General features: G+C 40.1%; 1 long non-coding RNA gene across 2 annotated transcripts; it reads left to right on the forward strand.

The window, feature by feature from the left end:
• Window positions 1-26,742: 26,742 nt before the first annotated feature.
• On the forward strand, window positions 26,743-60,375 carry LOC144369448 (uncharacterized). Of its 2 annotated transcripts, none has more exons than XR_013429225.1 (3): window positions 26,743-26,904; window positions 30,437-30,555; window positions 59,767-60,375. It is a non-coding gene; the product is annotated as an uncharacterized LOC144369448 (long non-coding RNA). The 2 variants fall into 2 exon arrangements; XR_013429226.1 differs by lacking the exon at window positions 59,767-60,375 and adding an exon at window positions 35,522-35,938.
• Window positions 60,376-60,948: the final 573 nt, after the last annotated feature.

Consider the following 60,948-nt stretch of genomic DNA (forward strand, 5'->3'; position numbering starts at 1 on the left):
GAAAAAAAATTCTTTTTGTTGTTGTGAACTTGAAAGTGGTTTTTTTTGAGCTACAAGTTCTGATTAAAAGTTACTCCAAGCTTGTGTTGGGTTGATACAGTGAACAAATGGGTTGGGGCTTTTGATTTGTGTTGTCTGTGCAAAGAGAAGTTGCTGCCTGGAATTTTCCTATTTCTTGTGCACAACATCATAAATAACACAAATGAAAACTTTGCCTTTCAAAGTCCTGTGGCATGGCCAGATTCTAATAAAACTCTGTTCTTCAAGCTAAGTTCTGTTGAAATGAGTATTATGACCTTTTTCTTCCTTCAATTTTTCTGAAAGAGTCAGGAAAAATGAGTTTCACTTTTGGCTCTTAAGAAATTGAGTTGTGGGCTGAGGATGTGGCTCAAGCGGTAGAGCGCTCCCCTGACATGCGTGCGGCCTGGGTTCGATCCTCAGCACCACATACAGACAAAGATGTTGTGTCTGCCGATAACTAAAAAATACATATTAAAATTCTCTCTCTCTCTCTCTCTCTTAAAAAAAATAAATAAAGATCATTTAAAAAAAAAAAAGAAATTGAGTTGCATTTTGAAATAGAACAAGGTATCTGTTATTGTGGAACCCCCTTTAACTGTGTCACCACTGGTACATGTAGAGCGGAGAATATTATTTATAAGATAATCGCACTTATGTCTTAACAAAGAGTATTTGTATGCAATGACTCAGAGAACAGGCTGGGTGCTTTTTGGTAGAGAGAGTAGGACAATCATGGAGAGAGGTGGATAAGACTTTTTTTTTTCATTCTAATTGACAAATGTTTTGTCACATCACGAGTTTAGTATCACTTTTGTGAAAAATAAAAGGAACATTAGATAGATAAACACACTCAAAGTCCAGCTGTGTGACATTCTTTATATGCACTTGATGGCTTGAACTTCAGTCTTCTTATCTGAAGCAATCAATGATAATTACTTCAGCAATTATTGCCTGGAATTGTCCTCCTTCTTGTGTTCTGAATCATAAACACGTGGATGAAAACCTTCCTTTGGAAAGGAAGGCCTGTAGCATGGCTGGGTGCTGATGGAATGTGGTTTGGCAAGCTAAGTCCTCTTGAAATTGATATTATCTCCTTTTCCTCACTTATGTTTAATGAGACTGCTAAGGTAAAGTTACCCCTTGCTCAGGAGGCTTTTGTGGAGAGCACGTGGAGAAATTATTTTAGTGAATATTTTTTGAAAAGATACTGTGCTACAATGTTATAAGAAGTCTGAAGAGACTTGCTCCTTTAAAGAACATAGTCTGGTTAAGGAAGCAAAGAAATTCAAACAAGTGAGTTTTAAAAGTAACTCTCCTTCATCTCTTCTCCTAATGTCAAGCCTTTCTGAATATTACTGCATGTGCTTAAATTGAGGCACCTATTTTCTTCAGGTATTCAGTGAGATAACAATGACTGCCTATTGAGCTGGGCTGTTTTTTTCCAAGACAGAAATGACTGAAGAAATAGTAAAGCTTTCAATATTAAGATTGCCCTTTAAGGGAGGGAAATAGTGTTTTTCGGTTTTAATGGTTATAGCAACTTTAGTCATAGTGATCTAAATCTAGAAACAGCACAAATGTACATCAACATAAGAATGGATTAAGCATGGTATATTTGTATAGTGGAATGCTACTTAACAATGAAAATAATTGACCTTTAAATCAGACTACATTATGGAAATAGTAGTTTTTAAGGAAGAAACAAAACATTATTTGAAGGTAGTTATGGACTGTGAATTCCTTGAGGTTTCCATGTATGAGCTAATTTATAAAACCCCAGCACCTAGCATATATCTGGATAATAGTAGGTGTTATTAAAATGTACGTTGAGGGGCTGGGGTTGTAGCTCAGTAGCAGACCTCTTGCCTCGCATGCATGAGGCACTGGGTTCGATCCTCAGCACCATATAAAAATAAATAAATAAAATAAAATGTATGTTGATGTAAGGACATATGAGCAAGAAGTACCATCCATGAACCTGGAGGCAGGCCGTCACCAGGCACAGCATCTATCTGTACTCTGATATTAAGCCTCTGGAGTGATGAGAAATTTCTGTTTCTACATGGAAAAAAAATATATGTAGAATACTTCAGTGACTGTTTTGATAAATGTTCTTACCTTTCTTAAGTTTTAAGGAAACACAGTGAAAATCATAGCTAAGCAGCATAGAAATTAGCAATTCTTATCCTATAAGTATTTGGAAAATAAAGGAGGTAAAATTGTGCTATGGGATGAATGGTTATGTCCCCCTAATACCCTAAAATTCATATGTGGAAGCCCTAATCTCCAATGTAGTGATATTTGGAAATGAAGCTTTTGAAAGTAATTAGAGTCAAATGAAGTCATGAGGATGGGGCCTTTAGGGTGGAATTAGTGCCTTTGTAAGAACTCTCCCCTTTCTTCCCACAATGTAAGGTCACAGAGAGGTCACAATGTAAGGTCATAGAGGCTGACTGTAAGCCAGGAGGACAGACCTCACCAGAAATGAATTAGCTGTGACTTTGATCTTGGCCTTCCCAGTCTACATAACCAAGAGAGAATAAATTTCTGTCGCCTGAGCCACTCATTGGTATTTTGTCATGACATCTTTAACAGACTGATATGGATGGGGAATATTAATTTAATATCAAAGTGCCAGCAAAGTGCTTTGCATAGATTATTTCATTTATATCTCATATCTAATGTGGTGTATGATTTATTTCATTTTACACAAAAGGAAACTGAAGCAAAGAAAGATTCTGAGAAATTGGTTGGGAAGTGGTAAGACCAGGATTTTAGTGGATATTTGCCTGATTTTAAAATTGAGTTCTTTATAGTACTCCAACTTTTGAAGGCAGTTTATTTTTTCCCTCTCTAAAATCTGGATACATTTTCTTTTATTGTGCTTTTGATCTTCATATTTAGGTCAGATGTCAGTGTCCACAGGACTATCATTAATGGATTCACATGGCTGTAACCAAGGTACATTGCCTTTGAAATCTTGGGCTACTGTATTATATCACATTTGTCATGGAGGTGGTAAGGTGAGAAGCAGGGATCTATTTTTGAACTGGTTAGTTGAGTCCCACAGCACTTATTGGATAATTTACCCTCTAACTTGAAACATTTTTTATCATGTGACTTATTCTTATCCATACTTGAGGTGTGATGTTTCTTCTGATCTATCACCTATTTGAATGCCATTGCTTTTTAAAAAATTATATGGACTATAATATGAATTATAATAAATATTATTACCTCCAATCATAGTAATGTTAGAAAGATCTTTTCTTTTTATGTGGTCACTTTTATTTTTTTATTTATGAAAGTGAACACACACATATCTATTGAAAGCACATCACATTTTATAAATTGGTTTGTATATAATTGATCTTTCAAAATGTTGTCACCTTATCTAGGAAAACAGTATAAAAGAAATACTTCTTTTATCATCCTTAGAGAATTCTGTGGCTTTCCTTTTATAGATAGATCCTATACATTTCTGACTGAGTTAGAGTGTTTTTGTCATATTTTCTCTTGGTTATTGGAACTATTTAGGGAAATATGGAATAGTGTATTGTGTAAGTGACCATATTATTAATGACATTCAAATTTTGTAGTATTTCAGATAGACAAATTGCCAATGTTAGTAATTATGGTGTTTTTAATATTTTTCTCATTAATTAAAAATGGTGGTATTGGTAATCATAGTTATAATTGTGAAAGTAGATTGTCATCATTATATATGATATTATCTATTGATTTAAGACTGATACTATTTAAGAAATTTTTCTGATTATAAAGTAATTTTTTAGAATTCAGTTATGGACATTTTCATTACCTACAGAACTTCCCTGAACCTTCTTATAGTCAATGCTCACCCTGATCCAAGCCCCAGGCCACTACGGATTCACTTTATGTTCCTGTTGTTTTGTATTCACTTGTCTTTTAAAATTATTGCATAGTGTTCCATTATGGGAGGTCACAAAATTTATTTAGTCAATCTTATATCATGAATAATGCTGCAAAGAACATCATGGCATGTGTACCTTTTGCATTTTAATAGATTATGGAAACACATTTTCTATTTTTATAGATATGGAGACTTGCCTTGCAAAAGTCATAAAATTTACATTCATACCATCAGTTCATGAGCATTTTCTCATATCCTCAATATTGCTGGGAATATTCATTTTGATGTTAGCCATTCTAGAAGGTGAAATATGATCAAGTCATGCTTCCATACCTAGTCTCAGGAAGAAGATGACCTTGGCATGAATCTGTCCTACTACTTAGTAGCAGTAAGACTTGGGTGATAAACTTCTTATAGTTTTATTGTTATTGTTCATTCAGATTTTGTACAATCTGTTGAAATTTTATATTACTGCTCTCAATCTTTTTCAGTATTTGTGTGGTATGTAAATGTAGATATGGATGTAGATTTAGATGTATTGATATAATTTTCCTGTGGATAACTGTATATTAATTCATGCTGCCTTATTCAACTATAAATAGATGTTAAAACTCTTTCTTTTATTTATTTGAGTTTCTGTTACTCTCTTTACATGATTCTGTTCCTAAGGGCAGGAAGATGCCTTCTTTATTTTTGAATGTCCAGAATCTAGTATATTTCCTGAAAATAATGAGAACTTAATATATTCATATGGATTTGTAGATTGAGTGAATGAGCACACAAGTAAAAATATTTGCAGATATAAAGGTCTATCGCTTCCTTTCAGATGTGACCATGGGGACAACTACAGATTCTGTTCAGCATTCACAGCAAAAAGTTGTGAGGATGCAAACGAGCAGTATCAAGCATCCTTTTGCTGTTCTATGATGGAAAGAAAAAAAATTTAATATCCCCAGCTTCATTTTGGGAGCTTTTGAAAGGCCGTTTCTATTTATTTTCAGGAAGAGTGCAATATTGGCAGTGAGGTTCAATTTCCTTTTTCCTTGTGTGTGATAAAAAGCACACTTCTCAGTACGATTAAGTTTGAAAGCTGAGCATGTGGTTGTTGCTCGAGAATTGACTTTGGTGATGAGCGTCTGGTCAACACTTTTAGTGAAGACTCAGACGAAGCTGCATGAGAAAGAGGGTCTTGTCAACTTTGCAGCCTTTCAAACTGAAATCAAAGAGGAACATGAGAGGCCAGAGCACTGAATTGAAACCAGCAAGTCTGATCCTTAAAAGGTATATGACTAATACTGCTTTTAAGTTTAAATAGTCACCTGAACAAGTTAGAGAAACTCAGCTTGGTAGCACTTCTAGTAAAAAAGACCTTGCTTTTATTTGACCACAAGATCAATTGAGCCCCATGTAGCCCCTGACTGCTAATACCTGAACGGAAACAGCTTACTAATTGGTACACAGTGTGGGTGTTACTTATTTCTCCTGGGTTGAGATCATACCTGGAATGTTGGGCTCAGTTCCTAATGAAAACATTAGGAACGACTTAATCAATTAGGATTTTGAATGAATTCAACTATGCTTCCTCATTTTACAAGCCATGGCTAAAGAACTGAATACATCTTGGAAAAGTGAATTTCAGAAGTTCAGTGGCACTGTGAACTGAGAGGATGCCATGTGTAAATGGGACAATTCTCACTTAATTCTCAGTCTGACTCCAGAAGACAAAATGAGAATGACGGAAATAAAGTTATAGGTGGCAACTTTGTGTTACAAGTGTAACTTCGGTAGAGATAAAGAACTATATAACTTTATGAGTTTGAAGTCATAAACCATTTTATGTAGGTGGACTCCACGTCTCAGCTAATGGCTAGAAGCTTTTTCTAACTGCGATTTCCACTCTCTTGTCACCAGATGCTCTCCAGACATGATATGGGCTGTCCCTTGAGGTAATGATTATCTTCTAGTAAGGGAACTGGTGGGCAGAGCTGTGGCTGAGTATCCTTTTGTCAGGGATGTTGTAGAAGCTGTTTTTGAATCGGGTGGGTTGTAGGGTCAGATTCTTTGATAAGAACACACTCCGAGATAGTGTTTCCTAAACCAATACTATGTTGATCCTGTTCTGCAGTACTTTAAGAGGTTCCCCATGAAAATGAAATGCGTTCATTGAATAAATTTGCACTTGGGGAATGTTGGGTTAAGCCAAGTTTCACAGGAGTCTTTACTATAGGGCATCTTAAGCCCTTAGTGTCTTTGTGTGTGTTGTGATTGTCTAAATGTATTTGACAAAGAAAATCCTGTTTTCTTGTAGTACTCACTTTTATTTCTTGAGTTTGTGAAACACTATGCTAATATCTCTTTCATTTGGAAGAGACCATGATAACTTTTAAAAAGTCCAGATTGATTCAACAATTTCTACTCTTCTTATACAACAGTGGTAAATGTATAATTCAAAACCATCTTTGAAAAAAAGGACTTTGGTATGTGGGTGATCTGCTATTTCCTTTTCCTTTCTCTAGAACATGAATCTGAATAACAACCTGAATTTTTACCCTAGAAGGTAATGATTAACATAAGCAGGGTATATTCTGCCTCTTTTTTCTCTTCTTTTTTGGGGATTTGTGAGAGGGATTGAGAAAGTCTCCATTTGGATGCACAAGAGAGGAGGGAAAACTGAGGTATAGAAGATACCAGAAGTTGAGACAGGAAGGGTGATTAACCCACATATCTCAACTGATTTAAGTATTTTCTACCTGGGCACCGCAGATCCCCTCAGCCAGACTGTTCCTGTGAATTTAATGGGACTCCAGGGAAAGTGAGTCATGATTCAGATGAATCACTTTCAAGTAGCAGAATTATTGTCAAGTGAAGTGATTCAGTTTGGCCCCATGATGGTTAATTTTACATGTCAACTTGACTAGGCCACTAGGTGCCCAGATATTTGGTCAAAGATTATTGTGGGTGTATCTGAGATGTTTTTGATGAGATTAGCATCCCAGTGGGTAAACCATAACTGTAATCACTTCCCAGTGGGTAAAACAAATTGTCCTCTATTAAGTGAATGGGCCTCATCCCATCAATTGAAGACCAGAAGAGGAAAAATAAAAAAGATGAATAAGAGTTTTAGTCAACTTTTCTTAACTGTGACCAAAGTACCTGACCAGAATGATTAAAGGAGGAAATTTTATTTGGAGTTTATGGTTTCGGAGGTCTTGTTTCACAGATAGCCAACTCCATTTTTCTGGGCCCAAGGTGAGGCAGAACACCATGGGTGTAGGACATGGCAGAAGGAAGTTGCTCCCCTCCTGGCAGTAAGGAAGGAGAGGGAGGGGAGGGGGAAGAAAAGAAGAGGAGGAAGAAGAGGAGGAGGAGGAGGAGGAGGAGGAGGAGGAGGAGATGGAAGAGGAGGAGGAGGAGGAGGAGGAGGAGATGGAAGAGGAGGAGGAGGAGGAGGAGGAGATGGAAGAGGAGGAGGAGAAGGAGGAGGAGATGGAAGAGGAGGAGGAGGAGGAGGAGGAGGAGATGGAAGAGGAGGAGGAGGAAGAGAAGGAGGAGGAGGAGGAGATGGAAGAGGAGGAGGAGGAGATGGAAGAGGAGGAGGAGGAGGAGGAGATGGAAGAGGAGGAGGAGGAGGAGATGGAAGAGGAGGAGGAGGAGGAGGAGATGGAAGAGGATGAGGAGATGGAAGAGGAGATGGAAGAGAAGGAGGAAGAGGAGGAGGAGATGGAAGAGGAGATGGAAGAGGAGGAGGAGGAAGAAGAGGAGGAGATGGAAGAGGAGATGGAAGAGGAGGAGGAGGAAGAGGAGGAGGAGGAGGAGGAGGAGGAGGAGGAGGAGGAAGAGGAGGAGGAGGAGAGGAGAGGGAAGGAGAGTCTGTAAGAAAGATATCAGGGCGTGCCCCCAGTGACCCAGCTCCTGCAGTTACTCCCCACCTGCCTACAGTTACCACCTAGTCAGTCCATTCAAACTAGCATATACTGATTAGTTACAGCTCTTACAATCCAATCACATTATTTCTGATTCTCTGTATCTATTGCATGAATACAGGGGCTTTTGAAGGACACCTCACATCCAAACCATAACCGTAATCACTTCCACAAGATTGCTTGGTCTTCTCTTGCCTTCAGATTGTAACTACGTCACCAACTTTTCTGGGTCTTCAGCTGGCTGGCTGTAGAATTTGAGTTTTCTCAGCTTTCATAATTGTATGAGGCAATTCCTTATAATCTCTCTCCCATCTGTTCTTTTATTTTTATTTATCTATCATCCATCATCTAGCTATCCTATTCTGTTCCTCTGAAGAACTCAAACTAGTACAGAAACTCAAGTTATCACATGTCAATAGATGATATCCGTATGAATATATGTGCACAGGAGGCTAGAAAAAGCTGAGCAATCTGGTATTGACAGAGCTGGGCTGCAGATGGGGTTTTAACATGTTCTTAATCTACTCAGCTACTTTCTGTATATTTGTTCAAATACCCACTTGTTAAAGATTTACTTATCTGTAGTCTTAATCCTATGTGTATTGCCATACTTTACAGACCTTGCTTATTCTTAGAATCTGCTTTCTTACACATTTTTCTTATATATGGTGAATCTGTATATCATTGGATCTCTTAAATTTAGTCTCCTCTTGTGTCTCATTTTCAAGATATATTAGTTCAGTTTTCAGAAGGAGAAACATAATGATCTCTGCTCCATCTTTGCATGCCAGGTCATATAAAACCACTCGTCTTCTAATGGATTGAGTTTCTGTGGTTAGATCTTGAAGTATTTCTTGGTCCAGTCAGCTAGGACTAGAAAATCGATGCTCATATTCCATAAGACATGACCATCTGGACTTTTTCATCAGCAGACTGCTGTCTTAGAAGACTTGTGGTGTGGCCTAAACTGTAAACTGTCACAGCTAAGATAGGGAAGGGTGGGCATTGGAGAAGTAGCTTAGTGGTGACATATCTCATTTCACTTTATTTATTTATTTACCAGGGATTGAATACAGGGACACTTAGTGACTGAGCCACACCTCTAACCTTTCTTACGTTTGATACAGGCTCTCACTAAGTTGCTTAGGACCTTGCTGAGTTGCTATGGCTGGCTTTGAACTTGTGACCCTACTGCGTCAGCCTCCTGAGCCACTGGGATTACAGGTGTGTGCCACTGTCCTTGGATCATCTCACTTGATAAGGTGATGATGCATGTGCTTGATTTTGTTTTTTCATTAAAATATTTGTATCTCAAAAGATCAGGAAATAGTCTTAGCACAATTCCGATGGTGAAGTTACAGAAACAACCAAAGAAGTGACATTTAGTAAGTGAATCAGTGTCAACACGTAGAAGTCAACTAAAATACACAATACCTGAAAAATACAATTAGAGGAGGAGGGAGCGTTTATTTGGGGCTCATGGTTTCAGAGGTCTCAGTCCATGGTTGGCTGGCTTCATTGCTCTGGGCCTGAGATGAGAGGGGTGGGGGAGGAGGAGGAGAGAGAGGACACCAGGGAATGGTAAACACTCCCAGGACATGCCTTTAGTGACCTACTTCCTTCAGTGAGGTCTCATCTCCTGGTAGTTCAGTAACCTATTAATGTATTAACCCAGCAATTGAATTAGTCTCCTGATGAGGTCAGAGCCCTAATCATGCCCCTAAAAGCTCCGCTTCTGAACCTTTCTCCAGAGGATCGTGCTTTCGACAAACGAGCTTTTGGGAGAAATTCCGTATCCACACCATAACAGTAGATTTTTTTTTTCATGTTTGCATAAATACCTAAAACGTTTTCTGTTCTACTGTGCTCAGCTTTCCATATTCCAAGACTCAGCTGTGTTCGTCATCGCTTGGGGAATATTCCTACCTGCTGGCCCTTACTGGCCCCTTTTCCTTGGAGGCCCAATAGTACCAACAGAATGCAGCAGAGACTTTTTGGAGGAAGACACCCAGACACTTCTGCCCACCCCCCACGGTTACTCCACTTACCCACCTTCCTCACTGGCTCACAGGAGGTGGTGAAGGGACAGGCCTGGGATCTCTACAGAACTTCAGAAGTTGATGGGCAGGTTCTACCTTCACTTCTCTTTCCAAACCCTCCTTGGTGACAGGTGGAGAGCAGGGGCCCGATTTTCATGACAGCCTTTATTCAGGGATCTTCTCCCAAATTTTCATTAGCTCAATTGACTAGAAATCTTGTTGAAAATGGGTCTCCTACTTCAATCAGAAATTAAATTCCACACTGAAAACAGTTACTCTGCTGTCAGGAAGGAGGGACAGTGGCAGCACTGTTCCTTCTGCCAAGTCTCTGCAAGTAGATAAGCCATTTTCTCTTGGCCTCTTCCCCAAAGGCCACTTCTCACCACCTGGACAGGGCTGTGGGCTTCTTGGCGGCTCTCCTCCCTTGTTTTCACTCGTAAGGAGAAAACGTGGGAAACAAATAACTCTTTGCAAATGAGAGGTATGTTATGTTAGAGCCTGTCTTCCATTTGTAGAGACAGTTTTAATATTCATCACTTACTAGTGCCTATTCTGTACCTGAAACAGTTCCTTAATTATCGAGTCATATTGAGCTGACGATCATTGGCTATCTACTATGTGCACGACATTCTTTTAAGTTTCATATAAGTTTATTTATTTTTTCCACTGAAGTTTTAAACATCGAGACAGGTAATTGGTGTTCTTTCTTTTTACAATTTGGGAAGTCAAATTCAACAAGGTTAAATGAATCAACCAAGAGCTCTATCTAGTCAGCTACGATTGAAGCCCCAATCCAGCTCTTCTTGCCTGGTATTCATCCTGTGCATGATACTCTTGCACCGTCAGAGAATGAGAACTCTCTTGGGCCACACATAGACGAGAAGGGTTGGTGAGAACAATGGGAAAATGCTTCTGTTCTGGGAAACTCTCCAGGACCCAGGGATGCTCTGCCCTTGGTGAGCACTTAGTTTTTTCTCTCTACTCTCAGCTTGCTCTTGTCTGGCTAATGCTCTTTGGAGTTGCTGGTCCAAAGACAGAGGGTTGTTCATTTGGATTTCATCTGCCCCACCTAGGCCTCCTAGATGGACAGCAGAGCTTGCTTGGAGCCAAGAGGTTTGGAGGTGGCAGCAGCAGCAGCCTGGGCTCAGATGCTCGGGAGGAAACCTTGAATTCAAGCCATGTATTCACCGACCATCTTGATCTCTTTTCTGAAGCCTCTAGGCAGCAGCATTGTGATAACAGAACTAAAAAAATCTCTCACCAGAGTAAGCAATAGATTTGCAGTTAATCTTGGAGAGAAACGCTGTTTCTGAAATGTGTATTGAGGGGCAAAAAACAAATTTTTAACCTTGATACCAAGATTGTTTCCTCCTCAACTGGGTAACAGACAAATGTGAAATCCTAATGTTGTCTTCCCCCCTCTGAGCTCTGAGTCCCTGTAAGTCCCTCTCGTGTCCTCTACAGTCTCCTCATCTCATGTCCTTGCGTATCCTCCATTCTAACCACACTGCTCCTGCTTTTGTGGTATCCACTTTTGTTTTCTTCCACCCAAAGAAATACCTTCTTGGGGTCATAGAGTTAGCTACTTATGAATTCCAAATGGTCATAATATAAAGTAAATTCACAAATCTGAGAAAATATGGGAAACAAATGACTCTTTGCAAATGAGAGATATGAATTAAAATAATCTAGTGTCTTAGTCTGTTTTGTGTTGCTGGAACTGACTACCCAAGTGTAGGTGATTTGTACTGAATAGAAATTGAATGGGTTTACAGTTCTGGAGCCTGGTTCAAGATCAGGTTTGAAGCACACGGCAAGGGTGTTCTTGCTGTATCACGGTGTGCAGAAGGTGTGAGGGCAGTGGTGCAACAGGGCACACCCATTCCCTGAGCACTTTCTGAAGAACCTTGACCGTTTAACACTCCAGAGTGGAGTGCTCAGACACAACTCCCACAGGACCTCACCTCTCAACCTTGTCACTTTGGGGATTAAGTTTCTCACTGGTGGATGCTGGAGAACACATTAACAATCAATCATGCAGGTAGCGTTTTGTATTTTTGCCTAGTCTTGTTTTGACTTTTCGTATATTACATTCGTGGATTGTTTCAAAGGCCCACCTTTATAGTACTTGTTGGCTTTTCTGGGCCTTGACAATGACTTTTTCATTAATAGTTCCTAACTAAACAGTAGGAGTTTTAAAATTGCCTTCTATGTTCTTCTGAATAATACTAAAATTGTGTTAGTGGCTTTTTTTTCGTTTTAATTGTGCACTGATGGTTACTTCTTCATGTGTACAGCTTGCATTTAGCTTGGACAGGGAGAAATTCCAGATCTCATAATGCCATCTGCATCCCCTGTGATGATCTTTCTCCAGTTGGATGATTTGAATGGCCCCTGATTCCCCTGCTGCCTCATCTGGCAAGAGACCAGTGATCGTTAGTCCTGTCAGTACATTAGAATCTTCTAGGGTGCTTCAAGGATATTGATATCCAGTTCCTTCCCCAAAGACTTGGGTTTAATATTGTGGGGTGGAATTAAGTGGTCAATATTTTTAAAATTTATCCCATGAGGTTTTCATAGGAGTTAACTCATCCTTGAGCTCTCTTCCAACCTATGAGTTTGTGGATACATAAGACCCGGAGTTTGCCTCCATCCCTGGCAGTTGTTAGATATAATACCTATTTATTTTTTCATTCAGAATTCTCCTGCCATCTTTTAAGCTTTGCCTCTTTGCTAAACAATCCCTTTTAATTTTGAAAGAGGACCAATCGTTTCCCACCAGAACCTTATATATTCATTTAAATACAGAGATGCAGAATTGATTCTAAAAAGTGTCATAACTCCAAAACAGCAGATGATTTTCTTTTTTCTAGGTCTCCATCATGTTACCAGGGGGTTTCCATCCCAAGGCTTGCTCATTTGTATCCTGGTTTACCAAGTGGACAGCTCTTACAAAGCATGGGGAATGGATTTATCTAAGTTAAAGAAAAACCAACGTGATTAATCATGCTACTTCTGCTGCCAACCTTCTGTCCTCAACCACACATTGATAGATCTGCTTCAGGGGACAACATCAGCAATTTGACTGGTCCCAAATTTTCCTCTGCTTGAAGAGGAGCTTTATGTGTTTGGGGCAAGATCTGAGTCCATGGGAAGAGGGGCATGGTCATGTATTTGGGATTCAGAAACATAGTGTTTGAGGCTTTTCTTCTATGCACTTAAACTCTGTACTTACCAGAAAATACCCAACAGCAACTTTACTTTGATTTTCTGTTTTATTAAAACAGTGACAATTAAAGAGAGAACATTACTCTAATTAAGTAATTGAATAAAATAGCGAACAGATGCACTCTGACTGCTGTGGACAGCCATCCTCATTTACAATGGTGAGCACAGCAAAGCCATCTGGACCTTTTTGTATTCTTTCGTCCAAATTGTTTTTTGTTTTTGAGATGTCACTCCAAGAATTTCCATACCATTAAAGTCCCTGTTTCCAACACCACAAGGACAGAATAGAGAGGAGTGCTCACATTATGATTCATGAAGTTGTCATCTTAGACATCACAGACCTGCTAGGAAGGACCAAAGGGACTTGCTCATGCCTTTTCTCTGTTGCTAGATCATCACTTGATGAGCATACTGCCCTGAGTTTAGGGTACCCTTGCACAAGTAGCATTCAACAAGAGTCATTCTCAGGGTCTGAACTTCCTATGTGCCTGATTGCCTAGAGCAGAAACGGGACGGAGACCTCCAACTTTGAGGACTGCCCTGATGTTGAGTGTGGTGCCATCTGCCTCAGTAGCAGGAATGGATTCCTGTTTTCACAGGGTGGAGTATGACATTTAATCCTTTACCCTTGTAGTCTTATGAAAGGTGAATGCATCTAATCATTCATCTGATGGGTTCTGGCTTGGTTTCTGAGTTTTTCTAAGTTTAGAAAAAAATCAAAAGCCATTTTTGACTCTTTTATTCAGGATTCACTCTGTCCATCAGATTCTTCTTTTTCTGTGACCATGATTTTTTTTGTTTTTTTGTTTTCTTTGAGAGAATGGATTTCTCTTTCCCTTAGAATTTTTTTGAACATTAAAAAGGAGCTATAGACTGCATGTAATTTTGTAGAGTCTCAGGGAACCTGACATTAAGAACAATATTTCATACTAGGCCAAGTAGAGTTTCAGTAAACTACTTTAGGTCTTCAGAGTTGAACTCAAGACAATGCACTTTAAACTCGACTTAAGACCTAGATATTAGTACCCAAGAGAACTGTGGGTGTGATATGTGTATGTGGCAGGGGTGGTGCCTAGTAGGATGTCGCATACTGTCCTCCTGCCCCATACCCCAAAGAAAGTAGGATTATCTAGATCACTTGAAGAAGAGATACTTCAGAAAATACCCACATCAGCAAGTGGAAGACAATTTTAGAAACCTTCTGCTAATGCACATAGTAAAATGTGAGATGGACCATCTGAATCACAGACAGTCATAATGAGAGACCAAATTAAAATGAAAGTAGAGATAAAGAGGGAACTGGTTGAAATAAAAGGATTTAAGAAAAGCAAAATCCAGTATCTGAATAAAATATGCAAAGGAAGGAGGAAAGAAGTGATATGTGCACAAAAATAGAAGAAAAGAAATTGAAGACAAATTTGAGATATTCTCTTTAAATGCAGAAGAAAAGGACAAAGTGAAAACATGGAAAAAAGCATAAGAGTTATGGGGATCAGAAAATGGATGTTTGACCCTAGAAAAATAGGTTTTTTCCCCTAAAGAAATAAAAATAAACAAAATAATAGAAACAAAATTAAAGATTCTATTAGTTATATTTTTATGGAGCTTAGGAAAATTGTATTTTCAGATTGGAAAGGACTGATACATTCCAGGTAAAATTTAAAGTAATGACTAATTTCTAAACCTTTGACTTTGGGGAAATTTCTTAATTTCTTTGTGTTTAAATTTTCTAATTTATAAAATAGGGATAATACTAGTGTCTGCTTCCTATGGTTGTTAGATGTTTCGAATAAGTAAACGTAGGTCATTTTGAATAACTGAAGTATAAAACAGTACTGGTGTTTTAGTGAAATGAATGAATGTCACATGGAGTTACAGATGGCACTTTGTTGATTGGTAGTCAACAGGTGGTTCTTGGTGTCTGTCTGGACTGCTCTGCCTTGTACCTGCACCTTGGTAACTGGGTTCCTATTCCCTGCATCTGTCATCTGGCCTCTCTTACATTCTCTGGTTGCTACTTTTCTACCTATGGTCTGGCTTCAGCTTGTTGTCCACATACAACTGCTTCCAAAGGCATGGGGTAATGGATATCAGTCTCTATTATTGGGAGGCAACCATCTGCTGCCTTTTGACTAGAATCTTTCCCATGTCTTTTATGTCCGCATGACACTTCAGAGTGGTCACTCTGGCCTGTAGCCAGCCGTTCTGTACAGCTCACACTTGTAAATCTGGGAACCTGTTAATTCTGTGTCGATTGCAGCTTCTCTGGAGAGCCCAGCTTATGCTGATACAAACCCACAGACCACCTTCCTCAGGCTCACTATGGGTATGAATGCCCTTACAATCAAGCAGAAAGCCCCTTAAGCATTCTGGTCAAAGAGGGTCAACTAATTAAACTTTCCCTGTGATTACTTTTGTGCAGCACTTGTGCCCAAGTACTGATTAAAAAGTGGAGCACATCTCCAAGGGTGCTCTGGACTCAAGGCAGGCCTTCAGAGCCTGTCCACAGGTTCATACATCTGTTTGACCCAAACTAATTTCTTCATGTAGAGGATAGTCAATATGAGTTACAGGCTAGAACCAACGACTAAATAATATATAGAAATTAACTTAAACAATATTGCATTGCTTTCAGTTATCTAATTAACTGGCTTTAAATTCCAGAAGAAAGTCATTAACCATGTGGGGACCATAAGATAAAGTGATATTATTGTACTTGGTTAACATTTAATTATGCTTAACCTTAGATTGATCCTGTTTCAGCAGGTAATTATACTAATTTATTTCCCCCCCCCAGAAAACTGGATAGGAAGTTCTGTTAGTGTTAACATGCTCTAACCAAAATACCTTATGAGAGCAATCTAGAGGATGAAACGTGTGTTCTGGCTCATGTTTTCAGAGATGTCAGTTCATGTGGGCTGGCTCCATTGCTCTGGGCTAAGGTGAGGCAGAGCATTCCTGCAGAGGGTGTGGTGAAGGAAAGTTGCTGAGCTCCTGGCAGCTGGGAAGCAGAGAGGAAGAGAGAGCAAAGGGCTGGGGAGAAGATCAACCCTTCCAGGGCACATCCGCAGTGACCTCTTTCCTCACAATCATCCATTTAGCTACCACTGGATTAATCCACTGATGAGGTCAGAGCCCTCATGATCCAATCTCGCTGAAAAGCCTCATCTCTGAACCTTGCTGCATTGGGAACCATGTTTTCAACGCATGAGCCTTTTGGGGTCAGTCCAGAACCAAACTATAACAGAAGTCCAGGCATAGTTTTGAATAAGAACAAGTTTAGAAGCACTATGAGAAATACTATAGGATATATCACGATTTACCCTTTGCAAAATCCAGCAGTGATGTCACTGTGCTTCTGTTCAAAACAACTTGGTGAAAATGTTTTTAAGGCTTACAGAGTTTTGGGGTATGTGTGCCTCTAGTACAAACTACACTTTGCACAGTAGCTGGTATATAATCATAAGCTTGATGAAATTTGAACTTACTAAAATAAAGCACAGGGCTGGGGTTGTGGCTCAGCAGTAGAGTGCCTAGCATGTGCAAGGCGCTGGGTTAAGTCCTCAGCACCACATAAAAATAAATAAATAAAATAAAGGTATTATGTCCAACTACAACTAAAAAAAGAATTTTAAAAGCATAGAATAATGCCTTACCAATGTAGTTGTAGAAGGAAAATACACTTTGGAATAAGACGATTTGTGTTTGAAGCTCAGGGCTGCCACTTAGGAGCTATGTGACCCTAGGAAGTTGCTTAATTGGGCCTTATACATTCTGTCTCACAGATGATTAGGCATATTCTCTGTTGATATGTATATACATGTTAACATGTATATACATGCCAACTGTCTGCCTGGATTTGGTACATACTCAAGAAATGCTGGTCCCTTTCTTCTTTAGGGAGTGTGGAGGGCCTAGTTTAAGATGGAGGCTTCTCATGGAAATCCCATCTCATGAGGCCAGCAACACTAAAGGACTATCTCACTACCAGTCATGACATTTAATAGAAACTTAGTGAAAATTAAGGCGTGAGTTCTTTGAAAGTTAGGACAGACAAACTCCCAAAGTAGCCCTAAATCTTCTGACTCCAGCTCCCATCTCTCAAGGATTCTGTCTTCCTCCAGGAAGATTTCTGTAACCATTCTAGCACTGACTAACCTTTGCTTTCTTCTAAAACTGCAGCTCATAGGGTACTTTATGAAGCCCTGGGGAAACTCTTGCATTGCCTTTAAAGTGCATGGGGATGACTCAGCATCTGAAATCTCTTAAGTGGCAGAAGCTGCATTCTCTCTCTCTCTAGCACCTAATGGGAGAAGAGCTAAGGAAGAAAGCAGAGACCATACGTCAATTTCCAGGCTGTATGAGGCACCCAGGAGAGACATCACCTCACTTCTGGAATTGTTTTCAGGACTAGAACCGGGGATGCGCATTTGCATTACATAGGTTAGAGGAACGGCCATACATTTAACCTCTATTTTCCCCTCCTCCCTACAAAGTATTTTTTAAATGTAATATCATTCTCCACTTCCTATTCTATTGGGGAAAATTTCCATTCTATGAAAATTATATTTTTCCATTTGTGCACATTTTTGCCTGCCAACTTTTCTAATGAAAGCTACAAATCATTATTACTGTAGTAAATTATCTTTGTGCTCCACCTGTCCCTTGCTTGGCAAGGCTATTTAGAAATACTTTTTCTTTTCTCTTGGATGAGTGAAATAATGTAAGAGGCATCATGATAGAAGGCGTAAAAGCATTCAGAACAACGCTTAGCCCGTGGTGAGCACATAGGACCTTACTGGAGGTGAAGGGCTGTGTATGGAAGGGGGAAGGGGGAAGACACAGAATGCAGAGAGAACACTGAAGGAGTGTGAGTGCCTGTGTGAGACCCTGCGTGCAGGTCCTGATGGCTGTTGCAGAGCGTACATGAGGACACAGAGAGAAAGCATGAAAGTTGTCTCTGGAGGCATGGGCAGTGGCCAAGTCACGGAGGCACTGACTGCCGTGCCAGTGGATTTGGACTTTGTTTAAGGTGAGAGAGAGCCACAGAACAGTAGCATCCAGGGCACTGTATATCCACTCCCAGCCCCATACAGTGTGCACAGCACGGGCTTCCTGTCTGACTCCTGCCTTCTGTGAGAGGATTCGGTATAAGCTCTGCTATCTCAATTCCCCTACCTGTTCATCTCTTGTGCACTTGGAGTCTTCTCTGTGGATTTACTTACATTTTTATTGGAAATTATAATATGAAATTTACTTGTAGTCTAAAAGTGAAACCATGAGACATCAAGGAAATTTCAGAGATGGGATGGTTGGGCTCTACCCCAGGATCATAAAGAGTACGCATGTGTTCTCATTTGTTGTTGGACGGCTCATTGGAAAAGTTTGAGAAGTGCTGTCCTAGGCCACAAACAACCATTCAAATGTCTGAGCAGGGGAGTGACATGATTCAAGTACATGGCACTGCTTTGGCTCTGGAGAAGGATTCAGTACAAGGTGTGATGTGCATTCAAAAGTATGTGTGTGTGCATGTGCACGTGTGCATGTGCATGTGTGCGTGTGCGTGTGTGCTCATGTGCATGTGTGCATGGATGCAGTCTCTATGTATGTGTGTGAATGAGTTGGAGGTTCAGTACAAAGATGGGACCCCGAAGTTAACATAGAAAGAGAATTCTTTCCCCTTGCATTTTTCATATGCCTTAAAAGGTGGAGCAAGAGAAGGAGGGTGGATAGAAATATGCAGTTTCAAAGAGGAGAAAGGGAAGGGAAGAAAGAGAGAGAGAGACAGAGACACAGAAAGAAGCACTGGGCTTGGAAACAGGAAGGACATGGAGAGGGGAGGCCGGATTGGAGGCCATAGCATTTTTCTTATTTAGTTCTCTATGTCTGGGCTTAGCCAGGTTGGAACCAGCAGTAATGAGCTCTTCTCTAAAAAGGGCTAAGAAATGAAGATTCATATCAGGAGGCAGAAACATTTGGGGTAAACAAGAACATCTAGCAAAGCCATACAAAACGGAAGGTTTTTCAGCCAGACCTATGAACCAGCTCAGTGAAGTGTGAAGTGTGCTTTGAGGGAAAGATAAAAATGAAGTATTAAACTTGCCATCCATGTTGGAGGTGTTTTCATTTGGGCTTTATTTTTAAAGCACACAGAAAATTCAGCTCTCTCAATTCATCTTCCCATTCAGGCTCGTCATGTGTGCATTATATGTCTGCAAAGTACTAGAAACTCAGTGAGAGTTTTAAAGCAAAGAAAGAAGCAGCCACACCATTCAGCTGGTTTAGCACTGGGACTCCAGAAAGCACGGCCAAGGGAGGCCGAATGCGGTTTCTCCCCAAAAGGAGGACAATCTCTGTCCATTCAAACTAGACAACTTCCACCATCCTGAAAGGTTGGGAGCCGTCAGCAGCTGCCCCAGAAGGCAATTCCAGACTTGTGCTGCTCACACTGATACCTGATTCGCGGATCATTTTTACAATCTGCAATGCCTCAGCACCAAGGATATTCAATATATGTGAAAAAGAATCTCCTCCGAGGGGCCCAGGGGATCAGATGGTGATGGGGGATTGGACTTTCTGTCCTTTTCTTAAGTAAACCCCAGAAAGGACTGCTGGCCCCGCCCACAGGCTGCCAGCTCCGTAACCGTCTCTAATTGCAGAAACAGCTTTGAGGGAAAACTAAGAATAATACCCAGATGGTAGCTGGTTTAGGACTACTTCCCATCCCCAACAAAAACTAGCATAATTATACTAGTTCTGTGACCAGGGCAGGCCATTCATCTCTACCTGCTCAGTTTCCTGATCTATAAAGTGAGCAGTATAAAACCATTCTAAAAGGGTTATTGTGGGGATGATGTAGGAGAATGTTTGCAGCCATGCCTGGAGAAATGCTTTATACTCCTTTTCTTGCTTTATACTCCTTATCTTGCTCCTTCATATCACTCCCAACTGGGGACAGCCTGGTCTCCTAATTTTCTTTCTCATTAAAATTGACAGTTATCCAACTAGGAAAAATACAGACTCCATTGTCCTTGTCAGATACTTGATCTTTCATGTCACTTTTTCTTATGTTTACAGTCAAAACCTGTTCTGTGTGTTCCTTCCACCTGGATTGGGTGAGTGCAAGCTTTGTAGTTATCTATGGCTGCCCAACAAGCTACTCTCATTGCTTAATACAAAAGTCATCTTCTGGTTTATGATCCTGTGGGTCAGGAGCAGGAAGCTTCAACTGGTAGTTTGTCTTTGGTCTACAAGTGTTAACTGGGAAGGCTGGGACCATAAGACCTGCTTTCAAGATTGGGTTCTCCACTCACACCTCTGGGTCATCTTTCTTTCCACCTGGCATCTTTAGGGTGCTTCTGAGTAGCTTGCATTGAATGTTCATAAGCACACCCTCTGTGAGCAAGCTTGCACAGTAGGCCCACAGGAAACCAGGAAATCCACAATGGGAAAGAACGGTGAAATAGATAAGGTGCACACTAGTTTTCTTAGACCTCTTAAGAGACTGATAACAAATTAGGGCTTGGAGTGGCAATTAATTTATGTGGATGAAGGAAAACCAGAGGACAGATAGTGAAATTAATAGTGTAGAGTAGGAGGAGAACAGGAAGAATTATATGTTAAGGAAAAAGTGAGAAATGAACATACACTGCAATTGGCTTGAGGCAGAGAAAAGTAATTCTACGCTTTACAGCAGCACTTCCAATTATTCACTATTGGTGCTAAGGAATATTTATCATCTCTCGGTTTGTAAATGGAGATAAATCTTACATGTTCCGTTGTGTCAGGTTATCATCAGGTCCATGCTAATTGAATTTCTAATAGACCACCTGAGTCCTGACTCTCCACAAAGCTTCTCTTGACTATGCCCTCTCTTACTCTGCCCCCCGTCACATATCTTGGTTACATAGAGCTAATGAACTAGTGTCTAGGTCTAGGATCAGCAGTTCTTTCATGGTACTTCTCCTAGTCCCTGAATGTGCTCAAAAAGTGTGTGTATGCATGTGCGTGCACACACACACACTTACTCAGCGCTAATGCACATTCATCAATATATTTCCTCTCAGCACAGGTCTAAATTCATGGGAGGCACTTGATAAACATTGGATAAAATGACTGGCCCCCAATATTCAAATACTTAGTGCAAAAGTGATCCATAATCTGTAATTCTTTATGATTCCCATCTATCCTCAAGTGCTGATATCAGGGTTGTCTTGGCCTACTTGCTTCAAGTTCTGTTGATGGTTGTAGCATTTAAATTATCATTTCCCAAAGTGGTTTCTCCAAAATGTCACTGTGAAATGTTAAACATACTGTATGTACCATTGGGAGACCAACAACTCATGCATTGGCATAGTAAATGCTCTGAGAAGACCTGTAGTAAAGGAAGCCATTTGATGGACTGAATATTTTCTGAATTTATTTGACCATGGGATGGGGATGAATATAGTAGCATTCACTTGTTTTCCAGGAAGTGATGCTTCCTGGGAAAACCTTTGGAAATGACATCTACAAATCTCAGCATTAGTCTTTGTTTTTCTTGGTCTTGTGTTTCCACTGTACCGATTACCTCCCTTTGCCTGAGACTTGGGGCTTACCATTTTGTTTCTGAGTAGGCAGAAACTTAGAGAACCTACAGAAAAACGACTCTTTGGCCATTTTTGCACTGTTTGGGGCGTAGTGGACCTTGGAAGTGCCACACCCAATCTTTCATTTTAGAGTGAAGGAAGTGAGTGCAGATGGAGTGGATGTTCCCTGGACACACTGATATCAGAACTGTGACTAAAACTCAGGTGTCTGAGTTTTTAGGGAAAGAACATTTCTTCCCTTTTTCCTCCATTTATTAGGGAATGTTTTCCTAGAGAGTCAGCATTTCATTGAAAGTAGGCTGGCCCAAAAGCTGGTAGGAAGAATTGTGATTTCCACAGGATGTTAATTAGTGATTTTAAGGAGTTCAATGCACTCCCTGGAAATGGAGCAGACTGGCAACTGGAGCCCATATTTTTGGCAGAAGCTGAATGCTGCTTTTAAACCTCCTAGAACAATATAGTGTGTTAGCTACTCCACCTCCCTTTGAAATAAAGGCTTTTGGTTCCCATGGGCTGGGCAAAGCAGAGAGGGAACAACTTGTTTCTCAAAGAAAGGTTTTCTTTGAAAGTCTTCCCGGGAGAAATGATTTGTGGGAGCATGGCTCAGTGGCACTGGTATTGGGAGCAATTAACTGGAGCCCTCGGAAAAGATCCCATCAAACACCCACGGGACATGGGAAGCCCAGAGGAATGAGCTGTGCTTTGGAAAGCCAGCCCTCACTTCCCCTGGAGGCCAGGCCGATTGCTCTGGGAAGTCTCCGTGCAGGTTGGTGCATCCTAACAGGTTGGCTTCCTGGAGTTTCTGTGGTGAGGCTGAGGCTAGAGGTAGATGGTGAGGTGACAGAGGTAACTAGAAGCTGTTAGATCTTACCAGATTCAGCCAAGCCCTCTCCAAGGCCTGGAGGTCTGGTCAGAACATCAAAGCCAAGGGGGAAAAATATGGAAGAAATTATGGAAAAGAGTTAAAATTGTCAAGAGGGAAAATGGAAAGGAAAGGCTTTGGTTCAGATCTTGTCAAATAGTTATCTGCATGAGGCCTTGCGACCTCACGTCCATTTAGTGAGTATTGAGAGACAAAGTTCTGCCCTGATCATTTATATACCACAAGTTGTTTCTCTCCTGAGAAGATAGGACAGTGAGAAAATTATGCCCAAGGAGGGTCCAGTTTCCGCTGTCTCTTTGGGGATGCGTCTGAATCCACCAACTGTCCACATAGGCACATATCCTCTAAGCCATATGAGAAGCCAGTTACTGCTGGTTCTTGGGAGGGTTGATCCAGGGTCTCACCCTGTGGTAAAGGGCCTTATGCCTTTTAGCACATGTAATTATCTGAAAGATTATCCTTTGTCTACAATAAAGGTTCTCCAGCTCTCAGAACACAATACGATCACCCTGGCCCAGGGCCCTTTGTTCAGTAGACCTGCACCTTTGCACATATACACATGCGTGCACCTTCACTGGGGCTAAGGGGAGCAGCTTATGGTCCTCAGTGTTGGACTCAGTCTCTCCTTCCCCTTCTCCCTCAGGCCCCAGGGGTAGGAGTCCTAGAGCCAGAGAGAAAAAAATTCCACCTCCTGTGGAAGGAGGCAGAGGTGTTGTAGTACAGCATTCATCAGCCAACCTTTTCTGTGCAGGAAGCAGAAAACAGAAAGGGACAGATGTGTCTGTGTTCCTGCCCTTAGGGAGCCTTCATTCCCACATAGCTGAGAGGGACTGTGGCATATCTGTCCTTAGGAGCAAGATTATGTGGAGTTGGGGGAATTTGTGTGGGTTAGAGAAAGGAGAAGGTGTAAGACATTGACTGAGGCCTCCAAACATTGCTCTTTGCCAGAGAGGAATTAACAGATAAAGAATCCTAGGCCTTTCTCAGCTTACTCCACACTGCAGGGACCCCAAAGAACACAGCAGCAGAGCTTCAGCACCTACTTGGTGCTGACAAGTGGTACAGATGTCAATGCACACCTAGCAAGAAGGAAGGCAAAACACAGGCCAGGGCACAGAGAGAACTGTATGTTAATGGGGTGAGTGGGGAGAACTCAGATATTGCTGATGTGCAAGTATTGTGAGCATAGCTCCGGGCTCAGGCAGAGTGGTTCCTGGTAGCCAAATATGCAGATTTGCTTTTCCATCGATGTGTGGGTATCCTGTGTCCCATTTGATCCCAAATCTAGACTCTTCTTCGGCTAGATTCTAGCCACACAGCTCTTAATTACAACTCAGTGTCCTGTGTTTGATATTTTTTCACTTATACCTTCCTATACCACACTGTAGAAAGGAACAGTGCTGTGTACATCTTCCAAATGGCATTCCCAGCACTTACTTCTACCTCATTTTCTGATTATTGTGGGGCCAGCAAATTTACACAGTTGTCTTGTGTTGGAATCTCAGAGACAGGAGATGTTTCAGAGGTCACCTGGTCTTTCCATCTAATAATGCAAAGCTCATGCAGGCCCAGCTTCAGGAGTGGGTGACTACAGTAGCACAGGTTCTTCAGAAGGCTCCACAAATGGTTTTGTGCTTTCTTTTCTTGAAACTTAATTATTTTATTATTTGTTAAAAGAATCCTACATTTTCAATTTCTACTGAATCCCACAAACTATGAGGTCAGTTCTTGGAGATGTGACTAGGCTCCCAGACTCTATTAGAAGAGCTCCAATGGCCAAGAGCTCACTTTCCTTCCAGTGCTGGACAGCTCTCAAGGGTAGAAGGTTTTCCTTATATCCAGTCGAGAAACACTGATATCTGACCAACTGTCTGAAGTCCAGCTGGGAAAGATGGATGAATGGATGACTGAACGAAGTGGCCAAAATAGACACAGAAAATGGCTGGCCACTTGTATATTTCCACTAGGGAAGGACGGGGAGTAACTCAGCCTCTGTTCCCAGAGGCCTTGTTCATTGTGAGCATTAGCAAAGCCTGATGGGAGGAGAAGAAACTTCCTCCCAGGGAAACTGGTTCAAGTCACTCTGGTGGTCTAATGATAGTTTCTCTTTTCAGAGCATTTTATAGTTAAAAAAACCCCACTTTTTCATAGCCTGTCTTATATATTTAACACCTATGCTGTAGGTATAAATATCTCTAGTTTATAGATAAAGAAAAATACTCATGGATTTAAGCGGCTTATCCATTATCACACATCTGGTGTGTGCAAGAGCCAGATTTAGGATCTATATTATTTAATACCAAATCACCTGCACTTTCTACCACATGACTGGGCTTTTTGAGGAGAAGGTTGTGACATATTCTGTATGTCTGAAAATCCTAGTAACAGAGCCTGTGAAATTATCATAATCATTACACAATAACAGTAATATAATATCATAGTGTTTTAATTGTACATGATGGTATCACATTAATGTTATTATGTAACAAGTGAAAATGTAGGCTTACTTGGGGAGGTCTATGTGCCAGGCACTCTGTGAAGAGCTTACAGATATTGCCTTATTTAACAGTCATCACCAACATCTGAGAAGTACTCTTCTTCTCTTTAGAAATGAGTGCACAGAGGCTTAGAGAAGGTCAAGGACCTTGCCCAAGGTCACACAGATAGGAAACACAGGTGTCCAGGAAATGTTAGATGATTGAGTGAAGGTAGGTGGTATTTCTCCTAGAAGCCTGGGCTTGGACAAAACAGAGCTTCATCTCTGGAGAGTGCCAGGGATGAACTGTCAGTTCTGTCTTTGGACCACTGGTATTGTACAAGATCTTCCAGATCTCATGTTGAAATTAACTTCCCTGGGGCTTTCACTCTCTGATTTCAGTCCTGCACTCACCTGTCTCATGGGATAGGTTTCACTCCTACTCTTTGTGCCATCCCTGAAAAACAGGAGGTCAAAAGATGAAGGTGAGGTTGGAAGAAGATAACTAAAAGGTGCAATGAGCACCCAACAAGAACTAGCATTAGTATCGTCATGGCTATGATTATTACTAAGTGCCCTACATTGTTCTAGGCACTTTACTTACTAAGGGTGCCATTTCTAAACGGTAACAACCGCATGAAGAAACCTAAGACCATGAGAGCTCAAGTAACTTTCATGGAACTATAAGTCCATAGTGACAGTCACTCTTCAAACTCAGATCTGTGTGGCTCTCAAGTCTGTATTCTTTCCACCACAACGTATGTTCTTTGAAGATAATAGTGATTTCCCTCTTGAATTTTCCTTTGCCCTATTAAACTGATATCACTGTAGATATCTTTCTAATTTAGTAGACCCTTTGACTTAAGGGACTGTTTGACTTGAGACTTGGAAATGAAATGTCTCTGCTGTTCATGGTGAGCCTCAGTAGCTTTGACAACATCACCTCACTCCTGGGCAAACTGTGACCTGGCAGGCTATGGGAGTGGCAGGATGGATAAATATCTCTTATCTCTATAAATGGAGAGGGAAATGTTTACAATTCTATCAATAAAATATTTACCAGGGCCTTAAGTAATTTGTTGATAACAAACAGATTTCAGTTAACTGTGAGGTGATGAGCAATCCTGTTACTGGTAAAATCCTGATCAGATGAATGTTTTCTATAGAATGGTGCTTGGATCATATTAGAGGCAGTAATATGTCCAAGGTGAAAATAAAGGTGGATTCTTTAACTTCTTTCTCTTTTCCTTGTTTTTCTCTTTTTGGTTGTGTTTCCTTCGTCCTGCAGGAGAATTTCTCTTGCATTCCTCATCATGGGGCTGTTTTGCAGGACTTGCATCCATTGTAAGCCCCCCTGTCCAATTACTGAAGACAGTGTTAGGGATAAAGACTGTGTCCTTGTTCAATTTGCTTTTCCCCACATCCAGCCCCAATGCACAGGGCATTTCATTATTGAATCCTCTGCTGCAAGCCGAGTTTCTCTGCTTCCCAGGCTGGGTCAGTTGATCTCCAATTCAGATTTTCTGAAAACTCGATATTGCTTTCTTTGCCTCTGCAGTGAGCAGCGTGGTGAATTTTTTATTTTTAATTAAAAAAAGAAGTAAAGATAATTTTCTTGCAGAGGCATTTCCTGAGGGCTGTGCCTGCTGCCCTGGTGAGTTACTGCTTCAGGTCAAGGTTATGTAAGTCCTTCCATGGCCCTGTGCCCTGTGCCAGTGCTGCATAAACTCTTCTGTAGTCCGATGGGGTTGTTGTCTCTGCCCACTCCCCCACCCCTGGAAAATTACTTCTTCAAGGTTCTCCACTGCTGCCTCCACACTGCTTACTTGGAAGGAGAAAGGTACATTGGCAAAGGTAGGCTTGGATTTCAGATTCTGCCTGTGACCTTCTATGTGACCTTGACATAACAAACACTCCAGCGGCAGCTCCCCTGTCTATGAGAGCAGGCAGTGGTGCATGAGCCAGATAGGACTCCAAGCACAGCGCTTGGCACCAGGCTGCCATCAGCAAATGGGGTTATTATAGGTAGGATAGTCTGGGCTGCGTAAGACTTTGGACTTCAGAGTTTCCCTTAAGCTTGGCTGTTGAAAGTGACCTTTGTTCTGAAGACTTGGCTGCTAGTGGGGGGAGTAATGGCAAAAGGAGAATGGAGCAAGCAAGGAGACCCTCACATCAATTCACTGCTCTCCAGGTGCCGCTGGGGGAGACACTGTCCTTGCTACCTATGGAAGTGGTCTTGCTGGTCACCTGTCCTTCAGTGGAGACTCTGAAAGAGAAGCCACATGTGAATTAGGGATTGCATCACAATAGTTTAGGGAAACAACCACCTCCATCCTACCTTTTACATTTTATTTTGATGATCCCAACTATCCTCCAAGGCAGACAACTTGCCCCATTAACCAGATGAGGGTTTTCTGTTAAATACTTTGTGGCAGCAGCCCCTATAGAAAAAAAATGGCAGAGTTGGCATTCTGGAAGGCGAACTTCAAAGTCCATGTCAGCACTTTCATGTGTGTGTGTGTGTGTGTGTGTGTGGTGGGGGGGCGTCTGTGAATTCAATCCACTTGTCAACGTTTGGATCCAAGTCTCTCGTGTACTGCTGTCAGCTGAAGAGTGTTCTGTGATACTTAAAATATGCTCTCTGTCATGCCCCTAAGATGGGACAGATAATCTCTGAGAGAAAGACTTCATGAAGAGGCACACTGCCTAATTGAAACACGAGTTTCCAGGGTGTCTCTAGATGCCAGAGGGGAACTGATAGTCTGATTTCCAAGTAACAGTGGGTGTTCAAATTAAGCATTGATCCCCAAACTGTCCTGGGTGAAGGAGGGAAGCATTCTATATAGGAATGTCATTACATCAGTGCCCACTGATTGGAAATCTGCAATTGCTCTTGATCAATTTATAATGAACAGGTTTGCGGATTAATAGCCTTCAAAATTGCCACGGTCTCTTACCCAAGGCGATTGGCTTTTCAACTGGGAAATGCTTTGTAGTGGTTCATGGAAGTTGAGGCCCTCAGCAGCTTCATGCAATTCTCTTAAGTTCTTTGAAAGCTACCGTAATACACACTTTTGGCATTTAGCTTCTCTTTCTCCTTCATTAGTTTATATTACAAAGGCTTTTATTTTAATGTTTTAAAAAATCTGTATGACTACAAGAGAAACTGCCTCATCTCCAGTCTTGTAGAAGAGATATTATGAAGTCTTTGAAGCTAAGCCTCATGTTCAGGTATGGGCTAAATATTTATGTCCTCCCCACAAAATTTATATGTTGAAATCATAATCCCCTATGTGCTGATATTTGGAAATAGGGCCTTTGGGAGCATTAGGCCATGAGGGTGAGCTCTCATGATGGGGTTACTGCCCTTCTAAAAACACACAGGAAAGATCTTATGTTCTTTTGTGAGGATATGCCCAAAAGGCAGCTGTCCAAAAACCAGAAAGTGGGCCCTTATCCAGGCACTGAATCAGTCAACACCTTGTTCTTAGACTTCCTGGACTCCAGAACTGTAAAAAATAAATATGTGTTGTTCAAGCCACCCAGTCTATGGCATTTTTGTAACAGAAGCCTGAACTAACATTTGCAATAACTTAGCTTTTCTAGATATATTTGGGTATATTAAACACCAATCTAGGAAGTATTAGTTTTTTCTCTTATTAAACTTGTGTGTATCTTGGTAGGAGTCTCTATAGGAAGTAGAGGTAACTGAGTGGTAGGTTGTTAATGGCACTTGTCATTAAATGCCATAAAGCTTCACCTCACTGTTGACAGTTCATATAGGCATATCTGACATTATGGGTCTTCTCAAGCTTTGTAAATACAAGTGCTCAGAATCAGGAGACTAAGGACTCTCAAACCCTACATCACTATAGAAATAGTACTGTCTGTGGTCCATATAAGCAACTACAGTCCCTGAACCTCTGCTTGGATTCTCCTAGTGCTGGGAAGCTCCTATTCATAAGCACACCCACATGCTCATTGAGCAGCAATGAGTGACAGAAAGATCCTCCTCCTGTATGCTAACATTTTCCTCTCCCTAATCTTCATCCATTGGCTTTTTATAATGATTTGTAATAATAACTTAGGAAATAACAGAAATTGAAGCTTACCTTTGGAAAATGACAGAAGGTACCCAATGGTTTCTATATTTGACTAAGCTTTATGCTTCCTAGATCCACTCCTAGGCATAAGTACTGTTCACAGAACATTGTTAATGTGGTAGAGGTTTTGGAAAGTATGATTGCAACTCAGAATATGTGAATCAGTGAGTCATTTGGGAAGTTAGTCAATGTACAATTATTGCAGGCTCCCACTGGGTCAAATATTTGGGACCAGAGATACAGCAGTGAGATAAAAGCTCTGCTTACAAGGAGTTTACATTCTAGCAGAGAAGAAATAATAATATATAAGATAATGACATACAGGTATACCAAGTTTAAAATGAATAAGGCAATTTCAGATGCTCCTAAGCGCTGTAAAACATAGAATGTAGAAAGCAGTGGTGAGGGTAGGCTATGAGGAAGAGGCCAGGCCCCTGAGACTGTGACCATGTGCTCCCAATAGAAGCAACAGCAACAGGTGCATTGCTGCAGAGATGGGAAGTGAGTTGGCATGTGCAAGGGACAGAAAGCAACCAGGGTGACTGGAACACAGTGAAGGAAGAAGGGAGAAGAGGGAGGTGGGGTGGAATATAGAATGGAACCAGATCTCGGGGTCCCCCCTAAGTACAACTGGTGTAAAATAAAATTATAGGACTCTTTTATAAGAATTTATTAAATATTCCAAGATGATGGCAACAGTCCCATCAGATCCATGGTAGACCTTTCTGCTTGTGGTCCCTTGAGTGACTGTACTGGCCACATTTCTGAGCAGCAGGTCCAGCCTCTAGGACATGGTAAGGAGGCTGGATTTTGTGCTTGCTTCTATTGGCAGCAATTGGAATAAAAATAGAAAGAGAAGACCCTGGGAGTCATGGAATGTGACTACTAAATATGAGAGAAAGTAACAAAATATGGTGCAGAGCAGCCAGTGACTGAGGATCTTCGGCTTTAGGAGAGCTGGGCTCTGTCAGCTCTGTCTTTTGTTTGCTGTGTGGTTTTGAACGCAGGGAAGCCTCATTCCTCCCACTCCTGCTCCCTCAGCTGCTGCCTACAGAAAGCATGATTCTGGAGCAGGGCCTTGGAAACTGGGTGATGCTGACGTGTGACAGAGTACGCAATATTGCACTGAGGGATCCCTGGCTTATGTGTTTCATGAGTTAGTCTTCCGCTGCTATCTGTAGATCCACCCAGTCTCTGACAAGAGGCTGACAAGTACCCCACAACTGTTGAGTGACTACTTTGCTTTGACAATTCTAGAAAGAAAGCTCTTTTTTTTTTCTCAGACCAAGATATAACAGCTTGGTAGAAATGGTGGTCACTGTTGTATGGAGTTCCAAGGGGAACCAAATCAGTGGTGGAAGTCTCAGGGACTCTCTGGAGGCACTGATCCTTTATGTTAAAGGTAAATTCATTTACTGTACTCATTTATTTGATTCTTTGTTTAGTGAAATACTTGTGATTTCACCTTACCAAATTTCCCCCTTTAATTCATCCCCTACTGAAAGATTAAGTGAAATGATAATTCTTCATTATCTCTCAGATTGAAATATAGCATCTTTCCTTAGCCTTTGTTCCTACATATGGGTGATGACGCGGATGACAAGATTTGAACACATTTCAGCATCTCCAAATCATGCAATTTCAATCATTAGAGAACGCTGACAATCAAAAATTGTAGAATTAGCAAATTTGCATGAAAAATCTCTAAATATTTGTAAAATATTAAAGGACCATATTCAGATGTTAATATGACCTTTTAAACATCTTATCTCCATATTTAAAAAGCTTCACACTGCAGAGTTTATTTGAAATAGTGTGTGGGAGGAGAATCAAAGAAGTCATTTTGTATTTGGAAAAGAAAGAAAAGCACACTAATTCTACATTGCAGGAAGGGCCCTTTGAAAGGTGTCCTTCACTTGCCTTTGTTTGAGGTTAATTATACACTTTTAAAAGTACTTCCCACAGGAATGATATTTGACTCATGAGTTATTTTTATATGTATATGTTATCCCTCCAAATATTTTGCCATACTGCTAAGAAAATAGTAGTCAAAGCAGCATTTCTTTGCTTGTATCCAAAGGTCTTTTTTTCTTGCTAAGAACAATATAACAATAAGACAGATTTGCAAAAGAAAGAAGTAACACCCTCACTCTTACATAAATTTTTTTTATCTTGTACTTCCCCTTTTATTTAAGGCCATTTTTAAATGATATTCTCACATGATTATATATAGGATGTGACAGAAGATTGGTCAGAATGTAGAATTACATCGTGTAACACCATTTCTCTTTTCTTCCTTTTAAACACCATTTGTTTTCTTTTTCTAAGTAGAAGAGTAGATGATTACAATACTGGGTTTATTTTAGAAATCAGGCCTTGTTTTCCTGTAAAAAAAAAAATAGGCATTTATTATCTTACTTTAGAAAAATATCTCCTTTTCTCTATCCCCTCCCAACTCAAGGTGGTCTCCTCTCTTCCTCAGCACCTTGCTATCGATCTCTGGTTTGTGCATGTTCCTCAGACTTCCAGGTGAGAGTTAGCTACAGAAACCTCAAGGTTTATTAAACTATCATAGTGATTCACTCATTTCCGGGAAGACGAAGACACAGGACCATTATTTTATTTGAGAGAATGTGATTCAAGTTTGCTTTTCTGGAGAGGGGCAGGATGTAGCTGGAGCTGTAGCTGGAGTAGGCATCCCAAGCTGTATTAGTGATGTAGTTGCACTGTCAGAACTGGTGTGGCCTGCTGCCTCCAGACAATCCCCCAAAGACAAAAACATCCCTCGCCCCACCAAGAGAAAGAAAAGGAAAAGATTTTGCTGTAGTTGCCTGGCAGTCAGGGAAAATGGAAATCACACGTAAAGAAGCTGCAAAATCAGATTAAGAACCTGAACAGTGGTCTGTGAGGACTGTTTCTGATCTTTGCTTTCTGTGCAGAGCCTCCAAGGCAATCTAGAGAGGACTCTGCTCAGGACTAATCTATACACATTAATCTATACCCAGTCTCAGTTTTGGTGGCAGAGGTGCTTTATGTCTTACATTGTGTAAAAAAAAAATTTAACCTTTGCTTTGTTTTCAGATTTTTATTTATTCCTTTATTTATTTATGTTTAAGGTAAAAATAGATTATCAGCCAAAATGTGAAAATGAGAGGATAGTCAAGACAATGAAATTAAAGGATTGACTGTATATAAACTTTTCCCAGTTTTTTTCAATAGTTTTTTTATTTATATTTTTTGGAGTTATTTTTAAAAATCATTTAAAAATTATTCTCCTTTCCTTTATGATCTTGTATATTGTTTTATTTTGGTTATTTCCTCCTAATTTTATATATCAAAATGAACTTTCACCAAAACATTGGTAGGACTGGTTATTGATGATTTTTCTGCATGGCTTATAAATCTAAGGAGGCTTCCTCTGTGGCTTACAGATCAGAAACCTAGGCTCAGTAGCAAAAAGTAAAATAATGCAAAATAATAAAATATAAAACAATAAAAATTAAATGAAAATTCCTGAAGTTATCATGAGAAAAAGACCTAAAGTATTCAAAACTCAATTTTATTATGAAAAACACTTGATTATCCAAACAGTGGGTAACAAAATCAGCCTAAAGTCATGTAGCTCTTTAATGTATATGGCAGAAGCTCTCAGTGTAGTTATGTGCATGGTGATAAGTGTTTGACCTTCATGTCCCTGCAAGCCACCTTATTCTGGTTAGAGTTGAGGTGCTTTCCATGATGTGTTGGCCTCTACCTCAAGATCAGTAAATCTAGCATGTTTGGTTCCTGACAGCCACTGCCCTCAAAAATTGTATTTATCTCACTTTTTATTTTTTCCTCATATATTCATTCAGACAGCCCTCAAACATGTAACCAGCTGTGGCTTCATGTTTATTTTTATTTTAAATAGTTTAAAATGCAATCTCTTGAACTGAATGCATGGCCACTTTGCAGACAGCAAGCCTGTTTTCCCTCGACTGTGATCATTCGGCATCTCATTCAGAGCTGTGGCTGCAACCACGCTCCTGACACACAGCTTCAACTTTCCTTCAGTTTGCCAATCTTTTCCAATAATTACTGTTTCATAGGCCTTAAAATGTAAAGCAAATGAATAAAATTTCAGAAAATGAGCTAATTTCAATGACAACAGAAAGACTCGCTGAAGGATATTTTGGGAGGCAGAGAGGAGTAGGTACAACCCAGTCTCCAGCCTGTGCAGAGGAAACTCAGAAGTGATAGGACATGCCCACCCTCAGCAGCCTCTGGATCTAACACGTCTAGTGATGATGCCTGTGGTTGAATCAGTGCTGCTGCTGGCCATGACAGTCTTCAGGAAGATCATCCTCAAAGATTCCCAATTAGCCTCCTTAAAGCTTTGGTCTGCTACAATGTATCCAGTAATTACTGAGTACTTACATGTATGCCCAGGGCTGTGGGTGTCCCTGGCTTACAAAGGAGGGAAAACACACTTGATAAAGCACTTCATGTTCAGTGAAAATGAGTCAGGGTGTTTTAGGGTAAGTAACAGAATCCCACTCCAGCTTCCTTAAACAAAAAGACAATTTGTCAAGGGGACCCAATGATTGGTCCAAGACCATGTGCAGGTGAGTCCAGGTTTCCAAACCATGTCAATAGCAATTCATCTCTTCACGTCTCCAGGATCTTCTTTACTATGTGTTACTGGTTTGTTTTTCTTCTTTCTTTCTGTTTGATTCTGTCTGTATGGTGGGAAAGATAATCACTGGGAGCTGATGACTAACATAAGTGTTAAAGTTGGAATCTTAGAGAAATGAAAGTACCTTTCCCCAGAAGTGCTAGCAAAAATCCAGCAAGGACTCTGTTTCAAGACAGTCTGGGTGTCCTTGCACGTGGTGAGTGTTTGCATTTAGCCCTACCCAGACCACGTGGAATACATTCCCACAGGGAGGAAGGGTTCTGTTACCAGAAGACTCAGTGAGAGGAGAGAACTGTACTTACCTCCGTCCATAGCAAAGAACATGACTAGTCTCCAATATCTGAAAAAAAAAAATCATGTTGCTTCTTCCACCCTAACACCTGTGTACCACATGCACACACACACACACACACACACACACACACACACACACACACACGCACACACACTATCTCCTTCACTGGTTTCCTGTCTCATCCAGGAAGCATGCTGTGAAGGTTAGTTTCATCTGTAAATTCCACTGTCTAAAAAATGCCCAGATTCATGGTAAGACTGGGTGTGTCCAGAGGATATTTCCAGAAGGGATTAGCACTGGAATGAACTGAGTAAAGGAATGGTCTTCTCCAGTGTGAGTGGCCTAATCTAACTGGCTGAACGCCTACATAGAACAAAAAGGTTAAAGAAGGGTGCATTTGCTCTATTTGCTTGAATGGAGGCATCCATCCTCCCCAGTCTTTGACAATGATGTCCTAGTCTTTGAACTTTCAGACTGGACACTCTCCATCGACACCTCTGATTCTCAGACCTTCAGACCAGAGTGGAAGGACACCAGTGGTCTTCTTCATTCTCCATCTTGTAGATGGAAGATCATGGGATTCTTGGTCCTCAGTAAACTTGTGAGCCAATCCCATGTGTATCTCTATGTCTATCCTATTGGCTCTGCTTCTGTTTTGTTTAGGCCCAATATGTGAAAAAAAATGGTTGGTTTCCGGGATATTTTAATTCAGATGGTTCAAAATGAAAGCTGAATTTTCATGTTTTAGGAGACATTTACTCTGTGAGGGTATTCTTTTCTTTTCCCCTTCCTTCCTTCTTCTTTTCTTTTTTGTCAGTCTATGTTTAGTGCCTAGAATACCACCTGGAACACAAAGCAGCTCAATAATTATTTGTTAAAATGAATTTTGTGAGGTTATTGGAAGATGGATTCTGTTTTTCATAGGAATCATTCAGACTAATATGTGTTATTGGAAAATATGAAAAAATGTCTTCTATTTTCATTCATGTCTCTTATAGAGGTTGAGTGGGATAGGGTTGTTAATGAAGCCTCGGTACCACCTTTCAAATTCATTAGCATAAATTCTATGGTTTGCTCATTCAGCCATACCATGGGAGCACCCTGTCTTCTTTCCGTTTTAGCTAATAGAGCTTCATCTTTACTATGAGGTTATTAGGATACATCTATCAAGTATTTTATGGCAATTCTGTATAATGTATTTTCTAATCAGACTCATTCCACTATTATAGAAAAGAATGATGTTAGATGAGAAGGAAATATTTTCTTGGTTCATTTTTTGATTTTGGTGATTGCTCCCCTGAGTTTAATATCATAAGACTATAAATAATATATTTGTCAACAACTAATTTGAGAAGTTGACCAAGATAAAGGATTTCTCCTATATTCTGGTGCTCCTAGGACCAGAAGGGTCAACTGCAGCGAACCCCTGTGGTCAGCAGAGGGCAGTGTACATGAGGAGTGGATTACAAAGGTCTCCTGTCTGGAGAAGCTGTATCCAGGATTCCCGTCTGGCAATCCTTTCCTGACTCAGGCTGGCAGCCCACAGGTGCAAAACAAGAGAGAGAAATGAATTACAGTAGATGGGTTAGAGAGAGAAGATGGGAGTGGAGGGAAGGGGAGGGGAGGGGGGATAGTAGAGGATAGGAAGGGCAGCAGAATACAACATACACTAGTATGGCAGTATGTAAAAAAGTGGATGTGTAACCGATGTGAATCTGCAATATGTATATGGGGTAAAAATGGGAGTTCATAATCCGTTTGAATCAAATGTATGAAATATGATGTCAAGAGCTTTGTAATGTTTTGAACAACTAATAAAAAAAAAAAAAAAGAAAATGTCCGTGTGAACTCCGTGTCAAACAGTGAAGGGTTAGACTGGAGGGTAATGTAAGGGTGATCAGCTTGTGCCTGAGGACAAAAGGAATCATTATTTATGGATCACCTACTGTTTACTAAACTCTAAACCAAATGCTAAACATATTCTTTCAATGAATCTCACAAGAAATGTGTGAGGCAGGGCTTCTGTTCCCACTGTATAAACAAGGAAATGTTTGGGAAGTTTGCTCCAGGTTGCACAAATAGCCAGAGAAGGAAAGACAGTCTGTCTGATTGCCAAGCCTGTGTTATTTTCACAGTGTCTTGTTACCTCAAAGGAAAAAGTGAAAGTTGTTCTTTCAGGAATCTGTGTAAGGGAGGAAGGGACAAGGGAGAACGGGGACTCAGCCATGAGGCAGCCTCTGGCTCTGTTAGTCTGACAGGCCTTGCCAGCTGGTTGGAGTCTAAAAATACCGGCTCTGGGTCCTCTGATGATAAGACCTGTATGTTTTTCTTTTCGTAATTACAGTTGCCCATTTCCAGTCTTTTGGCACCTCTCTCATCTCCTCTGTGCCTCAGAGATATGAGCCGCAGGCCTGACCCAGACTTCAGGGCTGGGTACTTGCCTGAGGCTGGGCTCAGGAGCCCCTGACAGGGAGCACAGGTTCTCACTGGATTGGGTTTTGTCCAGGAACTTGTCTTCGCTTGGCTCTAGTCTCCTTCCTTGGAGAGTAAGCTATTTGAAGTGTAGAGATTATGTATGTTTCCTTGCACATCTCATATAGTCACATCTATGGAAGTTTACTGAATGAAGAAGGAACCCAGATCACTCTGAGGAGGAGTTTAAAGGCGAATTACAGTTGAACACCGAGCCTCCTTTTTCTCCCATGGGCATCTCTCCGTCTTTTGGCTCTCATCTCATGGTGGGACCTCTCCAGGCTCCCTGGGATCGTCTCTAGAAACTTCAGAGGGTTCTGGATTCCAGCCTTCCTTGACAGAGATGGGACACGTCATGTTTGCCCTTAGCTATGTTGCTCTGACCACCTTCTTCATATGCTCTTTCAAAATCTGAGGCAAAATGAGCACTATTTGTTGGTCCCCTTCACAGGTACAGGCTAGCATTTCAGGGTCCCCCTTATTTCTCTGATGAGGACACAGACATTCAGCCTGTGTTTCTCTCCTTTAATCGCTTTCCCCACCCACTCCACATCTATTTACGTTCCCTCCCTTCAGACCCATTGCAGAGTGGAATATGGTCTTCCTTTATGGCGCCCACCACGGCACTGCTGATTTCTGAGGGAAAGGGGCCAGGGGAGCTGGGATAAGCAAGGCGCAGGAGCCAGTTCTCCTTGTCATGGCACCTGTGATAGTAAGCTCTTAACTTCCTCAATCTTGGTTTTCAACTGTCAACTATAGTTTTTTTCTAAAGATGATGCTCACCTTAGAATGACATGGCTATCTTTTCTGAAAGTTTTGGCTCCACCCCAGACCTTATCTCAATTTTACCTGTAAGTGGAGACAGGCAGCATTTACTCTTGAGGCTTTCTTCTTTCCCTTACTCTTTTCTACATCAAAACAGGTTAGGATGATGTTACGGTTTGGATGTGAGGTGTGCCCCAGAAGCTCACGTGCAAGAAGGTTCAGAGAAGAAATGATTGGGTTGTCAGAGTCCTGACCCAATCAGTGATTTAATCCCCTGATAGGGAGTAACTGAGTGGTAACTGAAGTGGTGGGGTGTGGTTGGAGGAGGTGGAGGAGGTGGGAATTGGGGTGTGGCTATGGGGTATACACTTTGTATACACTCTGCTTCCTGATGATGGGAGCTGCTTCCCTCTGCCACCCTCTCCTGCCATGATGTTCAGCTTCACCTTGAGCCCCAAGGAATGGAACCAGCCTTCTATGGACTAAGACCTCTGAAACAATGAGCCCTCAAGTAATTCTTTCTTTCTCTACATTCGTGCTGGTTGGGTCCTAGCCTCATATTCACCTTGGAGGAGAAGGTACATAGTTTTAACTGCAATTTTGGTAGGTCCCTCTAGAAAACTTCTAGTATCTGGATTTTAGTGTATCCAAATCAACTCATTACTGCCCCTGCCTCTTGCCTTCCTAAGCAGGTCAGTCCTTCTCCTGAGATCTTGACCTTGTCTACAGGTCCCTTTGCTCAGGATAGATTATATAGATGGGAAGCCTTAGATTCAGCATCCATCCTTCATCCTGAGTCCTCAGACCCAGCTGACTGCTAATTTCATTTTTGATCTCAGATGCCACACCCCAAGTTCCAGCTTTTTCATTTTTTAAATGTATGTGGACATAATACCTTTATGTTATTTGTTCATTTTTTTATGTGGTGCTGTGAATTGAACCCAGTGCCTCATGCATGCTAGGCACACGCTCTACCACTGAGCCACAACCCCAGCCCCACTGAGCCACAACCCCAGCTCTCATTTTAAACTGGTTTCTTTGTCTTTATTATTTTTTTCCTCTACTTATTTCTCACTGTTGCATTAGTTTCTATTTTGTAAGGAAAATCAAATCAAGGCATCTTCCTGATTAGCGAGGTTTTCTAAAATCAGAATGATTTTCTTCTATGAGAACTTTGGCTTCTAAGAGCTTTGGAGCAGGTCCTCACTATGGCATCAAAGGCCATTTATAAGCTGCCTTTGTGTCCTCAACAGATCTTTCTCTTTATAACTCTGTAGCTTCTTTTAAGCAATTACTACTGAAAGTCCTCCCAAAATCTCTAATATCTGATGATTTCCTTCCTCTGAAACGTTAAAGTTTTCTGACCCCACTCCTTCCAGACCATTCTATGATAAAGTAAGTTAAGCTGGAGAGTAAATTTCTTTAAGGGAGAGTTGGCTTTGTTGAAATGATGATCCAATAAGTCCTCCATGGGTTGAACTGACCCTCCATGACCTTCATATCAAATTGAAGCTCAAATTTCCCAAAGAAATTAAAGAAATTCTGCCTGAGATAGAGAAGAACAAGGGGTCTCAGGTCAGCTGGGATTGGGCCAGCATATTTGATGGAAGGTCCTGAATGTCAGGTTGATGATTTGGATCTTACTTTTGATGATTAATCATCAAATACGTGTATGCTATGGAGAGATACGATTGGTGTTGCAATTCTGAAAGGCCACTTCACCCCATCAGCAGTGTGTGGGATAGTTTGGGTGTAGGAGTGAGTGAGGAGGTAGGGTAACCTGCAATGACCTAGATGAAGCTTAGCAAACTTTTCTGTGAAGTGGGAGATAGGAAGTACTTTTGCCTTATGGGCCAAATGTATTCTGCATTGGTAATACTCAACTCTGCCACTGTAACTTTAAAGCAGTTCTAGACAAGATGCAAATGAACTGGTGTGACCGTTGCAATAAAACTATTACAAAAGTTGGTAGAGAGGGGCTGGGGATGTGGCTCAAGCGGAAGCGCGCTTGCCTGGCATACATGCGGCCCGGGGTTTGATCCTCAGCACCACATACAAACAAAGATATTGTGTCCGCCGAAAACTAAAAAATAAATATTAAAAAAAAAATCTCTCTCTCTCTGTCTCTCTCTCTCTCTCTCAAAAAAAAAAAAAAGTTGGTAGAGAGCCAGAATTTAGCCTAAGGGTTATAGTTTGGTAATTCCTGATCTTGATAAATAATAATAAGCCCTTATCTTGAGCTAGGATTGAGTTAGAGTAGGTCAAAAGGGAGAAAGCTAGTGAGATCTGATTAACAAGTGGATTTACAGGGGAGAGTGAAGGAGAAAGACTCAGGTTATGTCTTAGGCCACTAGCATAGGTCGTGGGGTAGTGCTACAGTCCAAGACTGAGGGTATGGGGGTTATGGACTCATTTATGCACTGGATAAAGTTTCAGTGCTTGTTGGACTTATAGAGGTGACTGTCCACAGGCAAGTGAATGTGTGGTGTGGTGGACTTTCCACTGTCACGGGCAATGCTACCGTTAGACCTCCTTAGTTTCCCTCATTTGTATCCATTCAGAATCGAGTATTTTCCTTTTAATCATCTCACCTACGGAAAATACCCTTTTGAATCTAGTTCATGCTGTCTCCATATGACCAGTATGTCCCTTGTAACCAAAGCAACTCTTCACAGACTAAAGGATCATTCATCTCATACAAAAATTATTCTTGCAGGAAGATTTTAGCCTTCTCTTGGGTGGCTGAAGTTCACTTCATGTTGCAGGTAGGAAATACTTTCTGCTTCTCTGACTGTAGATTGGTCAACCAAAAATCTCATAAAGTTTCCCTCCCTCTTCCTCCTTTTTCTTATTCCCAGTTGTGAACTGTTCAAGGGGACACTTGACCTTGCCCTACTTTTGACAGGAACCAGAGTTTCACCTGTCTTCACCCTCCCAGCTCTAAAAGGGCTTGCAGACCTAATTGCCTCTAGGTGCTCTGAGGTCCTTTTGCTAGAGGTTGTAAAGACAGTCATTCCTCTAACAGATGAAACTTTTTTTGGGTTGTTTTCCAAGACCAACTGAATTGATCTAGCAGCCATAATAGGCTCAGTATAGAGGGAAAGTGGCCAAGACCAAGGTACCCAAACTTCTGTAACTGTCACTGGGTGCTTTATTTTGCCCATCCTAATATATCTTTTAGTATTGTACATTTCTGTTAAAATGTGACAAATCCTCATTTTTCTGAGACAGCTTGGAGGCTGGCTTGTTACTATTATTTTGGGGCTACTAAGGATAGGTATAAGCATAGCTTAAAGTGGAGAATCAATGAATCAAATGTTCTATCAAAGATTTGCAATTCTGATTGGACATTAAAACACATTGGGTAATTTTAAATAAATTTTAATGCCCAGATCAATTGAATAAAAATCTCTGGAGGTAGGTTCTGGGAATTTGTATTTTTCAAAATCACCCCAGATTATTCTAAAGTGAAGCTAGATTGGAAGCATGGCACCAGAATTAAAATTTAATTTTTTGATTATGTAGGAAATTGCAATAAGTAAGCACCGAGAATTAAAACATCATTCTCATTTGCTTGCTTGTGAAGGGCCAATATTTAACTAGCAGCCATGTGTCCTCACAGGACAAACCCCAAACATTCAGAGAGCCCTAAAAATGACATCTGCTACCATTGACACAAACGTAAGAGGGCATTTGATCATAGTTTTATTGAGTCAAACTCATGCCCTTTGAAAAAAACATGTTATAGGCAATAACAACATTCTTCTGTCCTATGTTCCAAAGGAAAATAGACTCTTTACACTCTGTGTTGTACATACACATAAATGAAATATATTAAACACAGTATGTGAAATATGTCAATAGTACATACATCGTTCCTGAGGGACGTTAGTGCCTTGGGCAACAGTTCAGAGAAATACTACGTCTTCCTCTGAAGTGGAGCCCAGGGTGGAGAGAAGTCATGAGAAATAAGTAGTTAGGAAGCTAACATGCTGTGAGCCCTTCGTGGGCTTTGGGATGATTAAATGACCAGTGGTGAGCACAGGAAGAAGGGAGACAAGGAACTTCTCAGGAAGATCACCGTAGAAAAGGTGGTGTGGGAATGAGCCTTAAAGGAGGACTGGTCTTTGGCCCTGTGGACATCAGGGCAAGGGCTTTCCAGGAGGCTAGCCATCAAATGAAAGTGAGAAATTACCAACTGTGGTTATTGTTTTAGTGAAGATTTGAAAGCAAGAGAAGAAAGATCTGAAATTCTCATTTTCAGTAATGGAAATTGTTTGTTTGTTTATTTAATCATCTCTTTATTATGTGGATTGAACCCAAGGGGTGCTTTACCACTAAGCCACACCTCCAGCCCTTTTTTATTTTTTATTTTAAGGCAGGACCTTGCTAAGGTTCTTAGCATGTTGCCAAATTACTGAACCTGGCTTTAAATTACGATCCTCCTCCAGACTCAGCCTCTTGAACCCCTAGGATTATAGGGGTGCACCACTATTTTTTATTTTTGTCATTGACAGTTTTAAAGTGCATCTTTCACTCTTTTGTCTTTAAAGCTAGCCATTCTAGTGAGGGTTAAGCCTTATTTTCTATTTTTTATAAATAAAACTATCGTTCCCCTGTGAATCACAACTCAGCACAGTATTAAGTGTTCAAGATTAGGTATAGAAAGCTCACCAGTGTGGAAAATGTAAATACAATTTCCCATCTTTTCTTGCTTAATTGCTAGATAACAAGTCTCAGGCATTACTCAGAACCACAGCGGACGTGGGAAATCCCAAAATAGATTCTTCCCTTTTGGCAGATTGTAGATTGCAATGGAGGAGGGCCCAGTCAGGCAGCCTTGCTGATGGCAGCTTTGCCTTGAGTCAAGTCTGGTAAACTAAGGTAAAGACAGCACCTCAGAGTGCTGAGCCATTCCCCACCCATGTAAACGAGGAGGAGAAGCAGTTCATGAGCTCTTAGAAGCCCTGTTTTAGGTTTGACTGTGCTAAGAGGAGGTACCAACATTTAAGGCACATCCCCCGACCTCCTAGAGATCAAACTGTGCATAAAAAGGGGAAGCATATATATTCTTTCTTCTCACTAAACCCAAATCCCCATTGATGACTACAATTTGAGACATCACATGCCCTTCTAAGGATGAAACTTCCAGGGACATCAAGCCTCTCCTTCCATTCTGTCCCTCTACCCACCTTTACACTCCTGTCTGGGTTTTCAGCTGGATGTTTGGAATAGGGATTTGTGATGACATTACAATTTCATGTAATCATTCATCTGTGTGATGCAATGATTATTATTGGAGCATTGTTTAAAATACTGTGAGTGTATGTGTGTGTATATGTGTGTATTGCAATCAGGTGATCACTACCTCTGAAATAAAAATAAAAATTTCTGGCTAAAATTTCATTAGTTGTAACTGGTCTGTGCATAGTGAATGAAGCGATGTCATGTTTGGCTGGAGTTTCATGAAGTAGTGTCAGTCCTTCTGATCTGTGTCCTGGAGTGTCAGCTGCAGGGTGCACACCCAGCAGCTCCTTTGAGCCCACGAGGTGGGGAGCTGTTGGTGATCTGGCTGTGCAGGGAGTACTTTGCCCCCATGTTAGGCTTCAGACATCAACCTATTTGTCTGGAGCACTGACAAGAGCATCAACATAGAGTGATGGCTGGAGGCTCAGTGGAAAGTTCCCACTGATTCTAAGAAGCATTTCAGGGCAGCCACTTAACAACTCCCGCACAAGCTCTTTTCCTTGCCGTCACAGCTGAAGTAGATCAAATCTGGGTGGCAGTGCTTTCAAAGCGTGATGCAGTGCATGGGGGCTGCTGGTGACTGCTCAATTCAAGCTGTTCAGGGATGCTGGGCAGGGGAGCTCTTGCCATGGAGAACGGACACACTGTCAGTGAAGGGATGCCCAGAACAATGTCAGCAAACGACTCTGGGCTCCATCCCAAGAAATGACTAGTGAGGGATAGATCCTGGATGTTGGGAGTCAGGGAGATGAGAGATCCAGAGGAGGAAAAGGAGGACGTCAGAGACCTCTGCCACCGATGGGTAATGTCCAAGGCTCGTTTTTATTGAACACTCATGGAGCAATGTGTGGGGTGGGGACTGATCAGCCTGGATTAAAGGCACACACTGCAGTGGATTCTTTTATAACTGGGAAGGGAAGGACTCTCTTCCTCCAAGGCAACCTTCGCTAGGGAGATTTTGACGGGTCAGTTGAGGGCATAGTGAAGTTGGAAGAAATTGAAAACACTGTAACTGCTCGGTAAGCCTGACTGGAATCTCAATAGACCTTATTGGAGAAGGGAGGTGAGAGAAGATACCTCTTCCTGTGGGAGGTAGAGCTATGAGCATGGGAAGGTCGGAGATTTCTGAGATGGACATCACTCGGATGGAGGAGAAGGAGAGCAAGGAAGCCTGAGAACACAGTGGGGCTTGAGGTCCTGCAGGATGAGTGTCAGTGGGCTCCTCTGCAGAAAACCTCAGGAGGAAAGGGAGGTGAAGTGCCAGCTTTGTCCTGTGAATGTTCTGTGGCTGCCCACCTCAAGTAGCAAAAGTCACAAGGGAGGACAGCATCATTCATGCTTTCCTGACAGAATGAAGTGTGGTCACATTGGGGGTGGCTTAAGAAGTGGGTGGTTTGATTGGAGGAGAGGACTTGGAGCAGAGAGTTGAGAGCAGCTTGCACCCCGTTGAAGGAACCTCCTGGACCAGAGAGGAGAAGAGACCACCTCATTGCAGCCTGGAGGATAGGGCCCAGGAGGAGGCAATCTGACATTTGGAGCTGTTGTGTGCTGGCTGGTGGACAGGACGCTGGGGAGAGGGTTACCAAGTAAGGGCTGAGCCTTTACTGATGTGGTAAAAAGGAGAGGTGTCATGAGGCTGAATGTTGGGACCATGACTATTAAGGTTCTTTCTTTGAGCTGACTCTGGCTATCAAAGAAGGCCTCCTGGATACTGGAGGAAGGAGAGGAACTACTGAAAGTCTGGACTACAGGAGAGAAGTTTCGGAAGGCTAGCATGAGAGGAGAGAGCAGGGGAGAGCTGTCTCTGAAAGCATTGGCTCCTGAGTCCCAAATCTTTTCTCATTCTAGTGCAAGAGAAGAGTATGACCTCTAGGGAAGAACAAATGTTGAAAGTGAAAGCAGAAAGGAAATGTGGATATGAACATCCCTGGAATGAGAGGCCAGCAACCAGGGGGACCAGGAATGCAGCAAGGTCTAAGGTGGGCCCAGAGAAGGCACAGGATCTGTGTCTGATTGCCCTGCCTGTGCCCCAATTTGCCCCTTTTGTGCAGATTCTGGTTCCTATTGATAATTAGGAGGCAGAGTCCTGAAGGAATCTAACTGGAGTGTGACCACTTGGAACTCAGCAAACCTCAGCAGGGGAGAGTCCAGAGTTCAGTATTATTACAGCAGGAATGGCTGGGGGCTGAGATGGATGTTGGGAAACCCAAGTGGGAGTCGGTTATGGTGATGCCTGTGCATTAGCTACCTGGAGAGTTATCTGAAAAAGACTTCCTCTGTCTATCTCTGAATCACATCTCACTCTTCAAGAAACTTCTTTGTATGTGGGAGGTTATTGTTATTCAGGCAACCACGGAACCTCTGAAAGTCAGTGGTATGCTTTTGTGGTGCTTTAGAAACATGTTCCTAAACCATGGTGGTTAAAAGAATGGACTTGCAAGCCAGATTGTATCTAGTTTCTATGTATATGTGAAAAAAAAGGATAGATACAGGTAGTGAAGCAGCTTAAATTGAGTAGAATTCTCTTCTTGCCCAGAAAAAACAATTCTTTTCTTTACTGGAAATCAATATATTTCTAAGCCACACCACTGTTGGATCATAAAGCTGAGGGTGCTAGAAAACAATCTCTTGTTTGGTAATTATGCTGACATTTCTGTGTCAGCTTCTGTAATACCATGATCATAGCTTCGGTTTTGGCTTCATGGGGTTCCAATCCTGGCTGTGTCACCCACGGACAGTGTAACTTGGAGAAATCACTTATCTTTCTTGAGTTTCTCCTTTCTCATATGAGAATTGGAGGTGCTGTACCAATTTCACAGGCTGTTCTGAGTGAACTGACCTGTTGTTAACCAGAAGTCAGGGAGACTTGTCCCTCAGGAAGGACACCAAGGGGATTTCTCTCCCTTGGTACCCAACAGGTGCTTTCTGTACCAAAACCCTGAAGGAAAACCACATCAATCAGTCCCATCAATGGAGACTCTCATGTGGGTCAACTTTTAGAGTAATCTAACACTCTTAAGGGTGGGAAATGGAGGTCCAGAAGAGAGGAATACCCCAGTCAGTCAGAGGACACGGGTGCTGGCTCCCTGTTCTTTTGCTTCCTGACTCTTGGCTTTTCTCACCATGCTCTAGTAATGGCAGCTTGACTGTGGGAAAGGTCCTTGGCTGGGAATAAGTAATACCAACTATTTATTGAATAACTGCTTCCTAAAGCATGGACTTGCAAGCCAGACTACCTGGCTTCAAATGTTAGCTCCAACACCTACTAGATAGAAACTCGAGGAGAGTCATCAAACTGCTCACCACCTCAGTTGCCTTTTCTGTACAATAATAGTATTTTTATGGAGATTAAACAAGTTATTTTATCTGTATGTTTCAATCTGTATCTGCATTACAGACAATGGTGGTAATCTTAGAACAGCACCTGGCACATTGTAAGTACTTCATATTAGCATGTGTATAAGCATTGTCTTTGGTGAAAAAGGTAAGAAAGAAGTAGGTGATGATAGGTCCTTGCTGATGCCTTTTCCTGGAATAATTTTAAAAATTCTATTCCCTTTGATTTGTAAGAGCATCCCAGTTTGGGCAATAAATTTAATGGTCATCCAAGTAGTAAAAAATGCACCTGTTTGTAATAAATTTTTCTATCTCCATCAGAAAATGTCTGTGACCATTTGGGCTTGTAACCTCTTTGTATACTAGTTTCTTCATCTTTAAAATGGATGCTTAGATTAAATCCAATTTAAATTCATGTCAACATCCACTTTTCAGGTGTCTACTATGTATATGAGACTACTGAAAACACATAAAGCTATGCAAAGATCTAAAATTAGTATTGTGATGGGATAGAAAACATGGTGTATCATGTGCTGTAATACAAGAAGACATTCTGTTCCTGAGCACTTCATGGCTTAGTGGAAGAGGCCATTAGAGATGGAGAGCGGTGACCAGCATTAGATACATGAAGTGGTCAGTGAGGGAAGAAGGATAGTGTGAGGACATGCAGAGTTTCTATTTCAAAGAAGACTTCTGTTCAAGGTGGACTTTGAGGTAGTCTGGAGAAAGGCAATGCAATGGTGAGAGCATGGATTTTAATGGAGTGGTGTTTAAACCTTGCCTCTCTCAATAGTGGTGTGCTTTGAATATATGACTTTGCTGAGCTTCTGGTTCTTATCTGTGAGATGGAGACAGCGACTCTTGGTGACTTAAGTGCAGGAATAGATGTACCCTGCTGGATAATCAATAAACACATGGAGAAGAGTTAAAAAGGCATTTCAGATACATGGTATCAATGAGTATAATCACAGAGGCAAGAAAGTTCAGAGGATGTTGGAAATCAATGGGCAGTGCTGCCTTTTGGAGTTGAGGATTTATGATGGAGACAATGGGAAATTAGAACAGACTTGGATTCACTGCTTGATCCATATGCATTGGTCCTCAGCAAGACATCCCTGCTATTTTCATGGCCAGTTGACTTCATGTGTCAACATGAAGGGAACCCTATAAAGTTAATTTTAAAAATGTCTATAATTAGAACTGAGCTAGGGAAACTATTTGACACTTCTCTGTGACATCATAAAATAGTACATTGTTAATCCAGAGATAATACTTGTCACTGACTGGCAGATGAATGGTATCTTATTGTGCCATTGGTCTATGTGACTTTTCATTTGGTAGTTAGAAAGCTCACTGAAGAATCATCAAACAGCTCAGCTTTTTTTTTTTTTGATTTATGAGATAGTTTCCATAAATCTGCATGATTACCAGAAGGCATTCTTAATGTGGTGGTGAAAAGCTATATTAAGGCATCAGCAGTGCAGCTCAAAATCCTGAATTGCAGGCCAGAGAAAGCAGCCAGGCTTGACTAGAGGCTCACTGAATTATTGATAAGGTCAGTTAGGGGTGAGTGGATAGTTGACCCCACCCCTACACCCCATCTCCCAGCTTCAAGAAGGAAACAGCACAGAGTTTAGGAAAGACATTAGCCATCAGACCTCTGTTCTCTTTGGAAAAAATTCTCATTTCTTCCTCAGAATTATGTCCAGAATTATAAGACTTTTTAATTGTTCATTTACCATTTTTTCTTCTACTTGTATTTTTAATAAAAATAATGTGACTCAATAAATTTTAATAAGTATTAATAGGAACCTAGTAATATAATTTAATTATATTCTTACATTATATTACCAAGTTAATGTTAAATTATATTAATGCACATTAATATTAATAATAAATATTTTAATAAATATGGCTCATTTTGGAGGAAGCAGGTTAAAAATAACCATTATAATTTTATACATGAGGACATTGAAATTCAAAAATTTAAAAGCCTTGACTGAAGGCCCTCAGTTATAAATTGTTGGATTCCAAAGTGTTCACTTACTCATTTTGGCCAAAGGGTGATTCTAATGGGAAAGGCCTAACAAAGGAAGTCAGGGAATATGAATATTATTTCCAACATCACTACTTTCTAGTCCTGTATCTTCTGGCAAGACACAAAACCTCATCTATAAAATGCTGATAACATTAGCTTTGTATACCAGAATTGATATGAGGATTATGTCAGAAAATGAATGTGTAAGCATTCCATAAAGCAAAAGCATTATGCAAATAAATGCAAATATAGACAATGTTAATTACTAAATTATTCACAGAGTCTTATTTCATTAATAGCTCTGCTGCTTTCTATAGCCCTTTGGGGAATTCCACTGCCAGTTAGTGAAGGGGGACCTTGCGTCTGCCGTTCACCCTCCTCTGTGCTTGACCATGCCCAAGATGCCAGGGTGCAGAGATGAGTGCAACAGGACCCCTGCCCTCTGGGGCCTCTGTCTGGTTGAGGGAGATAACGCTCAGGCTAAAATACAACTTCTAACCTGAAAATTCAAGTGACATTTTATGAATAATGATTAAGAGCTAAGCACAGTGCTGTTTCCTAAGGGTATAAAAATTAATAAGGCATAGTCTTTGCATTCCATAATGTCACTGTCTAATTGGAACACAGATAAGTAAACAGGGATAATGGCAAACAGGCAAAGTGGAGGTGAGCCTAGCAAGGTAGAACCCAGGCCCCAGGCTCTACAAATCCATTTTAGCATGAAAGATGGGGCTAAAAATACCTTCTTAGCACTGTTGGGAATCTCAGCATCTCTGAAATTCAAATGAAAAGGATGGGTTACTAGATGGAATGAAGTAAGATTTTTGCTGAGGGTTCTGGCACACACAAGATTCTGGAAACCTGACACAAGAGTGGCAGAATGTCTCAGGTAATGCACCTGGTGGCATGTCTGGTTTGCCGGGGACTGATGGCATTTCCTGATACCCCTTACATAACATTGGCTTATTTATGTTCCTGGTGTACTGAGCAACTAGGAGCTGCATTCAGATGCAGAACAGAATGTGGCTGATGAAAGGAAATGGATTTTTACATGATTTTTCTGACTAGACAAAACTCTAGATTCTCATTTGATCATCTTGGAGGGAAGACAGATTGGAAATCTTGTCATCTTTGTGGGGAGTCTTTCTCTGGGCAGCGGCCTGGGAACAAATTTTTCTAGAAGCTGGCTTTAGAAAGAACAATCTACTACTAGTCTCCAAGGTCTCCAGAGACAGTAGCACATGGAATGGTTCACCTGTTGGGAATGCAGATGAGAGAGGCGGTGCTTTTTTGATGACAGTTTCTGGATACCTACAGACAGGAGAGCTGCAGTATTTTTATGCCCCTGATTTCTCAGCATAGTATGGAGGTTTCACTACATTTACTACTAAGTAATTTTGTGTATTTTTATTTCAGTTGTTTATTGCTATAAACTATCCCATATCTTCATGGCTTATAACAACAACATTTAAAGAGAACATCCTTTACATTTTCATGTATAGACTTGCTTTAGCTAGATGGTTCTTAGATTTGTGCATGAGCTTATAGAGTCATGTGAAGTTTCACCTGGGTTACAGATACAAGACAAGTCACTCATGCAGCTGGTGGTGAATTCTGGAAAACGGCTCATCCAGGGCAACCTACTGATATGCCTTCATCTGGCCCCTTCATAAAGTTTGGCTTTGTACCATGTGGTGGTTGAATTCCAAAAGTGAGTGGTCCAAGAACAGTTTCCTGCTTGGAACTTGCTGGGTGCCTTGAGGCACAATCTAGAAACTGCCATCATCAATTGCATCATATTATTTAATCAAAGAAGTACAAGGAGCTTACTCAGGTTTGACAGAATGGACACAGAATTCTTCTTCTGGTGTCAGGAATATCAAAGTAATTATCAAAGGCAAGGGGAGAGAACATAGAATGAATTTATTGATAAGAGCATTGTGAAAATATTTATGTTCATCTTTAATCTGCTGTGGTACTGATTTTTTATTTTATTTCTAGTTATTTGTTGCTGGTATATAAAAATGGTGTTGATATTCTTTAATGGCCTTGTATTCTATGATACTGTTTTATTTATTTATTAGGTCTAGTTAACACACACACTCATGTCCCTTTGGGTTATCTACACAGGCAATTCTGCCCTCTGTGAATATAACTATTTCTACTTTTTTATTTTTTAAATTCTTACGCTTTAAAATTTTATTTTTAACTTGATTTTACTAGCTTAGTTCTTCAATACAGTGCTAAATAAATGTGGTATAAAGGGACATCCTGTCTTCATCCTAATCTAAAGGTGTAATATAATTTATGATTTCATTACTAATAAGATAGTAACTTTTAGGTTTTGTATAGATGACCTTCATTAGATTGAGGAAGTTTTCTTATTTTCTGAGTTTTCTAAGAGTTTTTCATGTGTATATGTTTTGAATTTCATCAAATGCTTTCATCATCCATTGTAATTGCCATATGGCTTTTCCTCTTTAGTGTATTAATTGCAAATTACATTGATTTTTTTTAAATGCCAAGGCCACATTGTATTCCTGGCATAAAACACACTTGGTCATTATGTATTTCCATTTTATGTGTTGGATTTGAATTTGCTACATTTTGTTAAGGATTTTTGTGTCTAAGCTCATGTGCAATACTGATACATTTTTTTTCCCTCTCTCCCTCCCTTCCTTCCTTATTTTTCTCTGTTGTCTTTGCTTGGTAATACTCATTGTAAGTTAGAAATATTTCTTTCTTTTCTATTTAAAAAGTATTTTGTATAAACTTGACATTACATTTTCCTTAAATATTTGATGGAATTCACCAATAAAACCATTTGAAACTGATATTTTCTTTGCAAAGGGATTATTAGTTTATTAAAAAAGATATGAGTTACTCAAGTATCTATTTCTACTTGAGGGAGCTTTGATAGTTCTTGTTTTTCACAAATTTCCTCTTTCCACCTAAGTTGTGAAATTTATTGGCATAAAGATCTTATTTTTCTTTCAGTTTTCATAAAAATCTGTTGCGATATCACCCCTCTTAATCATAACACTGGCAATATTTCAATTTTATTAAATCCTTCAATGTGCCAGTTTTTATTGCATCAAATTTCTCTTTTATTTTCATGTTTCCTAATTCACTGATTTTCTTCCTCTCATTTTAATTATTTTCTGTGTTCTGCATACTTTGGTTTCGATTTGCTTTTCTATTTTAGTATCTGAACATAGATGAGACATTAATTTGTGAGCATTCTTCTTTTTTAAAATCCACATTTAATATCATGAATTTATATTTAAGTACTACTTTTAATTGTATCCCATATATTTTAATACCTCATATTTAAATTTTCATTCAGTTCAACATATTTTCAAATTTCTCTTGTGATTTGGTCATTATGGTTTTGTTTTCAAGTTTGTTAATCATTTTTTTCCTGCAAATTCAGCTGCTATTCTGTTAATCTTTACTTCAGATATTATATTTTTTAATTATAGAATTCCCAGTTGATTACTTTTAAGAGTTTTCCTTTTATCTTGGAATTTCCTATCTGTAGATCAGTTATTTTAGTCTCTTCTTTAATATATTCAATTAGGTATTTAAAAATCCTTATCTACTGGTTCCAATAGTTTAGTAATCTGCTAGTCTGCTCCTAGTGACTGATTTGTACTCTTGCAATGGTCACATCTGTTTTGTTTTTTTTTTTCCTAGTTTTATATTGCATTCCACACACCACATGTGAAGAAACAATGGAGAGGAAATTATAGTACTGTTTTGACCAGGGCAATTTGCCCTTCAATCTGTTAGGGTTAGAACTGATTATTTAGATTCCTTTACAAGTAAACTTGAGGTTTTGGTAGGCCTAACTTTTTAATAGATTGAGCCATCCAATCCCTGTTTCTTTTTTCTTTTCTTTTTCTTTTTTCTTTCTTTTTTCTTTTTTGGTCTTGTCAGTATTTGAGTTGACAGAAAGTTGGGCTGTGTTTCAATATAGTTTTGGTTCCCTTTTGTATTGAGTCAGAGCTCCTATGACTCTAGAATCCAAATACCCAAAGGATTCCCAAGCTGTACAGATTTTCTTTACTGTTGAGGTCCCCGATAGCTATTCTCTTGGGAAATAAATTCAGGGGGAAAAACTAATGGGGCAGGGAAAGAGTTGCTGGCTAGTGTTTCATGTCTGTTTTGAGACTTTTGCACATCTATCTCACAACCTGTTTGTGGGAATGATTCTTTTCAGAATCCTGGCCCCCTATATTGAAGCTTCTGCATCTTCTGACTCACATATTAATGGCTTGTTTCTCTCTGGAATGCAGTTTATCAAGGCCACCTAGAATTCTCTGCTTTTCAATGTCTTCTTTAGAAGAATAGTTTTTGTTATCTTGGGAGATAAAGGACATTCACATTCTCTTATATCATAGCAGAAGCAAAAGTTCCTCAGAGAAATTGAGACAAATTGATTGTAACCAACAAAGTTTAAGAAATAAAAGCAGAGAAAAAGAGAAGATAGAGGGAAACTTCACCAATGCAACCAAAGTCAGAAGGGGACACAGAAAAGAAAAAAAAGAAAGAAGAGGATTTTAATAAAGGTTGTGGAGGAAGTAATTTCAATTACCATAGCCATTATAAAACTATAGATGAATTAAATTCACCTGTTAAAAGAGAGATTGTTAAATTATGATTAACTTTTGAATAGATCCTGCTTTCAACACATGTGTCTGGAGACAGTGGCAACAGCTGGTATGTCAAACCTCTGATACAGCACAGCTGCTGAACCACCACGATACATGTGTGCCGTAGAGAACCGGAATGCACCTTCTGAATACGTCTAATGTCTCAGAGAACAGATGGCAACAGAGAAATGGAAGTAAGCAAAACCCAACAAACTCCAGAGAGCTGGTCTAGTGATACTAACGTCGGACAGAAAAGATTTTATGAGGAAATTCTTTGGTAGGGATAAACAAGGCCAACATGCAAAGCCAGTTGAAATCAACTAAGAAATTTACTGCTTTTGATGCACCTAATAACGTAATTTCCAAATTATTAAACACTAATTGACAAACATAAAAGTACAAACAGAAATAGAAGCAAACACAAGAATTTTAGGAGGTTGTACTGGGCAAGGTGGTGAGGGTCTGTAGTCCCAGCTACTCAGAAGACTGAGGTGGGTTGACCACTCCATTTGTGTGTTAGAGACCAGCCAGGGCAACAGAGAAAGACTCCCCCCACCCCATCCCCCCAAAAATTCTGGGTATACATTTTTATAAAATGAGTATAAATCCTATGTTGAACATAATGCCATTAAATGTAATAGATATTAAATGCAACGTAAGTATAGGTATTATACTACAGGTAGAATATATATTGTTTTCAGACTTGAAGATATTCATTTTTTATAACAGTATAATGGTGATATTGTAATTGAAGAAAATTATGTATAACTGAATGGTTGAGAAAATACTGGACATTAAAACTTGTGAAATGTGGCTATAGGAGGATTTAGAAGGAAATGTACATCTTGAAATTTATTTAATGAAAAATTTAAAGTTACAAGAGAATCGTTCACTTAGAAATCTAGAGAAAAGAACAAAAGAATAAAACTAAAACATGAAGGAAGGATAAAATAAAATTAAGGTAACAAATTAATAAATTAGAAAGCAAATAATGAGTAATATAAATAAATTGAACGGCTACTTCTTTGAAAATAAAAGAGTGGGCAATTTGCTTAGTGAATCAATGATTAAATAATGAACAAACATAATATTAAGGGACACAGGAAATTTAATCAAAAATTAGAGATTTAACAGATTCCCAAGAGAAAAATACAATTAACTTTATGCCAGTAACTTGAGAGCTTGGTTGAAAAGGATAATGTAATATAAAATCAAAACAAACTATTAAGCACTAAGTACTTTGAATTGGATCCTTCAAAGTTATCATGTCTGGGATTTTAGTCTTATCAAACAATTAAGGAACTGCCTGCCACAGTTTCCAGGTTGGAAAGAGAAGTAGAAGTTCTCGCTTCCTATTTAACAAAATTTGCAATTCAATTCCCCAGTCAGTATGACAGCATTGTATGTCACACCTACCACATTCAAGTGCTCAGTAGCCATGAGTAACCAGTAGCCACTGTGATAGACAATGTGGGTTACAGAAATTTTTTATCATCACCGAAATTTCTGTTGCAGAACTTGGATTTAGATTGAAATATTGTCAAATGTATAGGCCCGTAAACTAATGGAGTAGACTAGGGAAATCTTGAAATAGCTTTTGAGGCAACTGGCGACAAGAGACATTATGAATTAATATGGCCAAAGAATATAGTGCTGGCAAATTAGATATTCATATGGGAAATGCCTACAATCATATCCTAAATCTATTCCCTCTAAGTGAAAATTTTTAGATAGAATTAAAAATCAACATGAAAAATCATAAAATAGAAAAAATAAGCCATATAACTGAAATATGTATAAACAGAGGTCCTGTTTGCAAAAGGTACAGTCACAAAAATGAATATTTTATATAATCTATATAATTCCTATAATTAAATATGAAAAACAATAACCCAATGGAATAACAAGCAAAGGGTTAGAAGAGGGAATTGATGGAACTATGAACCCAAAGACAATAAGTACATAAAACAGTGCTCAAAGTTATTAATAGTTGGGAAAATAAAATGAGACATCCCTTCACATTTGTTTTGCCAGAAATTTTTTTTTTCCTGTCAAAATATCCTGTAGTGTTAAGGATGTGGCATAAATATCCTGTTAGTGGAATTTAAGTTATGTGATCAATTCACAGGGAAGAAAAACATGACGTTTTCAAGTGATGTGGAAGATTTGGACCCCCTTTGGCCTCAGGGGTATTAAACTGGGGAGCTCGCATACACATCCCCGCTCTCTGTATCCAAGGATGCTCACGCAGCATTGTATGTAAACATGAAAATGTTCATGTACTAAGTGTTCAGGAGTCCGATGACAGATAAGCACACTGTGGTACACCCATGAAACAGAATAATATAACAGCATTAATAGTCAATGAAATTCTTCTAAAGCTGAACATAACGTTACCGTCAGCTCCAACAATCGTGCTCTTTGATAGTTACTTGAAGGAGTTGAAAACTTTAAGTCCACATAAAAATCTGCACATGGATACTTACAGCAACTTTGTTCAAATTGACAAATTTGTCCTCCAGACAAATGAATATTATTTAGGACCAAAAAGATCTAGATATCCAGCCAGGAAAAGACATATAGAAAACTCAAATGTGAATTACTAAGTTAAAGAATGCAATCCAAAAAGGCTCCATACTGTATATGTCCAGCTATATGACCTTCTGGGAAAGACAAACCAAGGCACCCAAAAAAGATCAGTGGTTGCCAGGGGTAAGGGAGAGAAGAGGATGGGTAGATGGGCACAGAAGATTTAAGGGCAAAGAAAGTAGTTTCTATGATACTGTGGATATGTGTTATATCAATTTGTCCAAACTCATAAATAAAAAACACTAAGAGTAAACAGTAATATAAACTCTGTGCCCTGGGTGATAATAATGTGTTGATATAAATTCATCAGCTGAAATATACATGCCCTTCTGGTAGGAGATACAGAGGATGCGGGAAGCTATGCATGCACCTGGAAGGAATATTTAGGAAATTCTGCATCTTCTGCTCAATTTTCTTGTGAACCTGTAGCTTCTCTTAAAAAAAAAAGTCTATTTAAAAATCAACAAAATAGAACCATAAAATACAACATAGACACATTTAAAAAAGCCTTCAATGTTAAGTGGAACAAGTCACAGAATGATATGTAGGAATGAAGCATTTATATGCATCTGAAAATATTCAAAATCTGCACTAAGATAAAACATCATGGAGGGTGAACACCTCTACCAAGACGCATACTATCTCTGAGTGCTTTACAAATGCTTTTTCTTTACCTCTCAGCCTTTTAGCTTCAGGCACACTAAGCTCCTAACAGTTCCCAAACATCTTGTACTGCCTTCACTTGGCCTTTGCATACAGCTCTGCCTATGAATACTTCACACTGTTCTTTGGTCAAATTTTACAAAATGATAGAATGTAGCTCTAAATTTCCTTTTCAAGTCAGGCTCTTCTGAATTCTGAGGTAGGGTCAAATTTTTCATTCTCCATTGAAATTGAATATGTACTTCTCAGTTGCTGAATAGGACATTCCTTTAGCATTGGGTTTCTGTCCCATTGGTCTTTGGATCCTCAGTGTAACATAGTGCCTGGTACTCAGCCAGCACTGAGTTAGTACTTGTTGAATAACAAAATGAAAGATTTTCTCTTGTGGCCTTTGGGAAGGCTCAGCTTGTTTTGAAGAAAACTTTGGGTGTTTGTGGGAGTCTTTAGGAGTGGAATTGTCCCAGAAAAGTGGTGATACCCACTTTTCAGCATGAACAGCTTGGCTCCATCCACTAAGTCCTGCCCATTGAAATGGACTCTAACTTAAAAGAGCTTCCTATTCCGCAGGATTTCTTAGTGGGTTTATAACTTACCTGGGCAGCTGGGTAGTCTACCAGGAATCCTAACATTAGTGGGACAGGTCAGCCGCATGCTCAGAATGAGTTCTGCATCTGATGTTTTAGCCTCTTGTTTTTGTTTGTTGTTGTTTGTTTATTTATTTATTTTTTTTTGCATTCCTGAACTCAAATGCACATGTAATTAACTGCCTGGTTTCTATGGGCTCTTGCTTTCAATTAACTATTTACTCCCTTGCCAAGAATCATGCCTCACATTGTTAAATTCCAAAGTCATGGTATTAGCTCTATTGTCATGAAACCTTCTGTTTACATGTGCTAGTGGATATTGCCTAAGGGAGTATATGTATTTTAAGAATTATATTGAGGATCTCAGAAATTCCAAACATCTCTAATATCCTAAAAGGGATGACTCTTGAAGGGGGAATACAAAGGTTTAGGGGATGCTCCAGACTGAATTATCTCTGAAGTTATTTCCAGGACTGACCCTGCCAAGGTGCCTCTTTCTGGCTATGGCAGCCATGGAGATATCCTGCTCCCTGTCTCTCCCTTATACAAGAAGAATCCTTACCCAACCAGGGGGAACATGATTAGCTGAACAACTCCTAGCTCTTTGCTCCTTCAGGATCCACCTCAGCTCTTGCTGTGGTTGTGCTGTTCTCTGATGGATTCTGGTCAGAGGCTGAGCAAAGCCGTGATACCGAGGCTTAGGTATTTCTGCCCAGACTGAGATTTCTCTAATAGGAAATTTTCATCCTGGAGCCCCTTTTTGGGCTGGTGGAATATCAGTAGATTAGCACCCTGATCTGAGAGCTCTCACGGTCCAATCCTGCTTCCTCTCTTTTCCTTTGACAGATAGTACTAGTCAGTCGATAAACCTTTGCATTTTTAACTCCTTATCAATGTCCATTTCCCTCAGAACACAATGAATGGCACAGACTGTAAGACCTTCATAATTCTAGGGTATGCAGTTGGGGTCTGGGTGGCTTGCTGGGCTAAAGGCAAGGGTGGAGAGGTATTGCTAATATCAGTGCTTCTCTGACTTTGGATGTTGACAGGCAAAAATAATGTGTGGGGTCTGTGTTGGGGAAGGGAACAGTATGGTCAGACTGAGGTCTAGACTGAGGTCTAGTTGCACTGTACTCTGGGCTGTGTTGTGTTTGATACAACTCCAGGGCAGCTGGGGAGTGCATCTAGGAAGGTAGTTTGAGGTCAGCTTTGAACATTGTGCTGAGATCTTCCGAGTTTTATTTTATAGGGAGTTACTGCATTGGAAACAAGGTCATGCTTAATATCCTTTGTGGAATTATCTGGTTTGGGCCCACACTGGGATTTAAATCTAGCTAAGCAGAAGCTAATTAACAAGCAGGTATTTTGTATTTGGGTTTACCTTGGAAATCTGCTTTTTAAATATAGGATTAATGTGGGGGGAGTGTATTGCAGGCTCATAATCAGCTGTGTGAGTGTCCACTGGTCCTTCTGTGGTCTGTCAGCTTGTTTTGCTCTAAATCCTGGGTTCCTCAGAGATGGTCCTGGGGCAGTAGTCCCTCCAAATGCAAACTTCCTTTCAGATGGGTTCTGCCCTAGGACCCTTTTATTTGCTGACCTGAGGAATTAACTGAATTGACCTTCAGAAAGATACCTTGAAATCAGAGTGACCAGATTTAGGGGAAAAAAATAAAATAAAAATAAAGACACAACCACACAATAAAACATAAAATATGTTTATGTGCATGCATATATGATGTGCTAAAATGATTCTTTGCTTATATGGATATGTATAGACTCTAAAGTTGGTTCCTAAGACCCTCCCTCATGCAGTGTGGCACAGGGATTCCCTGAGACAGTGCAGAACTGCAGCGAGCTGTCCAGAGTGAAGAACTATGGCTTGGCTAGAGGACATAGGACTCCTGGTAGCAGTCATTTAGCAATAGATTGCAAGCAGACCGCATCCTGTACAGGAAAGTGTCCAAGAAATAAGGGAAGAGCAGTCTTCTCAGACTTTAAAGCTCTAATTATTGTTTATTTACTGGTAATCAGCATTAAGCAATAGGTTTCCTGAGAATGGAATTTGTACCATTTACATCATATTCTCTGTGCCTAGTATAGAACCAGGAACATATCAGAGACTCATTAACTATTTCTTAACTAGATGAGTAAATTAAGGAATATCAAAATTACTATGTGAAAAATAGGAAATTGGAAAAATATCTTATGTGGATAATTCATTCACACAACCAATAGTTTTGGAGTAGCTCTCCATGCTCACTGTTTTAGTCACTGCTGATATTGCCATGGTTCTCATTAGAACTGAACTTGTTTGGGCTGTTAGGAATAATTTAATTTCCAATTTAGATACACCAAATAAGAGTCAGGAGTAGGAAGAGATGAGTTTGGGTGGGACTAGAGTAGACTTTGAGGTTCTCCAGAGTTGGCTTTTATGAATGATGTGACAGCACCCCCAAAAGAGGCATCCAGGACCAAGGTTAAAGATAGGAAATCTCATAATGTGTGCTGGCCATGAGGTTGTCATTAATGAGAAATTAGATCAAAGGAGTTACCTGGGAGTAACTGAGAAGATCGCCATAACAAAACCCGCCGATCGGGTGGTTTAAAATGAAAATTTTGTTTTATTTCTAAATACTGACAGTCCAAGATCAACATTTTGGCAGGTGTGGGTCCTTTTGAGGTCTCATCCCTTGACTTGTAGGTAGTTGTGTTCTTCTGTGTCCTCAGGTGATCTTTCCATCCCTGGTGTTTCTCTGTGTGTTCAAATTTCTTCTTCTTCTTAGGACCCCAGTCAGATTGGATCAGAGCTCATCCTCATGGCCTCATTTTAGCTTAATCAACTCCAAAAATCCAGTCACCCAGGACAGTTACATTCTGAAGCACTGTGGGCTAAGAGCTCAACATAGAAGTGTTTTGGAAGAGGGAGGATGCAGTTCATCTCCGAGCAGTCATAACTACATGGTAGTCTAGAAAGAACTGTTAGGATTCTTGAGAAGGGAGATGACGTCTTAGGAGTGGAATAAGGGTGATTTCATCTATGCTTGGTGTGAGCAGTGGGGGACTCTGTTAAATTAATTATTTGGAGTTATCACAGATTCAACTGCTGGATATTGATGTAAGCCATCACTGTGAAAAAAGAAAATTTGCCCTCTTTGACTTATTGTTAATCATTATAAGCTTTGACCACATAATTTTGTCACAGTTTAAATGTTTTTGAAAATCAATGATTTTTCTCCTTTAGCCGTCCATAACTCATAGTGAATATTTTCCCTGAAGTCTCTGTTGTTATTTCAGGTTTCAGCAAGGGAACATCGTGACAGACAGGAGAAAAGGAACACAGAAGCTTGAAAATACACATGGCATAACTTGATATCTTGATGGGTTATGGCAGGTCCTACCCCTGTCAATTGTCTCTGATTATCTGAGAAAAATGTTGGTAACATTCTTTTATCAACTTTTGAAGGTGGGATTAATTGGACAATCCAGAAGATGACTGATTTTTATTTGGTTTATTTCCTTTTTGACTTTATTTTTGGCATGGAGACCAACTCTTCATTTTGATTGAATAAAACCCATATTGCCAAGTAGTACAAATAAAATGATCATACACTGTGTTCATTAAAATAATTGTACTTATAGAAAATTTGCTTTAGGTACTATGATGCTGAAGATGCAGATGATTAAGAAATGTCACTTCTTTTTTAAAAAAATTCTTGTTTGGTTCAACACTCAAATTCTAGAATTTTGATATCTTCAGTACCTAGCTTTAGGCTAGTCTTCCCAAAAATCTTTGTCAATGACCCCAATGTGTTTCAATCTACAAAATTTTTCTTCTTTGTCATTTTTTCTCATCTTTGTATTTTAAAATTTACTTTATTCATGTAAAAGTAGAATCACCTTCTCTTTATTCAAATGCCAATTGTCAATTTAAAACATCTCAGAATAAATTTGAGAATTAAAATGTGCTCACCCTCACTACTATTTGTTAGTATATCTAGGCTACTCCTGCACAATTGTTTTTGACAATTTAGTGTTCTATTGTTTATTTACAGCCTGGTTTTAAATGACTGAGTTCAATATTTATTGCTGAGCTTCCCCCCTTATCTTAGATGCCATTTCTTACAGTCTTCCCAAATATTCCAATGGATGAAATTTGTTTCCTCTTTCCATGGAATCATTTTCTTTGATTATTGATATATCCATTGCTCAGCCCAATTCGTGAGTTAGGGCAGGGAGACAATAAGCATAGTGGTTGAACAGAATTTGGAAATTTAGAAAGAAGATAGACCGCAGCTTGCTGCAGATGGGAGTGTTTTTTTCCGAATGGTCTAATAGGAATCAAGTCCAAAGATCTGAAAGAAGGAAGAATCAGCACGTTCATTGATTAACAGTTATCCCAGTCAGCTGTGCTCACTTGATTGTTTGACATTCAATCTTTTGTCTTCCTGACAGTCATTACTGTCCCCAGTAAAGACT

The sequence above is a fragment of the Ictidomys tridecemlineatus genome, chromosome 12 (genome assembly GCF_052094955.1).
Source record: "Ictidomys tridecemlineatus isolate mIctTri1 chromosome 12, mIctTri1.hap1, whole genome shotgun sequence".
Lineage (NCBI taxonomy): Eukaryota > Metazoa > Chordata > Mammalia > Rodentia > Sciuridae > Ictidomys > Ictidomys tridecemlineatus.